The following is a 61,920-nucleotide window of genomic DNA, read 5'->3' on the forward strand; positions in this document are numbered from 1 at the left end:
TTAAAATAACATATTTTTGAACTTGCTAGCTTTTATCAAAATCAGAAAGGGTATAGAATTACAGTATTATTTCCTTAAAATTTCAGGCACAGTGTACAGAAACTGAAAACTTAAGGAAGTCTAAAATCAACTGAGATAAACAAGGTGCTTAAAGTTTGTTTACTAAAATTGCCCTTATTTTTTAAGTGAAAGCAATATTTTTGTTAGACACAACAGAAAAGTAAATTGGTGTTCAAAAAGTACATTGGCAGCAGAACTTTAATGAAAGAACATAGTGACATTTAATTTTCACAATGCTTATAAAAAACAATAGATGATTCTGTTGATATCCTCCAACAATTCCAATGCCTTCAAGAAAGTTAATGTGTAAATTATTTCATCACTTTAAAAATTAAGAAAGTTAAAATTTCTTTTAGCTGAATAGCCCCAAATTTCAAAGTTTAAAAAGTCACAAGCTATAAAAACTTATGAGGAAACTAACACATCTTTTGGTACTGATGTGTAATCTGTGATTTAACACATAAGATGTCAAACAGTGACTAAATAATCCTCAAATGTTATATACATCTTTAAAGTTTTTGAAAAAAATATATTTTAAAATGTAATGCATTTAAAATATTTTTTGTATGAAGTACATGATGTCAGCCAATTCACTGACAGATCTGAAAAGTTGAATGTTTGCAAAACATCTTCAGCAAGCTTGGCCTCTTTCTATACAAACCAAACGATGTCTTCATTTTCTGTTCCTCTGTACTCCTGTATTACTCACCTGAGTTTGAAAACCAGCTCTAACACTTACTGGCTGGGTGACTTTAGACAAATTACTTTACTTTGCTTTTTCTCAGCTTTTCCATCTGTAAAATGGAGATAATAATAATATCTGTTTCTTAACAATGAGGTACCATCTCACACCGGTCAAATGGCCATCATTATAATAATAATTGTCTACAAATAATAAATGCTAGAGAGGGTGTGGAGAAAGGGAACCTTCTTACACTGTTGGTGGTAATGTATATTGGTGCAGCCACTATGGAAAACAGTATGGAGATTCCTCAAAAACTAAAAATAGAGTTGCCATATGATCCAGCAGTCCCACTCCTGAGCATATATCCAGATAAAACTCTAATTTGAAAAGATACATGCACCCTATGTTTATAGCAGCACTATTTACAAGAGCCAGGACATGGAAACAACCTAACTGTCCATCAACAGATGAATGGATAAAGAAGATGTGGTATATATATACAATGGAATATTACTCAGCTATTAGAAAGAATGAAATAAAGCCATTTGCAGCAACATGGATGGACCTAGAGATTATCATACTAAGCAAAGTAAGTCAGAAAGAGAAAGACAAATACCATATGATATTACTTATATGTGGAATCTAAAATACGACACAAATGAACATATCTACGAAACAAAAACAGACTCACAGATACAGAGAACAGACTTGTGGCTGCCAAGGGGATGGAGAAGTGTGGGAGAAAAGGATTGGGAGTTTGGGATTAGCAGAGGCAAACATATATAGGATGGATAAACAACAAGGTCCTACTGTATAGCACAGAGAACTATATTTAATATCCTGTGATAAACCATGATGGAAAAGAACATGAAAAAGAATATTTATATATAAATATAACTGAGTCACTTTGCTGAACAGCAGAAATTAAACACAACATTGTAAATCAACTATACTTCAATAAAAATTTTAAACATAATATCTGTTTCTTAAGGTTTTTATGATTTAAATGAGTTGATATTTTCCAAACATTTAAAATCTCACCCGATAGTTCTGGAAACAACACAGTGAATGTAACTGACACTGAATTTTCCACTAAAAATGGTTAAAATGGTAAATTTTATGTTATGTATATTTTACCACAATAGAAAACAAACAAAATAGCTCCTGACACACAGCAAGAATTTTTTAAATTTTAAAATAGCACTTATGACTCTGTATTATAGTTATTTGATGATTTGTATCACCTTTAACTAAAAGCTTCATGTGGATAGACTATGAATCTAATTTGCTGAGAATCTAACACCTAGCATGGGTCTGACACATAGAGGTCCTAAAGAAATACTTATTAAATTAATGAGTAAGATGTCCAGCAATGGAATGGGCTGCCTGAGAGATGGTGACTTCCCTGTTAACATAATTAGTTAAGCAGAGGATATGGTGATCACCTGTCAGTGATGTGTCAGATATGTCTAATACACTGGGACGAGTGAAAGGCTAAAATTTCTTCCTAATCTAAGTCTGCATTACTGTATTTATCTTGTGCTTTAATATAGCAGTTTTCATAGTCTAACAACAGTACCAACATAACAAAGGAATTCCATCTTTCAGCACTTGCCACCTTGACCCCCCACAATACTCTCTGGTCATAATAAAACACTTTTAGCCTTTTTTGATCTCCTAGCATACTACATGCTTTTTCCTTTGTTTAGAATGCACTCTTTAACTTGTGTGCTTCACTTTCTTGATGTCACACTCCCCAAACAGGCTTACCTGGTCCTCAAAAAGGGTGTTAGTTTCCCCACACATTATGCCATAGCACTTTGGCTTTATATTTATCCATGGTATAAAGTCACCAATTTGCTAGTTCTCTAGACTGTAAGCTACTTGGAAGCAGGGTTTGTGTCTTGTCCACTGGCCTTTCTCATCCACCTAACACACTACCTGGTAATACATATTTATTAAAAGAATTAAGGCATGAATGAAACCATCTTGTGAGGTCTACTGCTTTCAATTGTGTACACCATAGATAATCTTTAAAAGCACATTTATTTTTAGATATTTTTTGGTCAAGCAGTTGCAATGCTTTTTTTGTGGCAAAATTCTGTTCCTGTGTCAATGATTCTGAATATCTCCTTAATGCTATCCAGCACAATATGTGATATGAAAATATGCACCCCAAAACGAATATGTGTTTTTATTTTGTGCCTACAACTTACATTCTTCAAAGCAAGTTTTCTTGAGCCAAATACTTGAAGCTAAAGAAACCAGGCCAAAATCTGCTAGGACACTAGTCATTTTTGTCTGAAAGAAATGAAAACCAAAAAAAATGAGTTCTTACCTACTGTTACCATGACAATTTGTCAGAGAAGATGAATATTGATATTCCAGACATGCTGGTGAAAGAAAAAAATGAAAATATTTTAACTTTATGAGAATTTGATGATCCCTAGTCTACCCCCTACCTGCTGAGTTTTCCACTTTTCCCATTTATCCTGCGGTTTCCCACAAAAGATCATTAAAACATTGAGAAAATCTCAGTGAGGAAGTTGGCCTAAAAGAGGATATTATTCTGTCCAGGAGGAAAATAAAATGAAGGTCTTGCATTAAATTCCCAACTTAACAAGTAAGGATTTTTTTTTGGTTGAATTTTCATCAGTGTCACAGAAGAATTAGAAGGTTCCTCAGCGTCACAGAAGAATTAGAAGGTTCCTCAGCCATGTTACTTATTCAGCAATTGGCATTTACTGGGCAGTTGACACATTAATAAACGATGACACATCATCTGGTGTGAGAAATCGACTCTGGATATTTAACTACATTAGTTTAGTGAAAAGCTTGCACTGATTTAACTCAAGCCTCTGTTGTGGTTAGTTCTGCAGACAGCTTTCACGAGCCTTCCCTCAGGTCTGGTTTCCCTTCTTCCTTTTACCTCCGCTCGCGGGGAGGCGGGGCCAGACGTGCCTGCACCGCCCCTCCCCGTTGATTGGCAGTTCGCTGGGGCGGGCCGGCGCGCGCGCACTGGCCTGGCCACGGCCAGTGAACCATGGAGACCCCGAGGCGCTTCGCCCGGGAGTGGTGCGCCCAAAGGCTTCCTCGGGCGCAGACGGTTGTTTGGAAGGTGTGGCTTTGTGAGCTCTGGCTACTACTGCTGGGTTCCGGTTTGAACGCGCATTTTTTGCCACACGAAGAGGACGTAACGTTTATCAATGAGTACGTGAACCTCCACAATGAGCTCCGGGGCAGCGTCATCCCCCGAGGGGCTAACTTGCGCTTCATGGTGAGGCCCTAAGGCGGTTGCCCAAACCTCCAACAGCCCCTGTCAGTACCTCCCCCTCGGCCGCGGAGAGTCTGGGTCACTGCTCTGTGAGCCTTAAGAATCGCGGACAACCGCGCTTAGAGTTTGGGTTTAAAAATACACGTAAAGTTTATATGTTCAAGAAATAAAAACCACTGTCACTCTAACGCATAGTTATTACCAAGGGTTTGCACAGGGCTTGGATTAGGGTGAGTAGAGGTACTCACCAGAGGTGCAAAATTTAAGGGAGGTTTAATTCGAGAAAATTATAGTTTAATGCAATTTTTTAAATTGAAAAATCAATGCAAAAGTATTATTGATGAAACAGAATCACTTTAAACAAAGACAGGATCTTTGAGCTTGAATTTGGGAGAGGCAAGTGAGGCACTCTCAGGATAATGCAAATGAAAGGTCAGATTCTGTTCTTATTTAAAATTTTGAATTTTTATCATGGATGTTTTCACACTAATTTTGCCTTTTTAAAATATTTTTTGTCTTGATTATTGAGTTTTTTGGTATCCAGCCTAAATTTTGCTCCCTAGAGGGTGTTTCATTCACCTCGTCCTAGACCCGGCCCTGATTTTGCATTCCCTTACAATATAGTTCTTGCTTCTTTCCCATTTTTTTCCCCGTATTTCTTTGTAATGTCTCATTAGCTGTTCCCCTGGTGCTATAGAGTCTTCATGATTGTCATTAAAAATGAATGCAAAATGTATTGAGTAAATATCGGGAAATTAGGAGCTTCCAGTTTATGTTGTAAATATTGCAAGGACTGTCTCCCTAGATATGTCTTTTCTTCCTTCTGGATTAGTTCCTTAGGAAAAATTCCAGAAATGTGATAAATAAAGTATGTGATTTTTTAATTTATACGATACGTAGCAATTGCTATACTGAAGGACTGTGCCAAATTAAGCAAATATCAGCAGTGTAGAAGTACAGTAAGTCCCCTACATACGAACAAGCTCAGTTCCCAGAGTGCGTTCTTAAGTCCAATTTGTTCCGAAGTCCAACAAAGTTAGCCTAGGTACCCGACTAACACAATCGGCTATATAGTACTGTACTGTAATAGGTTTATAATACTTTTCACACAAATAATACATAAAAAACAAACACAAAAAATAAAACATTTTTAATCTTACTGTATAGTACCTTGAAAAGCACAGTAGTACAGTACAACAGCTGGCATACAAGTGCTGGCATTTAGTGAACAGGCAAGAAGAGTTAACTGACTGGAGGAGGGAGAGAAGGTGGGAGATGGTAGAGCTGAAGGATTGTCTGCAATAGGAGACGGAGGGCAAGCTGCAATTTCACTAACACCTGTAGTTGATGGCACAGGTTCTGGTTCCTTGCTGGATTCAATTCTATCTACCCTCTTGAAAAAGCAATCCAGTAATGTCTGGGTAGTAGCTCTTTTTTTCTTGTCATAGATGACATGGTAGCACTGGATTGCATTCTGAACGGCTGCTGAAACCTTTGTGTACCATACTACGTTCAGGTCCTGTGCCTTAGAAACTAACAGTGCCTCATCAAATAAAGAAAATCCCCTTGCCATTTCCTGCGTCGTGAATCTCTTCTGTTCTTTAGTTACTTCTTCTTCTTCTAGTCTCTTTTCGTCCATTCTCTGGGCCTCCAATTCCATCAGGTCTTCATTAGTAAGCTACACAAAGTAAGTACACAAAGCACAACCACTTGCAGAGGATGCACGCACATGACAGTGTACGCCAGACATGTGAACTAATTTACTGGACTGGACATGTGACATACCATACATACATGTGACTGGACATACCACATCTGACTGGCTTGGGCATTTTCAATCACTTGCTAAACTAATAAATTATAAAAGGGAACTTTGCTTTAATGTTAATTTTAAAATGTTATTTTGATTGGACGTATTTTGTTCTTTCTTGTTCATTTTCTTTACCTTTTGAATTGTCAGTAAGTTTCCTCTTCTGTTTATATATTTTCTTATAGAAATATATCAATACTAGCATTGTATATACTGAAGATAGTTTTATCCAAGCCAATTTTAATCTTTTGAATTTAATTAGAATTTGAGGATATTTGAGAGTTATATCTATGTATTTCCCACCCTTTGTGATTAATTCTATTTCTTCCAAGTTTGAAGATTAGCGTTCCTCCTGATAATGAATAAACACAAAATATTTTTAATTCAACTTTTTATAGGTTTTGTATTCCTAATGTCTAAAATTTTTTTTAAAGGAATTCCTTTATTTTTATTTTTTATTTATTTATTTTTGGCTGTGTTGGGTCTTCGTTTCTGAGCAAGGGCTTTCTCTAGTTGCGGCAAGCGGGGGCCACTCTTCATCGTGGTGCGCGGGCCTCTCACTATCGCGGCCTCTCTTGTTGCGGAGCACAAGCTCCAGACGCGCAGGCTCAGTAGTTGCGGCTCACGGGCCTAGTTGCTCCACGGCACGTGGGATCTTCCCAGACCAGGACTCGAACCCGTGTCCCCTGAATTGGCAGGCAGATTCTCAACCACTGCGCCAGCAGGGAAGCCCTAAAATTTTTATTTCAAACATAAAGCATAGAGAATAATATAAAGCATAATATTGTGTCCCCTCAATATATATCTTAATATGTGAACATTTTTGAAGGAATAATGTTTTGGGTACAGTTTAAAGCTCCACTCTAAATTTCATCCTTCTCTTCTTTCTAAAACTTTGTGTATATTTTTCCCATGGATTTTACTAGGATGTAAATAATAACTGTAAATAGTATAGTCTATCGTAATAGTATGGTCTACTTAGAACTTTTCCTTGACAGGTTTGGAAATCATACATTTTATCTTTATTATTTATTGGTTATGCTTAACATTTTAATGTATATACTTTACAAAGTCCAAAGTTAATCAACATCTATAATCTCCTTCTAAATATTAAAAAGATATTACAACACATAAATTGTTTGTCTTCTGCCCATGTCCATGCTGTTGTTGTCGTCACCTAGTATTTTTGTTCGACCTTGTTTTTAAACTCAAAACATTTATTGGGGTTTTTTTTTATTGTAAAATATACATAACATAAAATTTACCATTTTAACCATCTTTAAGTGTACAGTTCTATGACATTAAATACATTCACATTGTTGTGCAATCATCACCACCATTCATCTCCAGAACATTTTCTTCCTACCCAATAGAAACTCTGCACCCATTAAACACTAACTCCCCATTCCCTTCTTTCTGCTGGCTACTACCATTCTACTTCCTGTCTCATAAATTTGACTACTCCAGGTACATCATATAAGAATCATAAGTGTTTCTCTTTGTGACTGGATTGTTTCACTTAGCATGATGTCTTCAAGGTTCATCCATGTTGTAGCATGTGTCAGAATTTCCATTCTGGGACTTCCTTGGTGGCGCAGTGGTTAAGAATCCACCTGCCAACGCAGGGAATATGCGTTCGAGCCCTGGTCCGGGAAGATCCCACATGCCGCGGAGCAACTAAGCCCGTGCGCCACAACTACTGAGCCTGTATGCCTAGAGCCTGTGCTCCTCAACAAGAGAAGCCACTGCGCTGAGAAGCCCGTGCACTGCACGAAGAGTAGCCCCTGCTCTCCACAACTAGAGAAAGCCTGCACAGCAACAAAGACCCAATGCAGCCAAAAAATAAATTAATTTTTTAAAATTTTTAAAAAAACAATTTCCATCCTTTTAAAGGCTGAATAATATTTCCACTTTATGTATATACCACATTTTGTTTATCCATTTATCTCTCCATGGACAGTTGAGTTTCTTCCACATTTTGGCTATTGTGAATAATGCTGCTGTGGACATAGGTATGTGAATAAATATCTGTTCGATTCCCTGCTTTCACCTTTACTCGGTATATACCCAGAAATGGAATTGCAAAAACGTGTACAAATTCTATGTTTAATTTTTTGAAGAACTGACATTCTGTTTCCCATAGTGGCTGCACATTTCGCATTCCTACCAGCAATGCACAGGGTTTCAATTTCTCCACATCCTTGCCAACACTTGTTTTAATGGGTGTGAAGTGGTATGTCATTATGGTTTTGATTTTCATTTCCCTAATGATTAGTTATGTTGAGCATATTTTCAGGTGTTTATTGGCCATTTGTATGTCTTCTTTGTAGAAATGTTTGCACAAGTTCTTCGGTCATTTTTTGGTCAGGTTGTTAGGGTCTTTTGGTTAGCTGAGTTGGAGGAATTCTTTATATATTCTGGATAAAATCCCTTGTCAAATATATGATCTTCAGATGTTTTCTCCCCTCCATAGGTTGCCTTTTCATTCTGTTAATAGTGTCCTTTGATACACAAACGTTTTTAATTGTAATTAAGTCTAATTATCTATTTTTTTTTATCTTGTTGCCTGTGCTTTTGGTGACATATCTAAGAAATCATTGCCAAATCCAATGTCATGAAGCTTTTCACCTTTGTTTCTCGTAAGAATTTTATAGCTTTAGCCAACAGGTACATAAAAAGGTGCTCAACATGACTAATCATCTGGGAAATGCAAATTAAAACCACAATAAGATATCACTTCACACCCATTAGAATGTCTATCATCAAAAAAGACAGGAGATAACAAACATTGGTGAGGATGTAGAGAAAAGGGAAGATTTGTGCATTGTTGGTGGGAATGTATATTCGTACAACCACTATGGAAATCAGTGTGGAGGATTCCTTAAAAAATTAAAAAAAGAACTACCATATGATCCAGCAATTCCACTCTTAGGTATAAAAACAAAGGAAATGACAACAGTATCACAGAGATGTCTGCACTCCTGTGTTCACTGCAGCATTATTCACAATAGCCAAGATATGGAAGCAACCTAAGTGCCCATCGATGGATGAATGGACAAAGAAGAAGTGGTGTGTATATATACAGTGGAATATTGTTCAGCCATGAGAAAAGAAGGAAATCTTGCTACTTGCAACAACTTGGATGGAACTTGAAGGTATTATGCTAAGTGAAATAAGCCAGACAAAGATAAATATTGCATGGTATCACTTATATGTGGAATCTGAAAAAAAAAAGTCAAACTCATAGAAACAAGGGAGTAGACATTCCAGTGACAGCAATTCCACTTCTGGGTATTTTTCCGAAAGAAAAAAAACACTAATTCAAAAAGGTATCTGCACTCCTGTGTTCATTGTGGCATTATTCACAATAGCCAAGATATGGAAGCAACCTAAGTGCCCATCGATAAATGAATGGATAGAGAAGATGTGGTATATATATACAATGGGATATTACTCAGCCATAAAAAAGAATGAAATCTTGCTATTTGCAACAACACGGATGGACCTAGAAGGTATTATGTTAAGTGAAATAAGTCAGACAGAGAAAGACAAATACCATATGATTTCACTTATATATGGAGTCCAGAAAACAACAAACATAATCAAATGGAAACAGAGTCATAGATAAGAGAACAAACAGGTGATTGCCAGAGGGGAGTGGGCGGGGGGGGGGGGATGAGTGAAATAGGTGAGGGAAATTAAGAGGTACAAACTTCCAGTTACAAAATAAGTGAGTCAGAGGAATGAAATTTGGGAAATACAGTCAATAATAATGTAATATCTTTGTATGGAGACAAATGGTAACTAGACTTGTGCTGATCATTTTGTAATATATGGAAATATTGAATCACTATGTTGTTCATCAGGAACTAACTTAGTAGTGTTGTAGGTCAATTATACTTCAAAAAACAACAAAAACAAAAAGACTCATAGAAAAAGAGATCAGATTTGTGGTTTTGGGGGCGGGGGCAGGGGGGATTGGATGAAGGTGGTTAAAAAGGTACAAACTTCCAGTTATAAGATAAATAAATACTAAGGATGATGTCCAAATGATTAATATAACACTACTGCTGTATGTTATATCTGAAATTGTTAAGAGAGTAAATCTTGAGTTCTCATCACAAAGGAAAAAAATTTGTTTTTATATCTATATGAGATAATGGATGTTCACTAAACTAATTGTGTTAATCATTTCATGATGTATTATGCTGTACACCTGAAACTTATACAGTGCTGGGGGTCAATTATATCTCAATAAAAATGGAAGGAAAAAACCCCACTTAGAATAGTGACGTGGTGCATTGTAAGCATGTGGTGTGTAAACAGTATGCAAAATTAGGCAGTATAAAGATGGTCCATGGAGCATTGTTTGCAAATGGCAAAGAATCTGAAGGGCCATTAATAGTGGAACGGTAACCTTTATTACATGCTGCTAGCCATACTATGGAATACTATGAAAAGTTTGCAAAAAATTAGGTAGATCTAGTTGTGCTAATATGGAACAATCTCTCTAAGTGAAAACTGCAAGTTGCGGGCCAATAATATTGTGTATGGTATGATTAAAACAGTGCAAAGACAAAAATCATAAAATACTCATCTAAAACACCCGAACGTATCTTATATATGAATGTGTGTGTATATGGAGCTAGAGAAATTTATAGATAAATAATTTTTTTAAAATTATTATGATTACCTCTGGGGAGGGAAATAGTGTGGGGAGGGAGGGGATATGCTAAAGTTTTCTATAATATATTTTCTGTATTGTACTTCTGTATAATCTATGAAATTAACCAAGAAAATCTAAGGAAATCTTAGTATTGTTTTTCAGAAATGTTTATTTTCAGATTTACTGTAATGTATATATATTTAGCATGTTGGTTTTACAAATATTTTGTTGATTTTTCTATTTGTGTTGTTTTTGTTTTTGTCCTTAACTAAACAATGAATTTAATGAGGCTCTAAATAAGTCAGAAATACACATTTCTGGATATTTCCATAAATGGAGGGGAGCAGCATCTTGTGATATTTTCTTACATTTCTGGGAACATCCATAAAACTTTACATGTGCCTCTTTTATAACATTTACCAACTACCACTATGTGTTAAAATTATATATATATAAAAATATATATATATGTATTTGTATATATATGTATATGTATGTATATATTATCCCAGGTTTTTCTCCTAACAGTAAGCAACTAGAGGACAAAATTTATGTTGACTTCATATTTTATTCCTCACAATACAATAATTTGCATATAATCAGTGCTCAATAAATAGTTCTTAAATATTTTAAGTTATTGTATTATTACGTATAAAAGGCATGAATTAAAAATACACATTTTCTGAATAGACTACATGTAAGAGTATTATAACCATTTGCATCATCTAACAATCTGATTTTTTAATTACAAATATATGCATAAGCCTTTGTCTCAGGAAATAGTTGTTTCATTTATAATTGTCTCAAAACACTTTTTCTCCTACATAAGTTCCACAAACCAGACTCATAAGCACAAAATAAGAATTGTTTTCCTTACATCTAATTATGAGAACTCAAGGAAAATAATTTAGAGCACAAAAAAAAAAAAACTCATTGTTGTTATTTTTTCTTCTTTACTTTTTGCATTTTTTTTTCAGACTTGGGATGTAGCTTTGTCACGGACTGCTAGAGCATGGGGCAAAAAATGTGTGTTTGAACGTAATATTCATTTAGAAGAACTAAAAATGGCCCATCCTAGATTTAATGGTATTGGTGAAAATATGTGGGTCGGCCCTGAAAATGAATTTACTGCAAGTATTGCTATCAGAAGTTGGTTTGCACAGAGGAAAAACTACAATTTTGAAAAGAACAGTTGCTCTGATAACTGTTCTAATTATCTACAGGTATCAAATTTTATATTATTAATTCAATAGGCTCCTTAATTGCTTTACTACTAAGTTTTTATTGTGCTTCAATTTTATAAATAAACTCAAATGGTAAAATTATTACCTCTAATAGAATCAAAATTCTAATCAGTCCTAGATCTTCTGAATGTTCATAATTTCTTCTATTATTTGAACCATGCAATTAAAACATTCTTTTAAATATAGTAAGTCTAATCTCCATACCCAAATATGAAAGGTACCTTTCTAAAATAATGCACACTGGAAAAGAAAGAAACTAGCAAATAAAAATTAGTTTTAGTTTGTTGACTATAAACATAAGTAAAAGATTATTTTTTTTGCACAGATCAGTACACATACTACTATATAACTGATTAAAATATTTTAAATGCAAATACATATAATTATTTTCCTACCTCATGTCTAACAATTCACTCTTACACTTTGTACTCCAAGAATACTGAACCACTTTTTATTTCCTGTACAAACATTTATTATTTCACATATTACATTGTTTTATAATCCTCTACATATCTAATACTACACTAAGGGCAGGGACCTTGTCTTCTTATCCATGTATTCTCAACACAACAACATGACATTATTTAGGTCTTCAATAAATATTTGTATCAGGAATCAAGAAACTATTGAATTAACTTCCAAGATCATTTAAAAGATGATTATTTTTCAGTCAATAGACTCTAATGTAGAACTTAAAATCTTGGAATTTTTTCATGTTGAACTCATGTCTTCCTGTTCCATCAAATGATTTATGTTTCAAAAATTTTTTGATCAATTTTTTCTTCTAAAAAGTTAGAGTGGTTCTCTACTGTCTTACTCATGTCAAAGCTAGACTCCTTAATATGACTTCAATATTCTGAGTAAAATAATCAAGTCTACTCCCGGACCTACTCCTCTGTATTTTTTCCACCTTAAGTCTAGTTTCCTAGACATTTTCATTTCCTGCATTTGACCTGTTTAACTTCAACTGTTACAGACATTCTATTCTCTATTCTTTTAAGGCATCACTCTATTTCTTTTGGAATCACTAAGACTTGAGCTATAGAGAAAAGGAAAACAAATGGTTTCTCCCTCTCCCACAGAGGTTAACAAAACAATTTTTTGTTGTTGTTCACTTGTAAGTATTAGGAATATTAAAGCCATTCAGGAATTTCTGGAATATCTTTAATTATTCTCATATTTTCACTCCAAGACCTATTTTGCAAGAAATTATTTTACAGGAACCAGCTCTTTTACTCATTTTTTTAATGAAAGGCCCAGACTTCATTTTATTTTGTAATGGAATTTCCTCAATAAAAGAAAAGAAAAATGCTGATAACATTCAATTACTTTCTACTCTTGTATTTCTTTTCCTTCCCTTCTATAATCTTACCGCCCCCTCTTTTTTTCCTTTTTATTCACAACTTCCATTCTTCCAAAACTTTTTGTCTTCTCATTTCCCTCTTCCTCTTTGCCAATAACCTAGAACTCTCAGATTCAACAAAAGGTCAAAAATTGATTCAGCAGGTATCTTCCTTTGGCTCTAAAACATTACTCTGGATCAGTTTTTCTTAGACTCTTATCCTAAGAATACAGTATTGGTAGAACCTATTAAAGTGTTTCTCTAAATACAGTTTTGGAAATGCTTCCCTAAATCCATGATAATTCTCTACCTGCATCCAAATGAAGAATTGTTCATATTCCTTGAATTTCTTCGTTAAAGGTCCTATGTGTATTGAATATACTATTGTTTGTACTATGGCAGAGTAAATGTTTAGAATTAAATTTTATGTTTTCTTTGAAAATTTTATTTTAGCTTGTTTGGGACAAGTCTTACAAAGTTGGTTGTGCTGTTACTCCATGTTCAAGAATTGGACGTATTAAACATGCAGCACTTTTCATATGCAACTATGCACCAGGGTAAGTTCCTTTAAATTTTTTAAATAATATAAAAATAAATTGGGGATTTTTCAAGGTTAAGTTTTCCTAACTTTCAACATATTCTTCTAAATGTCTTTGCAAACTATAAAAGAATTAAGTATGAGATAACAATTAAAGACTTTATATTGAAATATTTTAAATTGCATAATAAAATAAGTCATATTTAGGCATATTGATTTTATGTATAGACTAGCCAAATATTACTTCCTGAGAGAATTTTAACTTTAGTATTATTTCACAGTACCTAGCCTAATTAACATAGGATTTAAATTATTTTCCAAAATTGTTTATCTCCATATTTATTTTAAAAAAGTCAAAAGAAAATAAGGTTAAGAAGTGTGTTGAAATGTATGTTGTAAGAATTGTTTCAAGAGTACATCAGTTTTATAACATGAAGGACACTTTTAGTTGACTATCCTCTGGAGAGTGTATTATTAATTGGGGCTAGTCTCATACATATAAGGAATAGTAATAACTCAGAGGTGGAAAAGTACTTCACAAGTCTTCTAGTTAAGCTATGCATATGAACCTTGAATTCTTAACACTTACTTACCATGTGGTTACTTATCTGTACCTGAAAACTTTCCAATGATGGGAAAAAACTACCTTCCAAAATAGCCTCCATCTCTGGAGAACTTTGTTGGAAAGTCTCAAGTTTTCTTACAGGTCGATATGATACTATAAGTAATATTGTTAAAACGTCTAATTGAAGTGAGAAAATATCCTAATCAACATGCCAAGAAAAATTGACTACATGCTAGGATTGAGAAGGAATTTCTTAAAAAATAAAATGCTTCTGGGACTAAACCAAAAAGAGAAAGAAAAAAAAAAAAGCATTGATTACTAATTAATGATTGTATTCCCCTAGATAGGGAAAACAACAAAACTATGATTAAGTCGAATTAGGTTCAGAAACCCCTTCTTAAATGGAAGCTTTGCTGACTTTGAATATAGGCATGCAAAACAAGTTTGGAATGTAGAGTAATTGCAAAACTTTTTTGGCCTCTTTCAGTCCTACAGACTGGAAGTACTGGGATGATATCTATTACATGGAGAAACTTTTGAAAGTTAACTACTGATTGGTATTGAAAATTCAAACAGACCACTGGGCATGGGTGGTGGGGAGGGAAGAGGTTCCTCTGGGGTACTAGTCTTCATTTACGTGCTCAGCAATTACATACAAGGCTCTGATCTGTCTACTGACAAAGCAATAAAGACTGACCATACTTAGTTTGTAGTCTTGGAAGAGAGACAAACAATAAATAAGTGAACATAGAAATAAATGATATTTAATTAAATAATAAAATATGCCATAGAAACAAAGCACAGTAAGCAAATAGGGAATAACTAGTATAGAATATGGATAGGATAGCTGCAAAAGGAGGTGGCATTTAAACTGAAAGCCAAAAGATGAGGAGATGGCTAAAGAATATTTCAGGTAGAAGTGAGAGCACATATAAAAATCTCTGAGCTTGGAATAAGTTTAGCATGTCTGAAAAATGAATAACTGTGGTTAGAGGTAGGAGACGAGGTAGAGAGTTAGGTGACAACTAAATCAAATAGAATACCATAGGCCAGGTTAAGGATTTGGGGGTTTATTCTACATAATGGCAAAGTCATTGGAAAGTTTTAAGCAAGTAAGTGGCATGATCTCATCTATGTTTTTTTTTTCCTCCCTATTCTTTTTTTTTAAAGTTTTTTAAAATAAATTTATTTATTTATTTATTTTTGGCTGCATTGGGTCTTTGTTGCTGCACGCAGGCTTTCTCTAGTTGCGGTGAGCAGGGGCTACTCTTCATTGTGGTACACAAGCTTCTCATTGCATTGGCTTCTCTTGTTGTGGAACACGGGCTCTAGGCACGTGGGCTTCAGTAGTTGTGGTGTGCGGGCTCAGTAGTTGTGGCTCGCAGGCTTAGTTGTTCCACGGCATGTGGGATCTTCCCAGACAAGGGATTGAACCCACGTCCCCTGCACTGGTAGGAGGATTATTAACCACTGCGCCACCAGGGAAGTCCCTCATCTATGTTTTGAAAAGAAAACTTAGCAATAAAAGATTGCTCTTGCTGTTGTGTCGATAATGGAGTATAGGAAAACAAAGGTACAAAGAGAAACAAGCACAATTAAGAGATTGTTTCTGTAGTGCAGGCTATAGACTGGTATCTTGGATTAGAATTTTAGCATGTGGATTGGTTTTCTATTGCTGCATAATAAACCACAAACTTAGTGACTTAAAACAGCAGCCACTTATTATTAAACAGTTCTGTAGGTTTTAAGTCCAGGCACAGTATAGCTGGATTCTCTGCTCAGGGTCTCAAAGGCCAAAATCAAGATGTTGACTGAGTTCTTATCTGGAGACTCTGGGGAAGAATCTGCTTTCAAGCTCCTTCAGGTTGTTAGCAGAATTCAATGCCTTGTGGTTATAGGACTTGGGTCCCCATTTTCTTGCTGGTTCTAAGCCAGTGGTTGCTCTCGGCTTCTAGAGGCTGCCCACATTCCTTGATGCGTGGCTCCCACCATCTTCACGTCCGCAAAGGCGCATCAGGTCCTTCCCACGATCCAAATCTCTGACTTCTCTTCTGTGACCAGCCAGAGAAAACTCTCTGCTTTTAGAGTGCCCAAGTGATTGGGTCAGGATATTTTCCTGGATAATTTCCCTATTTGAAGGTCAGCTGTGCCAAATAACATAATTTAATCATGGAAGTAAAGTCCATTACATTCACTTTCCTCAGAATTATGCAAGGCATGTATAGCAGGGGTAGGGGAGCTTGTGCTCCATTTTAGAATTCTGCTTACTATACCATGGAAATTATGAAAAAAGGTCAGTTTCTGGATATATTATGAAGGTAGAGCTAAAAATACCAGTTGATGGATTTGACTTTGGGGATAAGAGGTATAGAATAAACTATGGCGATACCCATGCTTTTAGCCTGAACAATTGGATAAATGATGATACCATTAACTAAGATAAGGAAGAACATCAGAAGATGTGTTTTATGTTTGGACACATTAGGTAGAAATATAAATGTGGAAAATGTAAATGAATCATGAGAAGGAACTAGCTGTATGAGGGTCTGGGATAGGTTTTGAAGTAGAGGAAACTGCTACTATAAAGGCCCTGACGTAGAAATGAGTCACAGTCCTGCACAAGATCCCCTTATGAAAGAGTGAGTATGGAGACTTAATTTAAGGACTAAGTCCTAGAGCACTACAGTATTTCAACTTCAGGCAAAAGAGATAACAAAGGAGAGTGAAGAGGCTAACAAGATAAGAAGGAAACCCAAACAATGCTGGTAAGGGTACTTGGAAATCAAGTGAAGAACGTGAGTCATGATGCCCAAAGTGGTTAACTGTACGAGATGCTCCTGAAAGAATGAAAAAAAAAAAAAAAAATGAGGAAGGAAAGATGACATTTCCGTTTGATAAGATGAAGGTATGTGGTGACCTTAATAGCAGTAGTGACTGCAGGGGTCTCCCATGACTATAGTGATAAGATGAACCTACTAGTTGTTAGGATTACTCTTCTTTCCACTCACCTGTCCCATAGGCTTCTTTGTCTTGAAATTTCTATCAACCATTTTTTCCTTGATACAAACTTTGGAAAGTCCACTTGTGAAGGATCTAGGTTGGTGCATATATTAGTCAACTCAGTCCAAGTTTTATTTGATATGTACTCAAAATAGGCAGTCATAGGTATCTTTCTTAAGAATCATTGGTAGAAAAATCAATTCATCACAGTCTTATAAAATACTTGGTAGAAATGAAAATAAGAAAGCCAAATTGTGGACTTCCTGGTGGTGCAGTGATTAAGAATCCACCTGCCAATGCAGGGGACATGGACTCGAGCCCTGGTCTGGGAAGATCCCACATGCCACAGAGCAACTAAGCCCGTGCGCCACAACTACTGAAGCCTGCGTGCTCTAGGGCCCACGTGCTGCAACTACTGAAGCCTGCTTGCCTAGAGCCCATGCTCTGCAACAAGAGAAACCACTGCAATGAGAAGCTCGTGCACGGCAACAAAGAGTAGCCCCCGCTCGCCGCAGCAACTAGAGAAAGCCCGCGCACAGCAACAAAGACCCAACACAGCCAAAAAAAAAAGAAAACCAAATTGAAAATTAGAATGTGTAATGGACTGAATGGTGGCCCCCCCACCAAAGGATGTATCTAGTTCCTAATTCACAGAACCTGTGAATATTAAGTTACATGTCAAGAGTAAATATTGCCTTATATGGCAAAAGACATGTTTAAGATAAGGATCTTCAGAGGAAGCGCTTATCTTAGATTATTCAGGTGGGACCTAAATGTAATTACTTGTGTCCTCATAAGAGAGAGGGAGGAGATTTCAGCACTGGACACACAGAAGAGAAGGAGGCAATGTGACTGTGGAGGGAGAGGTTGGAGTGATATATTCACAAACCAAGGAACTTCTGGAGCCACCAGAAGCTGGAAGAGTCAAGGAATTCCCTCTCTGAGCCTTTGGAGGGAGCATAGCCCTGCCATCACCTTGATTTTGGACTTCAGGCCTCCAGAACTGAGAAAATAAATTTCTATTTTTTTAAACCACCAAGTTTGTGGCATTGTTAAAGTAGCCACAGCAAGCTAGTACAGAATGGAAGAATAAAGCAGATTTGGCAATAGGGAAAATATGAGTCAACCACAATCTTAAAAAATTTCAGAACACGAAGATGCAGAATAGAAGTAAAAATATATATGGAAAAAGAAAGGAACCATGTAGGGTGATAAATCTATAAATTAGTGTTCCTAAAAAACAGAGTAAATGGAACAGAAATAATAATCAAAGAAAAGAAAATAATAAGCAAAAGAAAAGAATCTGTATAGATACCTATATAAAGATTAAGATAGCTTATAATGTATCAGAAAAAGTGAACTGAAACAATATTTACATATGCCATTTTCTAGTGATTATTTTTCAATTTCAAAGATAAAAACTTATACATTTCTGGGAATTCCCTCGCAGTCCAGTGGTTGGACTCCGTGCCTTCACTGCCGAGGGCATGGGTTCAATCTGGTCGAGGAACTAAGATCCCACAAGCCACGTGGTACAGTCAAAAAATAATAATAATAAAATAAAATAAAAAACATACATTTCTAAGAAAAATAAAACAAAGTAAAATAAACAGTATTAATTAGATTAGCCTTGAATTTTGATATTGAAGGGGGTACAATCAAAGATGAGCATTAGAACTTAAGTTTAAGTGATAAATAATTTTATTAACTGAGTTAGGAAAAGATGTAAGGTGGAAGAAAAAAGGATTTGTTTATTTTTAGACATGTTGCATCTGCAGGTTCCTGCAGGATCTTTTATTTATTTAAATATGTTTATAGTAGGTACATTTAAACAATAACTAAGCAATAGAATTCCACATTTTTTACATGGTATTCATCCTGAAAACACTTATAGACTGTTGGGAAAGAAATTTTAAAAAAACACACACAACGTTAACCAAATACATACAACATCTGTATTTTAAATAGAAAAGAGCTGTCGTAAAAGCAGGTATGAAATCATAGAAGCAGTTAGCCAGGATACAGATTCAGAAGCAGTTAAGTTTGATGCATAGAGGTGTATTAGAAGGGAAAAGAGGCCAGTGGGGGAGGTAAGAGATCTGGGATTGAAGAAAATGACTTGAATCTAAAGCTGGACCTTTAAAAGAAGTAAATAGTGAATATTTTTCTTCCTTTCTTGCTTATGAGGGTTTAATCTATTTTATTGATCTTTCGACAGAAAAGATTTAGGGGGGTATTTATCCTTTCTCATTCCTTTGTTTTCTATATCATTATTTTGAGATATTTAATCTTCCAAGTACTTTTTAGGGAGAGGGGCTGTTATATGTTGCTGCTTTTATCAAATATACTACATTCATTTATCTTTAATCCTACTTAATAGTGAAGATATTTACAGTTATATATTTTCCTTTGATTACAATTTTTACTAGACCTTAGGATCTCGTATGACATAGTCTCTTTCTCATTGCTTTCTATGTATTGTAATTTTAGGTTATTTAATAAATCATGTTTAGTACTTGATACATATTCATGATGGAAAAATCTATCCAAGGAGAAAATAATGTTCCCATCCTTGTCTTTCAGTTACTCTCTCCAAAATTTTATCCTAAAAGATAAATTCTGTGCATATAGAAAAGTATATCTATCTTTGTGTATGTGTGTCTGGGTGCACAGATGTGTGCATTTCCATAATTCAAACAGGAGCGCACTACGTTTCTTGTGGTGTTCTTTAATTTTCTCACTTGATATGAACTGGAAGTCTTTCCATTTGAGTACGTGAAGAGTTTCCAGATTCTTTTTAAGAATTTCACAGTTTTTTTTTTTTTAGTGGATGTACAAAAATTAATTTGAATAATGCTCTCCTTCTGATGGACGTTTAGGCTATTTTATTAATTTTATTTCAAGCAGTAATTATCCAGTTAGACATGTAATTGTCACATGAGTTAGTAGCTATAATGTAAACGTATAGTCATGGAAACCCTAGGCCAAAGAAAATGTGTACTTTTAATTTGCATAGATATTACTAAATATCTATTCATCATAGTCACGCCATTTTTTCTATTACAACTTTTTTTTACATCATCATATAAGAGGGGCCTATATTTAAACTCCCTTGCTAAGATAATATATTTTCAAATATTTTGCTATTTACTACTATGAGTTATGTATATATTTAATTTTCATCTTCTATTTTTCATGAGTTTAAGTATTTTTTTTATATTTTAGAATATTTGGATTTCATTTACTGGGACCTGATGGTTCCTATACATTTACTGTTTTTCTCATAAGTTGTTGGATTTTTTTCTTTTTAACCTGTAGGAGTGTTTTATGTACAAGAAAATTAGCTCTTTTATGTAATATAATTTACAAATATTTTCTAGTTTTATGTTTAACTTTTGACTTTATTTATAATGCAATTTATTTTTGCCAAATAGAATTATTTTGTTTCATTGTAAAAAAAAAATGTATCAATACTTTTTTCATGAGTTTTGAGGTTTGTTTCATACTTAGACAAGCTTCCCCAAATATTATTATCTCACATTTTCTTCTAACGATTCTTTTTTTTTTTTTAACTTTTAAATATTTGATCCACTTTGCTTCTGGACATTATGTAAGCTGGTATAAGAATTAGCCTCCTGCTTAAAGTAACTATAAAGACTGGACAAAACATATAAAATAACTGTTTTTAGGCATGAGAAAACAACCAATACAGGGCTATGATCCTTGCAAATAGAAAAAAACTCAGTGGGAACCCTATATTTGCCTTGGTTTTCTCTCTGTGAGCATCCTATTGTACAAACCATAGCCAAAGCAAGCAAAGATTGTGTATTTTCTGGGCAAAGGAGATATCAGTGTTGATTGATGTTAAGTAGCCTAGGATTTAGGACAGGATCCCAGAGAGGAGGGAGCTGCAGAGAAGGACCCCCAAAAGTCTTGTGTACAAGTTCTCTGCAAGTCCTTGGGCAGCTCCTAAGCTGCACTCCTCAAAGCGAGATTCTGGAAGGGATTAGATAGCAACAGTTACTTGCAGGCTGAAGACCTGCACAGAGATTTCAGAAGCTGCACAGTGCTGAGAAGACAGAGCTGCAGTTTGGGCCTAGCCAAAATGGAGAGGTGCTGACGAAAAGCCAGACCAAGCAGAACATTAAAATCCGAAAAATATGTATCTGATTTTATAAAAATTTCAAACTAATTAATGACTAAAGAAATACTATAGATAATAGCCAAAGAAAAATTGATATACTGGAAAATGTATGTGTGGAATATATGGCAGAGACAGTCCCCTTAATTTACAAAGAATTCATACAAATCAAAAAGAAAAAGAGAAACAACCCAAGAGAATAACATGCAGAAGATATGAAGAGGTCATTTACTAAAAAGAAAAGAAAATGACCATGAATCATATGAAAATATATTCAGTCTCACTCATAATTGAAGTAATTCAGGTAAAAACAAAAATAAATGATCACTTTCCACTCATCCATTTGAGAATATAGAAAAGCTTAATTGATACTCTGCATTTGCGATAGGGCAATAAATTGGTACAGTCTTTCTGGGTTTGGCAGTGTAACAAAATTTAAAATATACTTACCATTTCATCTTGTAATCTCCTTATCAGGATTTTATCTTAGTAATATCTTCATGAAAGTTGGCCAAGATATACATACAAGGATACACATTGGAGCATGTTTTAATAGCATGAAACTGAAATTTAAAAAACCAACGACTCTATTAATAGGGGACTAAGCAATTAATTTACTGTACATTATTGTGTAACCATTGAAAAAACTGGTGTACTTTTCTATGTACCAGTATGGAAAGGTCTCACTCGTTAGGTGAAAAAGTAAGATAAAAAACAATCATAAGTAAGAACAGGTCTTTTTGTTATAACAGTTACTATTACCAAAAAATGTAGTGATTCAAGATAAAAGTGGGAAATTTCAGTTTGGTGGGTAGCTGTGCTCCATTAGTCATTCAAAGACCCAGGTTGCTCCTATTTTGTTTCTTCACCATCCCCTGGGGGTAGTGTCTTTGTCCGCATGATCAAATCCAGGCCGCAGACATAAGCTAGCTCAAGCTCATAGTAAGGGAAAAGAAACATGTTGGCGGCATGAGTACCAGGTGGGGAGTGGTGCACATCACTGCTACTGCCATTCCATTGGATATAAAATTAATCTCATGGCCACATCTAAGCTGCAGGAGAGGTTGGGAAATGTACTGAGACTAGCCATTAATGTGCCAAGCTAAAATACTGTTATTTCAGTATTTCAAGAGATATTTGACAGCTAGCAGTCTCTATCACAAGTATGTAAGTACTGAGAATTTTTATGAAAAACTTTCTTCTGGAAGGAATCATAAGAAGCTGTTAACAGATGTTATCTCTGGAGAGACAGATGGAAAGTGGAGGATGGAGACATTTTTTCCCCTTTAAAGGTGCCCTTTTCTGCTTCCTCCTTTCTATCATATACTTATAAATAATATATATGTATTACTTTTGTTTATCTTTTACATCAACAAGGGATGTCTGGATTGAGATTGGAGACATATTTAAGACATTTCCAGAAGGTATAACTAACAAGATTTGCAGGTCATTGTATTAAGTAATCAGAGAGAGGAAGTAGTCAAGGAAGATTCTCAAATTTATGATCAGGCATGAATGGTATTGGCATTAACTGCAAAGGGGAACACTGAACATTTTGGGAGGGAAGATAATGAGTTCCATTTTGTACATAATGAATTTGAGTTGGCTGTGAAATACTCACTTTGAGATGTTTAGTAAGCAGGTGGTTATTTAGGTCAGAAGCTCATGAGTGAGGAATGGCATAAAAGAAATATTTGGAGTGCCAGGAAACATAGGGTAATTTAAATCATGGGAATAGATGAGATTGCTTAGCAAGAGAGTATGGAATGAGAAGAGAATAGGACCTATGGAATGTCATGCCAACATTTAAGGGCAGTTAGTGGAAGATAAGTGGGAGACCTAAGAAGAGTGGCCAGACAGGTAGAAGAAAAAGCAGAATAGTATGGTATCAGGGAAGGTGTGGGGAAAGAATATTTTTAAAAGGAAAAACTTGCCCAAAATTTCAAGTTCCAAGATGTCAAGCAAAGTCAGGACTTTAAAATATCAGATCTAAAGAGAAGTTCATTAATAAACATAGGAAAACTCTTTCTATGAAGTAGAGGAAACTGATGCCAGGTTGGAATGAATTGAGAACTGTTTTGTTGTTGTTTTTATTTTGTTTTGTTTTTAAAATGGGTAAGATGTGAGCATATTTAAATATTGACATGAACGATCTAATACAGAATAAAAGTAATTCTTTATAAAGAATAAAGGCATATATGTAAAGATACAAGTCCCTGAGAAAACGGAAGGCTTTAAAAGAGAAAAAGGTGGCACATATATACAATGGAATATTACTCAGCCATAAAAAGAAATGAAATGGAGGTATTTGTAATGAGGTGGATGGAGTTAGAGTCTGTCATACAGAGTGAAGTAAGTCAGAAAGAGAAAAACAAATACAGTATGCTAACACATATATACGGAATCTAAGGAAAAAAAAAAAAAAAAGCCATGAAGAACCTAGTGGCAAGACAGGAATAAAGACACAGACCTACTAGAGAATGGACTTGAGGATATGGGGAGGGGGTGGGGTGAGATGTGACAGGGTAAGAGAGTGTCATGGACATATATACACTACCAAATGTAAAATAGATAGCTAGTGGGAAGCAGCCACATAGCACAGGGAGATCAGCTCGGTGCTTTGTGACCACCTAGAGGGGTGGGATGGGGAGGGTGGGAGGGAGGGAGATGCAAGAGGGAAGAGATATGGGAACATATTGTATGTGTATAACTGATTCACTTTGTTATAAAGCAGAAGCTAACACACCATTGTAAGGCAATTATACTTCAATAAAGATGTTTTAAAAAAAAAAAAAAAAAAAAAAGATTCCACAGGCCGCAAGGCCGCAACTGAGACCCGGCACAGCCAAATAAATAAATGTTTAAAAAAAAAAAAAAAAAAGACAAAAAGGAAGGGTTTAAAAGAGATTAGCGCTAAAAAAACTACTTAAAAAAAAAAAGCAGACAGAACCGTAGGACGAATGGTAAAAGCAAAACTATACAGACAAAATCACACAAAGAAGCATACACATACACACTCACAAAAAGAGAAAAAGGAAATATATATATATATATATATATATATATATATATATATATATATATATATATATATATATATATATATCATTGCTCCCAAAGTGCACCACCTCAATTTTGGGATGATTCGTTGTCTATTCAGGTATTCCACAGATGCAGGTACATCAAGTTGATTGTGGGGATTTAATCCGCTGCTCCTGAGGCTGCTGGGAGAGATTTCCCTTTCTCTTCTTTGTTCGCACAGCTCCTGGGGTTCAGCTTTGGATTTGGACCCGCCTCTGCGTGTAGGTCGCCTGAGGGCGTCTGTTTTTTGCTTAGACAGGACGGGGTTAAAGGAGCAGCTGATTAGGGGGCTCTGGCTCACTCAGACCGCGGGGAGGGAGGGGTACGGATGCGGGGCGAGCCTGCGGCGGCAGAGGCCGGCATGACGTTGCAGCAGCCTGAGGCGCGCCGTGCGTTCTCCCGGGGAAGTTGTCCCTGGATCACGGGACCCTGGCAGTGGCGGGCTGCACAGGCTCCCGGGAGGGGCGGTGTGGAGAGTGACCTGCGCTCGCACACAGGCTTCTTGGTGGCGGCGTCAGCAGCCTTAGCGTCTCATGCCCGTCTCTGGGGTCCGCGCTGATAGCCACGGCTCGCGCCCGTCTCTGGAGCTCCTTTAAGCGGCGCTCTGAATCCCCTCTCCTCACGCACCAGGAAACAAAGTGGCAAGAAAAAGTCTCTTGCCTCTTCGGCAGCTCCAGACCTTTTCCCGGACTCCCTCCCGGCTAGCTGTGGCGCACTAACCCCTTCAGGCTGTGTTCACGCAGCCAACCCCAGTCCTCTCCCTGGGATCCGACCGAAGCCCGAGCCTCAGCTCCCAGCCCCCGCCCGCCCCGGCGGGTGAGCAGACAAGCCTCTCGGGCTGGTGAGTGCTGGTCGGCACCGATCCTCTGTGCGGGAATCTCTCCGCTTTGCCCTCCGCACCCCTGTGGCTGCGCTCTTCTCCGTGGCTCCGAAGCTCCCCCCCTGCCTACACCCCCACCCCACCCCGTCTCCTCCAGTGTGTGGAAACTTCCTCCTTCACAGCTCCCTCCCAGTGGTGCAGGTCCCGTCCCTATTCTTTGTCTCTGTTTTTTCTTTTCTCTTTTGCCCTACCCAGGTACGTGGGGAGTTTCTTGCCTTTTGGGAAGTCTGAGGTCTTCTGCCAGCGTTCAGCAGGTGTTCTGTTGGAGTTGTTCCACATGTAGATGTATTTCTGATGTATTTGTGGGGAGGAAGGTGATCTCCACTTCTTACTCCTCCCCCCAATGGAACAGTATAGAAAGCCCAGAGATAAACCCATGCACATATGGTCACCTTATCTTTGATAAAGGAGGCAAAAATATACAATGGAGAAAAGACAGCCTCTTCTATAAGTGGTGCTGGGAAAACTGGACAGCTACATGTAAATGAATGAAACTAGAACATTCCCTAACACCATACACAAAAATAAACTCAAAATAGATTAAAGACCTAAATGTAAGGCCAGACACTATCAAACTCTTAGAGGAAAACATAGGCACAACACTCTATGACATAAATCACAGCAAGATCCTTTTTGACTTACCTCCTAGAGAAATGGAAATAAAAACAAAAATAAACAAATGGGACCTAATGAAACTTAAAAGCTTTTGCACAGCAAAGGAAACCATAACAAGACGAAAAGACAACCCTCAGAATAGGAGAAAATATTTGCAAACGAAGCAACTGACAAAGGATTAATCTCCAAAATATACAAGCAGTTCAGGCAGCTCAATATCAAAAAAGCAAACAACCCAATATAAAAATGGGCAGAAGACCTAACTAGACATTTCTCCAAAGAAGACATACAGATGGCCAAAAAACACATGAAAGAATGCTCAACATCACTAATCATTAGAGAAATGCAAATCAAAACTACAATGAGGTATCACCTCACACCAGTCAGAATGCCCATCATCAAAAAATCTACAAACAGTAAATGCTGGAGAGGGTGTGGAGAAAAGGGAACCCTCTTGCACTGTTGGTGGGAATGTAAATTGATACAGCCACTATGGAGAACAGTATGGAGGTTCCTTAAAAAACTAAAAATAGAACTACCATATAACCCAGCAATCCCACTACTGGGCATATACCCTGAGAAAATCATAACTCAAAAAGACTCATGTACCACAATATTCATTGCAGCTCTATTTACAATAGCCAGGACATGGAAGCAACCTAAGTGTTCATCGACAGATGAATGGATAAAGAAGATGTGGCACATATATACAATGGAATATTACTCAGCCATAAAAGGAAATGAAATTGAGTTATTTGTAGTGAGGTGGATGGACCTCGAGTCTGTCATACAGAGTGAAGTAAGTCAGAAAGAGAAAAACAAATACCATATGCTAACACATATATATGGAATCAAAAAAAGAAAAGAAAAATGGTTCTGAAGAACCTAGGGGCAGGACAGGAATAAAGACGCAGACCTACTAGAGAATGGACTTGAGGACACGGGGAGGGGGAAGGGTAAACTGGAACGAAGTGAGAGAGTGCATGGACATATATACACTACCAAATGTAAAATAGATAGCTAGTGGGAAGCAGCCGCATAGCACAGGGAGATCAGCTCGGTGCTTTGTGACCACCTAGAGGGGTGGGATACGGAGGGTGGGAGGGAGACATAAGAGGGAGGAGATATGGGGATATATGTATACGTATAGCTGATTCACTTTGTTATACAGCAGAAACTAACACACCATTGTAAAACAATTATACTCCAATAAAGATGTTTTAAAAAAAAAATGTAGGACCAACAACAACAACAAAAAAAGTGCAAACAATTAATTATATGACTTTTGAACTAAAAAAAAAAAAGAGGGAGAGAGAGAGAGAGATTAGCCTTAGAAAGAATGAGGACCAGTTCTTCAGTTGTATTAGAAAGGAAAGAAAGAAGGGGTAGGTATATTTGTCATATTTAGTGACAGAAAATTTCTCGAGTTCCAGTCTAGGAGCTATTATGATTCTCTGTGAAGTAGAATAGATCATGTCCTGAGAATAAAGGGAGAGACAGTGAAGCTGGAATTTTGAGGACTGGGAAGATATGAAATAGTTATTATGGAACATGAGAGCAGAAGCTGAATAGAGAATGATAGAGATATTCTCTACCTAGTCTAATGATTTTCCTCCAGCAGCACCCAGCAGCCCTGAAGAACATGCAGACAGTAAGATTCCTTCACTTTTTCCAACACTGGGGTTTTGTCAGGTGGATGTAAAGGAAAATAGTGCAAGCGAGTTTCAGGATTTTAGGTAGAGAACATGCAAAGTGATGGACCTAAGCTGGATTGAGAAAAGACAACACGATGGATAGGGAGAAAAATAGGAGAGAAAGTACACTGTGGAACCAGTGAAATTAATGGACAAGTGTGACGGGAGTAAATGAGTTAGCAACCTGGATGGACAGGAGGTTGCAGTCAGTGAGTGGAATGTGTGATTTTGTGAGTTCAGAAGTAGAGCAGATTTAGGAGATAACAAGACGCAGAATGTGGCTACAAAAGTGACAATTATGGAGCATTAGGAAGTTTTATGATGCTGAAGACATCCAATAACATAGAGACCAAGTTATTGGATGAATTATCCATTAGCATATTGTAATCCTCTAGGTCCCAAATTTGTAGACAATGGCACAATTTTGACTAAAAAGCAAAATGGTGAGCCAGATACCAAAGTGAATAAGGAGGCATGATCAGAAGGTAGATGGTATCTTGGGGAGGATTAGAGGATGGTACAACTAAATAATATTAGCCTCAAGGAGCTTTATAGGTGTTTAACTGTGTTCCCTGGTCCTTTAGGTGCAAGATGTGGAAGTGAAGGGAGGAGATGTGACCAACTGATTTTCACAGAAAGTGATATAAAGTGAGGTAGCTTTGCATATACAGGGATAATTTGAGGCAGGAAACAACAGGATCCATACCTTCCTTGACCTAGAATAGGTCCAAGAAGTAGTCATGGAGTTTTGGGCAAAGACAAATATATTAGATGAATCAGAAGAAGAGCCAGATAGAATCTCTAAAAGATAATCTTTGATGCTTATTGCATTGTATTTTTCTCTAGCTTATTGGGATAGATTCTTTAAGTCTACTTCGGAAATCTATAGATGTTTGAATATGAACCAGAAGCCAGCACTGTGATATTTCTCAGTGCCATATGGATGTAGTAAAAGTGAAAAGAGTTACTGTAGGTGGCCTAGTTATTCTGGTTATATAATACGGAAAAATCAATATCTATTTGATGTACTCTGGCCATTGTTCCATGGACAATATACAGACTATATGAGTCTGCACATGGAGAACTTTGAAGAGAAGAATCTATCTACAAATTGTAATTCCTAGATTGTCAATCCATGGAGCTGGATTATCTCCTTCATGAACCAAGTGGCAGGCAATAAAATTTTCCATCACCACCAAAATTGTGTTCTCATTCTGGAACAATGTAGACCTATTATAAAATTTGAATAATGGTTTTCTAATGGACTTTGGGTTGGGCATGGGAATAGTTTACCCATTGGGCTACCCAGGTGACATGTCCTTATCTAGGGCCTGGACACATATCCTATAGGTGGCAATATACTGAAGATATGGCCAGATGCGAGTCTAAGAAAAGTTCCAGAGAACAATGTTCAGAGTCAGGACTTGGTCTCAGCGAACCCCTGGGCTGCTTCTCGGAAAAGGCAAATGCCTAAAGACAGAGAATATCATCTATTTCTTCAGGCACCACCAGGGCAGCTATGAAATTTCAATGGACTTTGCTAGTTGTAGATACTTATCTGTTGTTTCCTCCTAACCCAGCCCAATAATTCCAATTGCAGTTGTGGACTTGTACTGTAGATTCAGACTCAAGTTGCTTTAGGTTAAACTTTTTAGAAACTCAGAACAACAGGAAGATTAACATGAGAGAGTATTAGCTTGCCATTTCTGGCTACCTAATATAAACAGTTTTATAATATTCATATCTTTGAAAAGGAGGGCCCATTGTATTCTAGCACAATGTGAATTTATTTATTTTGATTAATTAATTGATGTATTTATTTATATATTTATTTGCCTTTCCAGAGTTATTCCAGGCCATGGTTATCAGACATTATGGTCATGGGATGATTGGCCTATGCTCCGGGTTTTGGGTTTTTTTTTTTCACATATTTATTAGAGTATAAATGCTTTACATTGTTGTGTTAGTTTCTGCTGTACAACAAAGTGAATCGGCTATATGTATACATATATCCTCATATCCCCTCCCTCTTGAGCCTCCCTGCCACCCTCCCTATCCCACCCCTCTAGGTGGTCACAAAGTACCAAGCTGATCTCCCCATGCTATGCAGCAGCTTCCCAGTATCCATCCATTTTACATTTGGTAGTGTATATACATCAGTGCTACTCTCTCACTTCATCCCAGCTTCCCCTTCACCCCTGTGCCCTCAACTCTGTTCTCTACGTCTGCGTCTTTATTCCTGCCCTGCCACTAGGTTCATCAGTACTGCATTTTAAAATTCCATATATATGCATTAGCATACGGTATTTGTTTTTCTCTTTCTGACTTACTTCATTCTGTATGACAGATTCTAGGTCCATCCCCCTCACTACAAATAACTCAATTTCGTTCCTTTTTATGGCTGAGTAATATTCCATTGTATATATGCGCCACATCTTCTTTATACAATCATCTGTTAATGGACATGTAGGTTGCTTGCTCCAGGTTTTAAAGGCAGTCTGTATAGTGAGTAACTTTTTGCATAGGTACAAGAACAGAGGTCCCCCACCCCAGGGATTTTAGAACAGTATAAGCTCTACTTTTGTGTTGGAGACATCTATTTCAGTGATAAAGAATTAAGGCAGTAAAAGTAAACTACGGTATTAGGTAAAGGTGACTGGATCAATTCTTGGATTTCTTGACGGCTAGTATTCTGGCTGGGATCCAAACAAAATTCATTTCCTTCTTGAAATGGTTTGATTGTGGAACAGTGAAATTAGAGAACGATATATGATCTGCAAATAACAACAGATATCTGTATATCCTTGATGTACTTGAAAGCTTGCCATTTGAGGGTATCAGATACCTTATTGGGTATCGTCAAAAACTTCTGATAAGATATGACTCAGAAATTTGATATTCAGGTTTTTGAATATGTATTTCTAAGGTTTGGCCATTCTTCTAGATGGCCCAGAGTGGCCTAACCAGAGACTTAAATGCCTAATGTTTGTGTTTATAGCTTGCAATTATACACTGAGTAAATAAGCAATCATGTTTAAATAACCACAATTAATGACCCTCTTCTCACTCAAAAATATCTTTTCCCTATCTATCTTCTCTATCTTTCTTATTCAGATGTTTTAAAATATGCTTCCCAATTCATATCTATTTTTGGGCCTCTTTTCCTAACTTACCTCTGGGCAATTGATGTAATAATTTTTTACTTCTCCCCTGTGCTCTGTACAATGGATTAAACCAACTTTGTAAAATCCCATTTACATTTATTTGCTTGTTTATATACTTATGTATTTTTCATGTAGACCTCAAAATAATCCATGCAGCTGGGTATTTGTGACAATAGGCATTTCAGGATTTTGCAAATGTTTCAGAAAACTAATATATCATTTATATATAGCTTTTTATACGTATGTGCCAATCAGGAAGCAATTAGTTATAAAACATTCTATAACATCCATTTTTAAAGGAAAATTTTGATACAAAATAAAAAGAAAGAAGCTCTAAAACTCCCTCATATTTAAATTACAATACTTTAAAATTAATGGGAATTAGTTTCAGAAGAGAGTATTTCTGGGGGAAAAAAAGAAGGGGAAGATTACATCTCCAATTTAAGTACTCCCTTAAGTCCATTTTTAAAATTAAATAGCCTTTATAAATTAACTAAAAATTGGTTAACCATACTATTTAAATAACATAAAATTTGAGACTTTTTCTAACAAAATGTTTTCTGCTTTTTTGTAGAGGAGCTCTGTCAAGAAGTCCTTATCAACGAGGATTAATGTGTTCTCGATGTAGCAGCTATGACAGATGCACAGATTTTCTATGCAGTAAGTTAAAGAAAATAACTGAAACATGAAAAAAATCCATAATGCATTTGATGACAAGAAAAAGAAGTGGTGAACACTAGTCTTTCATTGCCATGTTAATATTGTTCCTTTGTTCAGAATGGTATTGTTATATTATCAAATGTGGTATCAAACGGTATCATCTTTAGATTTTTTTAAACTACACAACCTCTTCTGCCCTCTCTTACTATTATTCCTGCCCCTAAGTTCATACTAGAATCTGAAAGAAGGAATGAGAACTAACAGTTATGCCCTGAAAAAGCTTCTCAGTTAATTCCTGAAATAGCAGCCTGTTTGAGAGTGACTGCTCTAAAGGATGGGGTATTCCAAAACATTCAGAAAGAGGAAAGAAGTAAAGTAGCAAATATTTAATAGCCTTTTATTTTCATTTTTCCCCTAAACATTCAAAAGATAAAAGTAGAAAATATGTTTTATTAAATTTTTCTTTTAGTTTTTCTAAACATGAGAATGTATAATCCAAAAGTATAACTATATCTGGAATATATGATGCTTAGAGGAATGTGGTAGGGGTTAAATTCAGACAGTAAATAAGGGGCATATTAGGCTTTTGTGTTAAAGAAACTAGTGAACAATTTCATTATATGCCACTGCTGGAGTGACTCCACCGTAACATTTCTTCCCTTGCTTCATTTGAATCAAGATGCAAAACCTTGCTCTTCCTCTTCGCCTTTTCTTTCTCTTCCTGAAAATATCCAGACCTAAAGCCATTGGGTAGGTCAGAAAGAGGTAGGCATCCACACAGAGGGCATCCAGATGTGACATGTTAGAACCTAAGCAAGAAGACAAGGGATTCATACATGATGTAGTAGGCATGGGGAAAGAGCCTAAGTAGGGGGAGAACAGTGTCCACATGGTATGGCCTTGTATGGGAAGTTAGAGCCCTCATGGAGTGAGGTGAGTGTACCTGCATGAGGTCAGGCTTGGGGTATAAGATCAGGGTAAAGGGATGTCCATGCAGGAGTGGCTCACTATGTGGTGTCAGAGTCCAAGCAAAGTGAGGATAGAATCCACATGGGGTGGGAAGGAGAAGCCTGACCTAGCGTATCAGAGTCTGAGCAAGTAAGGAAGGCATCCATGGAGGTATGGTCTGGAACTGTGTTGGAGCCCAGGCAGAATGAGGAGAGGATTCACATATAGGGTTGATCTGGAGAGAGGTATTAAAAACTAAACAGGTAAGGGGACATCCATATTTTAGGGCAACCTCACATGAAGTGTCAAAGTCCAAACTAGGTGAGGAAGCCTTTATTGTGGGGGAGGTGGCTTGGCATGGTAGGGGTCAGAGCCCTAGTGGGGTAAGAAAGGAATCCATACATTGGAGAGGTCCAAAGCTAAGTTTCAGAGTCTGAGCAGGGTAGGAGAAGGGTACAAGTGGAGGATCCACCTGTAGGTTGCCAGATTACATGGTGGGCACCAAGTTAAATTTGAATTTCAAAAAAACAAAAAATATTTTTAGTATAAGTATATCCCAAATATTGCATGGGCTATACTTATGCTTAAAAAAATTTTTGTTGTTTTCTGAAAGTTGAATATAACTAGGCAACCTATATTTTTATTTGCTAAATCTGGTAACTCTACCACCCTAAAGTGGAGTATCAGAGCCCAAGCAGTAAGAACAGGGTACCCATGTCGAGGAGGGAGTAGAAGCAGTGACGGGAGATTAGAAGCATACTGGAGGACGGATCAAATAAGTAAATAGATTAAGGATAATGGAGCCAGTTTTCTCACTGTATTTGTACTCTGTATTTCCATTGTATTTGTACTCAGTGGAGTACAAATATGAACAGGAAGTAAACAAGCATGAATTTTGTGGTGATGATTTGGAATTAGAGGTATTAGAACTTAAGGGTTTCAATAAATATAAATAAACATAGATGTAAATATTTGTATGTGTATGTATCAACATACATATATTCCCTAGCTCTGAGAGAGCCTTGGAACAGTGTCCCCCCGACCCCTAAAGCAATGAGCACAATAGTACTCAGATCTTGGTTTCTAAATTCCAGTCTGCACTAAAGGGAACCAGGGCTCACTGGAGAAAGGTCAGATTCAACGGCTGGGGCAGGAGAAACATAAGATAAGCCAAAGCATCTTTTTATATCTGAAAGCAAGGAAGTGCTCAAAGAGTGATGGAGACATGTAACCAAAAGGACACAGAAGCCATCTTAAAGGGCTCTTACTGGTCAAATCTGGGACAATTTGAGCGCCAAAATAATGATAATAGTAGTCAGTTATAACTCACTGGCTTAAAACAAGAAACTATGATTCATACTGATATAAATTAATAAATGAATAAATTAAAAGTTTGATGAGTAACAGTTTATTTGCATAGTTCGGAAGTAACTCCCCATAGAAATACTTAATTACTAAGGGAAAAGAATAACTTCACAGTGGAGCAGCCTGGCGGACATGACCTTAATAAAATGATCAAAGTGAACATCACCAGCAACAGGAAGTATCAAAACCAAAACCCTGCACCACCTGAGAGAATACAATGAAGAGAGCACATCATCACTTCTGTGGTATTCCTACGAAAGATACAAAACCTAATCCAACCACAAGGAAGCATAAGTCAAAATTGCAGATTTGTTTAAAAAACTGAGGATTTCTCCACAAAATAAGTGGCTTGTTATCTTCACTAGTGTCAAGATCTGAATGTCAAATTGAATGAAGAACTGTCCCAGACTGATGAAAATAAAGAAATAGAAAACTAAAGTTATTGAGGTATGAATAATATGAAGAAAGGAAGCTACGGGAAATATGCAATTGGCTCAGTTTCTATCATTAGTAGCTTTAAATACGTATTTAACATCTGAGCAGATAAGACTAGTAAACTTCAGTTGCAGATTGGGGCTGTATTTCAGAATCATTAACATATGGATAAGACTGAAAATGTGAAGAAGGAAGAACATACTCAGGTACAACTCACCCAAATAAAAATAGACAGAAGAATGGTATACCAAGAATAGAATCCTAGGAAAAAAAGAGGGACAAGGAGAAGAGGGAGTCCTAGTGTACCCTTTCTTCTTTTTTAAAAAAATAAATTTATTTGTTTGTTTATTTGTTTATTTATTTTTGGTTGTGTTGGGTCTTCGTTGCTGCCCGCGTTCTTTCTCTACTTGCGGCGAGCGGGGGCTACTCTTTGTTGCAGTTTGCGGGCTTTTCATTGCGGTGGCTTCTCTTGTTGCGGAGCACGGGATCTAGAGTGTGCGCGGGCTCAGTAGTTGTGGCGTGTGGGCTCAGTAGTTGAGGCACGCGGGCTCTAGGGCGCACAGGCTTCATTAGTTGTGGCTCGTGGGCTCTAGAGTGCAGGCTCAGTAGTTGTGGCACAGGGGCTTAGTTGCTCCGTGGCATGTGGGATCTTCCCGGACCAGGGCTCGAACCCGTGTCCCCTGCATTGGCAGGTGGATTCTTAACCACTGCGCCACCAGGGAAGCCCCCTAGTGTACCCTTTCATTAAAGTGTGCTCATTGAATTGGCAATATGAAGATCATTAGGGACCTGAAAGTAGTTTCAGAGGAATAGTAGGGTAGCAACCAGATTTCTATGGATTGAAAGTGAATGGAAAGTGAGAAAATAGAAATATCTAGGACAATATCACTCTGTCAAAAGTCTTGGCTGAGGAATTCCCAGTTTAAAATAGCATCTTACTAGTAGGTTCCACCAAAGCTTCTCCTAATTCTCCATTAAAATGCCAGTAAAAACTCTTTCATTTAGCTAATCAACAAATATTTAGTCAGTGATAACTATGTGCCAGACATTGCACCATGCAGGGGGTGTAAAACGATAAGGAGAGAGACATACTTTCTGCCCTCTTTGAACTTACAGTCTAGCTAGGAAGATAGGCATTTAAAATAAGACATAATATTACAAAATATAAAACTATCATTTAAATTTATTCATTTATTTATTTAAACTTCTATGAATTTTAATATATGTATAGATTCAAATTATCACCACTCCAATCAGATAGAGAACAGTTTCATTATGCCAAAAAAGTACTCCTTTGTGTTGTCCCTTTATAGTCACACCTTCCTTCCACTCCTAATTCTGGCAGCCTCCAAGCTGTTCTTCACCATTTTAGTTTTGTCTTTTTGAAAATGTCATATAAATGGAATCATATAGTTTGTAACTTTGAAGACTGGCTTCTTTTGTTCTCATGATCCTTGGAGATTCATCCACGTTATTGTATACATTAATACTTCATTCTTTCTTTGCTGAGTAGTAAGTATTCCATTACATGGATGTACCACAGTTTGTTGTTCTTCATTCACTGAAGGACATCTGGGTTGTTTACAGTTCTTGGCAATTGTGAACAGAGCTCCTATAAACATTTGTGTATAGATTTTTGTGTGGATATATTTTTATTTCCCTAGGGTAAATACCCAGAAGTGAGATTACTGGGTCATAATGGTAAATATGTGTTGAACATTATAGGTAAATACCAAATTTGTTTCCTGAGTTGAATACCATTTCTCATCCCCACCAGCAATGTATGGGAATTCCAGTTGCTTTGTTTTTTCATGAGCACTTGGTATTGTCAGTATGTTTTATTTTAGTCATTCTAATTGGTGTGTAGTGGTATCTCATCTTGGTTTTAATTTGTATGCCGCTAATGGCTACTAATGTGGAACATCTTTTCAAGTGGTATTTTCCCTCATTATGTCATCTTTGGTGAAGTGTCTATTCAAATCCTTTGCCCATTTTTTAGTTGGATTGTTTATCTTGAGTTTTGAGAGTTCTTTATATATTATAGGTGTAAATCCTTTGATTGATATATAATTTGAAAACATTTTCTCCCATTCCATATCTTGTCTTTTCATTCTCTTGACAGTGTCTTTCATGAAGCAAATGTTTTAATTATAAAGTCCAACTTATCAATTTTTTTTCTTTTACAAATTGTTCTTTTGTTTTCATGCCTAAGAACACTTCACCTAACCTCAAATATTTTCTCTTATGTTTTCTTCTAATAGTTTTACAGTTTTACATTTAGATCTATGATCTATTTTAAGTTAATTTTTGAACAAGATGTGAGGTTTATGCTGAAGTTCTTTGATTGATTGATTGATTGCACTTGGAAGACCAAGTATTCCATCACCAGTTGTGGAAAACACTATCCTTTCACCATTGAATCACTTTTGCACTTTTGTCAAAAATCAGTTGAGCTTATTTGTGTGTTGTCTATTCTGTTCCATTGATTTATGAGTCTATCCCTCTACCAATCCACACTGTTTTGATTAATGTAGCTATATAATAGGCCCTTAATATCAGGTAAAGTGATTCCTCCTACTTTAATTTTAAAATATGGTTTTAAAATGCCTGGCCTTTCCATATAAGTTTTAGAATAAGCTTGTCTTTGTCTATAAAAAGTCTTTCTGGGATTTTGATAGAAAATGCATTAAATCTATAGATCAATCTGGAGAGAATGGACATTGACTATACCGAGTCTGCCAATGCATAAACACAATTTGTTTCTGCATTTTGGGGGAGAAACATTTTGAGTTCTTTTATCAATGTTTTGTGATTTTCAGAATATATATTCTGTACATATTTTGTTAGAGTTATCTCTAAGTGTTTCATTTTTTTTGAGCTGTTGTAAATAGTATTTTTAAACGTTTTGGTTATCTTTCTGTTACTGATTTCTAGTTTGATTCCATTTTAGTCAGAGAACATACTGTATATGGATATCAGTTCTTTTAAATTTTTGAGGTTTGTTTTTTTCACCTAAGATACATTCTACCTTGGTATATATTCTATGGGTGCTTTAAAAAGAATGTATTTCTGCTATTTATGTGTTCCAAAAAATGTTAATTTGATTCTGTAGGTTGATGGTGTTGAACGTCTATATCCCTAATGATTTTCTACCTAGTTATCCTATCAATTTTTAAGAGAAGGATGTTGAAGTTTCTGGCTATAATTGTAGATTTTGCTATTTTTCCTTTTAGTTCTGTCAGGTTTTTTTGTTTGTTTGTTTTTGTTTTTTCATGTGTGTTGAAACTCTGTTGTTAGGTGCACGTACAATTAGAATTATTATACTTTCTTGGTGAATTGACCATTTTGTCAATAAGTGATGTCCCTCTTGGGGCATTGGATGAAGGTAGTCAAAACGTACAAACTTTCAGTTATAAGATAAATAAGTACTGGGATGTAATATACAAGATGATAAATATAATTAACACTGCTGTATGTTATATCTGAAAGTTATTAAGAGAGTAAATCCTAAGAGTTCTCATCACAAGGAAAAAAATTTTTCTTTTTTTTTACTTTGTATCTATATGAGATTATGGATATTCACTAAACTTACTGTGGTAATCATTTCAAGCTGTATATGAGTCAAATCATTATGCTGTATACCTTAAACTTATACAGCATTAATAAAACTGGACAGAAAAAAAGTAATGTCCCTCTTTAATCCCAGCAATTTCCTTTACACTGAAGTCTATTTTATCTATGTAAATATAGGCACTTCAGCTTTCTGTTCATTTATGCTTATTTTTAAACTGCCTATATTTCATATAGACAGCATGTAGTTGGGTCATGTTTTTTAATCCATTCTGACAATCTCTGTTTTAATTGGTGTGTTTAGACCACTTACATTTAATAAAATTATTACAATGATTGGATTTAGGTCTGCCATTTTATTTGTTCTCTGTTTTTTCCCTCTATTTTTTATTGCTGTTTCCCTTTTATGCCTTCTTTTGTGTTATTTAAACATTTTTCAGTGTTTCATCTAATTTGTCTATTTTGGTTTCAACCTATCTCTTTGTATAATTTTTTCAGTTGTTGTCCTAGGGATAACAACATGCATACTTAACTTTTCACAGTCTATTTAGAATCAATATTTTACCACTTCATTTAGAATGTGGAAACCTTACCACCATATAAATCCCTTTACCTTACCCCATAGTTATTTACATATTAAATCTACATACATTGAAAATGCCATCAATGTTATACTTTTTGTTTTCAACTCTCAAATATATTTTAAATAATTCAAGAGGAACAGAATAGTCTATTATATTTACCCAGATAGTCTATTATTTTTATCATTTTGTGGCTCTCCCTTCAATTCCTGATAGTGCAGGTTTTCTTCTGGTATCATTTACCCTCAATATGAAGAATGTACTTTAGTAATTCTTTTAGAGAAAGTTTCCTGGCCACAAATTCCCTTAGGGTTCCCTCATTTAAAAATGTCTATATTTCTTCATTTCTGAAGGTTATTTTTGCTGGATATAGAATTGTTTTCTTGACAGTTCTTTCCTTCCAGCACTTCAAAAATATTGTAGCAGCCACTCCCTTCTGGCCTCTCTGGTTTCTGATGAGAAATCCAGTCATTTAACTCTTTCTTGCTTTATAGGTAATGTTATTTTCCTCTGACTCCTTTCAAGATTTTATTTTATTTTTTTGTCTTTAACTTTCAGCAGTTTTATTTTAATGTGTCTGAGCATGGATTTCATTGGGCTTATTCTGTTTGATGTGTGCTCAACTTCTTGAATCTGTAGGTTTATATCTTTTTCCAAACTTCAGAAGTTTTCAGCCATTATTTTCTTATTTTTTTTTTTTTCACCATCACACTCTTTCTCTTCTCCTTCTGGAACTCTGATGACATGAATATTAGACTTTTTGTTGTCCCACAGTTTCCCTGGGACTCTCTTCATTTTTTAATCTTCATTCTCTCAGATTGGATCATTTCTGTTGATCTATTGTCTTTAAGTTCACAGACTCTTTCCTTTGTCATCTCTATTTTGCTATTGAGTGCTTCCAGTGAGTTGTTTTGGTTTTGCTTTTTTGGTGAGACCCGAAAGCAGAAAACCCAGCCAAGTCATGCTGGGACTCCTGACCACACAAACTGTGAGGTAATAAATGTGTGTCATCCTAAGTTTGTGGTATTTTGTTACACAGCATAGAAAATAAATGATACTGAAAGAAAAAAAAACTGATACATGATCTATACAAAAAAGACTCAAAGAAAAATAGAAAAATGAACAAACAAATGGCAAAATAATACTGCCATCAATCTCCAGAACATCCTGCCATGGAACAGACAGGAAATGAGAACAGATATACCATCTTCAAAATAATCTTAATAAAGAACCTTAAAACAAGAGATCAAAGCAAAGACACAAAGATCAAGAAAGATATGGCAAGATAACAGAAGATAAAACCACTGGCATACCACAGGAAAAACACGGGGAAAGAAAGGTAAAATAATTACAGAAGTAAATATCACATTGAAAACAGCACAAGGAACCAAAAATGCTGGAAAACACAGTAAATGCAAGCAAGGAATTTAAAAGATTAAAGAGAAAACTATAAATATGCACTGATAATCAGATTTAACACATGAATAATTAGAGGCCCTGAAGAACAGAACCAAATTAATAGAACAGAAAATAAAGCTATAGCTAAATATATAGATATTTAAAGAAATAAAACCTTCAGAAATAGAAATTCTCGAATGTGCATACTATGGAATGTAAACGGGGGTGGCCACTATGGAAAATAGTATGGAGGTTCCTCCAAAATTAAAAATACAACTACCATATGATCCAGCAATTCCACTTCTGGGTATTTATCCAAAGAAAATGAAAACACTAACTAAAAAAGATTAATATACTCGCATGTTTATTGTAGCATTATTTAGAATAGCCAAGATATGGAAACAACCTAAGTGTCCATTAGTGGATAAATGGATAAAGAAAATATGACATATATATATATATATATACAATGCAATATTATTTGTCCATGAAAAAGAAGGAAATCTTGTCATTTGTGACAACATGGATGGACTTTGAGGGCATTATTCTAAGTGAAACAAGTCAAACAGAGAAAGACACGTACCATATGGACTCACTTGTATATGGAATTAAAAACAAACAAACAAACAAACAAGCCAAGCTCATAGATACAGAGAATGGATTTGTGGTTGCCACAGGTGGGTGGATGAAATGGGTGAAGGAGGTCGAAAGTACAAACTTCCACTTCCAGTTATAAAATAAATAAGTCATAGGGATGTAATGCACAGGATGGTGACTAGTTAATAATACTGTATTACATATTTGAAAGTTGCTAAGAAAGTAGCTCCTAAAAGTTCTCATCACAAGAAAAAAAGATTTTGTAACTATGTATAATGACAGATATAAAATGGACTTATTGTGGTGATCATGTCACAAAATATACAAATATTGAATCATTATGTTGTGCACCTGAAACTAATATAATGTTTTATGTCAATTATACTTCAATTTTAAATAAAATAAAATAAAAAACCTTGTAAAGAAAAAAAAGTGTATACTATGTGCCAGGAAAATGTGACACAAAGTAGTCACCATCTAGACATCCCCGAGTAAGTTAGAAGAAAAAAAAAAGAATCCTTTAAGCATCTAAGCAAAAATGTAAAATCATTTATTAGAGAGTTTAACAGTCAGTTGAATCAGAAAAACAGCCACTGTAAGTATTCTGACAATACAGTGTTTAGAGTAGGAAATATAACTTATATGAATGTTCTAGGGTAGTGAAGATCAGAGAAGTTGCCATGAAAAAAGCAGAGGAAGCATCGTCAAAAGGTCAGGGAAGCAGACACTGAAGACCTCTTAGCCTGGAGCACCAAATAGGTGGTTCTCAAAAGCTTACCAGGAAATTGCTGCAATTCTCAGGAATCTTTGAGAAAGCTCCCACAAACTGCCTCAGTGTTCAGCAGCAAAGAAAATAGTCTTCCATTCTACCAAAGAGGTAACTGTGAATCTCACATCCATTGAATTCTCTGGCCAACAACCACCTCTGAAGAATAATGGTCTTCTTTTAAATAATCCAAATTTCACTAGCAGTCCTGTGTTTGGCAAACTCTAACCTGAAGCTATACAGAGAAAGGAATTCACAGAAAGATAGTTAGGTCCATTTTCAGCTCTACAATACAAAATCGACTTTACACTGGTATGATAGTAATGCCACATTGGCAATTGACAGTCCTGCATAGAAGAGAAAAATTCAGGCTGGCCTCAAACTTCTCTACAATAACAATCAATGCTAAGAGTCAGCAGAGTGATGCCTATATTGTCCTTAATACAAGAAATGTCAACCAAGAATTTATAAACAGCCCAAACTTATTATTCACATATAAGCAATTAGACCAATATTGTGGATACATTCAGTAACTTGTGGTATATAGTTCTCATGAGCACTTCTTCAATAAACTACTAGAAGATGACTTTCACCAAAAAGATAAATGGAAAAGCAAAAAGCTGCACTGAAAGAACTGTCCTTAAGCATTGAATCTTAACTGATAGACAAAGACTAAAACAAACCTGAAGGTTATAATTATAAAACAAACTGTACAGGTAATAAATTCTGGTTATATATATATATATATATGTATATATATATATAGAGAGAGAGAGAGTATACACATAATATATAATATACATAAAATTCATAAAACTTGGGAGGAGAAGAGAGAGGAAGAAAAAATGTGCTTAATTTCATCACCTTTTATAGCCAGGAGCCAAAAGATATTATTTAAATCTGATAAATCAAACAATAGAGATGTAAGTAAATTTAAATGTATTTAAATATGTAATCAAGTACAAAAGTAAAGGAAGAATGTAATGAATGAAATTTAGTGATGAGAACTGAAGATGAAAAGAAGAAATGTACTAATTACATCATTGCTCGTACTAAGCAATAAATGGGTATAGATACACAGAATGAAGTAGAGAAAATACAGACTATATGGTAAAAGATTTTTTTTAAGGAGCTCTGAAATAGAAATTATTTTGTAAAATATGAAGTAATAAATAGCCAAGCACAAAATGCTAAAATAACTTCAAAGATCCACCAGAAGTTCATTTCATCTCCAAGGTGCCTGAGGAGTGATTTCTAAATTTTCCTCTAAGGGTACCATCATTGCAAGACAAAGCCCTGGTTGACATTGGGCTCTCTATGGGTGAGACTGCATTTATTCTCCCACTCTCCTTTCTAGTGGAATCTGGGAATGATTGTTTGACCTTCTCTGCCCAGGTAAGCAGAGGAAGGGAAATTTATTTCCTGAAAAGTATGATAGCATTGGGCTAGATAGCAAAAACAAGGAATACCAGGCTCTATAGTTAACCTTGCCATCTAGGAAATGAAGAGCAACTGAAAGCTTCTGAAAATAAGAATTAAATGAGTAAAGTGAGTAGATTCAGAAAATTAATTTTGAATGATCTTGGGGGGAAGTGGCGAGAAGAGAGATAAAAATAAGAGATGTTCTAACAAGACATTGTAAATTAACTATACTTCATTTTTTGAAAAAGAGAGATGTAGAATTCTAGAATGTCGAAGATGGAACAATCTTTTAAAGGCAGGAGTGGAGTGGCTTATATAAGTTGACAGGATTTAGAGACAGAATTAGTACTAGAATCCACACCTCTTCCTCCTATACTTCCGTGCTCTTTCTGGCAGACCAGGAGGACTTTTACTAAAAGAAAATATGTTGTACTTTACAATTGGCTACTGGTTGAAAGGAAGACATCAAAGATGAGAGCATGGTGCCTGAAAACTAGAAGAATGATATTATTATTGTTGGGAAACATATCTAATATTCTAGGAAAAGAAGAAATTTTATGTAACTTTATGAACCTTCTTTTTCTCTCTAGGTAACGCAGATCGTGACCAAGCCATATGTATGTATTGTTGTCCTTTATTTCTTGAACGATTTCACTACTTTATATGAAATCCAGCTTTCAATTACTTCTTTATTTACAGATTACCGATTTTGGTATCCAAGATGGGAAGTACCCCGGCCAATTGTGTGTGATCCACTGTGCATACTTATTTTATTTCTGAGAATGCTGTGTTTTTCACTAAGTGCCACAATTGTTTTGATAGTACAGTCTCATTTTCCAAATATATTATTGGAAGAAGAGATGGTTTTTATCCCTGAGGTAACTGGGCCAGCAAAGGAGGAGGAAGAGGTAGAGAAAGAGGAAGAGGAGGAGGAAGAGGAGGGGGAGGGGGAGGAGGAGGGGGAGGGGGAGGAGGAGGGGGAGGAGGAGGGGGAGGGAGAGGAGGAGGGGGAGGGGGAGGAGGAGGGGGAGGGGGAGGAGGAGCAGGAGGAGGAGGGGGAGGAGGAGGGGGAGGAGGAGGAGGAGGACAGGAAAAAAGAGGAAGAGGAAAAGGTGGAGGAGGAGGTGAAGGGGTAAGATTTACCACTATCATAGGACAAAAATGTAATACAAAAAAGGCAAAACAAATAAAATAAAAAACACTGAAAAAAAAACCCCACTGAGCTTTAACAAAAAACAATATGCACAAACCACAATTGCAACACTTTTTATTCCCTTCTCTTTCCCATATTTATTCAACACATTTAAATTTGAAAAACAAAGAAACAAACAAAAAAAAAACATGTATTTTATAGTAAGTACTGTAAGACAAGTTCTTGGACACTAAGAACAAATAAAGATGCAATGACAGAAATACTAAAAACAGATTTGACCAGTCTAATTAATCTAAGATTTCACTATGTTATTCTGATAAAGAATGAAATTTCCACTTTCTAAATATGTTTCTATCTCTGTGTTTTAAGTATTTTTAAATGGGTTAAAAAAATTCTTGAGTATTAAATAAGATTATACATGTAAGGTGCTTAGGACCATTCCAAGTTCAGGACAACCATTTGATAACTTTTCATTTTGTTGTTTTTATCATTCCTATATCACAGTTGTTATTGGTGGTGATGATGGTGGTGATATTTTCCATGTGTTATCAAGGCTTCTAATACCATTATTTATCTTTGTAGTATATGTGTTTTGGAACGGCTTAAGTGGTATTTGTACATGCTGTTAGGAGACAAATTTATTATTGCTACTTTATGTTCAATATTTCATTAAAGCCTTGCTGTAATTCTTTACTAGGCTATACAATTTTTTGACACCAAGGGCTAATAAATGTCAAAAGTTTAATTATTTGTGATTGAGCAATCTGGCTGCTTCCAAATTTATGTTATAAAATAAAATAAAATATTTTAAATAGTTATTTACTTATAGTTATTCAATATCTATAGTAAAAGTTCATAAATTAGTAATATAAATTAACTACATACCACTTGTAGTACTAATAAGTGAACTGAGTAAAAATGCGTAACATAAGCAAAATACATCAAATGGTATAAACTTGATGTTTATTAACTGTATTATATCAAAAGCCTGCTCTTAAATGGGACAGCATGAGAATTATATAAAAAAACAATGAACTATCCTCTTGTATTTGATAGTTTCTGGTTCTTTGTTTGTTTGTTTTCACTTGCTTTGTTTTGTTTTTCAAGAGCTCTGAGATAGATATAGATATAGATATAGATATAGATATAGATATATAAAATTTCCATAAAGTCAGCCTCTTTTCTACCCAGCCTCCTGAGATAAAGCCTGAGGTAGAGAAAAGGGCTGGTTCTCTACAGTGATTTTATTTATTATTATTATCTTATATTTGTGTGTCATTTCATAGCTTCCAAAGTGCTTTCACATAATTATTTAATACTCAAAGCCACTCTGTGGAGTTGGTATTGCTTCCACTTTTAAACTGAGAAAACTGATTTTGCATTTGCAAAGTGGTTCAGTCTAGGACTGAGAACAAATTACTTTCTGAACATTCTGATGCATTTATAAGCATAAATTCCTCACCATACCATGTTCTATTCCCACTGCGACAAACCTTGCTTGGTATCTATAATCTGACTCCTACTCCTCTACATCTACTCTTCTCCATGTTCTCTGGTGATTTCATGGAATATGATTGCTACAGGCCAGTGGTTCTTAACTGGGGGCAATTTTGCCACCTCTCCACCAGTGACATTTGGCAGTGTTTGGGAACATTTTTGATTGCCACAACCAGGAAGGTGCTGCTGTTGTCTAGTGGGTAGAGGTCAGAAATGCTGCTAAACATCCTGAAGTGCACAGGACAGCCCTCACAACAAAGAATGATCTGGTCCAAAATGCCAATAGTGTCATTTTGTTTTTGTGATTCTGTCTCCCTAGTTTGGGTGATGGTCCACTGACCACAGCTGGGCCCAGTCATGGTGTTTGGCTTGGGGATCCAGACAGACATTCGAGGCAGGTCCTCCTTGGTGGCTAAAATTTTAATATGTGAAGCTCTGAGGCTATGTAGCATACCGCATGGAAAGAAAGAATGAAGTCCAAACACAGAGAAAAGCAGTGAAAGACTGTTTGTTGTCTCTGATACCTAGTTTCATCCCAACATTTCACATGAACTGTTTTGTTTTGATTTTTCAGAATATATCCTAATTCCATCCAGTAAGTTTTCCTCTTTTCTTAGGTTATTTTGAATTTAATTCCTCTGATTCAACTGAAGGACATTCGTACTACAAATTTATTTTAACTAAAATTTTCATTATTCTGAAACAGCATGAACAAAAACTCAATTTATAGATGTTCTTCATATCATCATGTGGTCAAAGGAACAGTTTCTTCTTAAGTTTTATTTCCCAAATCTTTGTTTTTGGTATCATCTCTAGCTCTCGTAGAACCACACACCCTATGTGCTTAGAATACTTGTTTTTATCTTTATTACACAAGTCACAGGTGGACTCCTTCAGCTAGATCAAGGGATTATTTGTATGAATCCCAGAGGTGTCTGGGAAAATTTTTCCATGGCACTGAGTTCAGGAATGTACTTTAACCAGGATATTCTAGCATAGATAGGCTGGGGTAATAGATGAGCATTTGCTTAATTCCTTAAAGTACTGTGTATTCTATTCTGCATTGTATAACTGAGAATATAGAAATGCTCCTGGCCCTGGTAAGGTGATCTCCAGAAAGTGTCTATACTACATTATGTGCAGGTTCGCCCTGGTATATGACTAGGCCAGAAGAAGACAGATATGCTTCTAGCCCTTCAGTCATTTACATTTTAACCTCTGCAACCATACATCTGCTGATGAGGTGTAGTACTAGGAAGTTTGCACTCTTTGGTGCTGGAGAATGTTGCTACTCTCTGCCATATATCCTGACATCCTTTTGTGTCCTTTACATGAGTAAAAACTGTTTGATGTTCTCAAGTGTTTATGCCTTGTTTATCCATCAATCCATTTACATTGTTATTGTAGCAGTTGTGCAGAATGGAAATGACACAAAGACTCCATATCCAATGTGGATAAATCTCTGTAGGGAAAACTTTCGGATAATAAAGGGGACAGAGATGATACCATGTGATACCATGTTGGTTTTCTATTTGCCTTTGATTTAGCTAAGGGCTGGAAAAAAAGTGTGAAAGAATCAGTATTCTTTGTCAATAAATATTGACAAAATGTTAGTGATCCAATGCTATCTTGAGTCCTCCATTTAAATGGTCAAAGATCAGTTTGTTATTCCTTAAAACCAGATAAAAGTGAAGATAGTTGGGTTTGCTATAGGTTCCTCAGTCTCCCTTAGCAATGGACTACAGTGCTGTGTGGTAATAGACACTACACAAAGGGAGTCTGGGGAAGAGCAGGACGTTTACAAGGAACAACACACAGCAATGGGGGGAGGAACTACAGTCACAGGGCTTGATGACTCTAGACGTGGTAGGACCTGCAATTATTTATTATAACCATGAACCCTCTTCTAGATCATTCAACATAATGTTGCTGGGAAACCAGGTTAGTCAGCTGCAGGGGGCTGGGATGGAGTGAGGGGGCACTGGACAATACCTTTCTTTGCCTTCCTTAGCAGAAATTCAACATTTTTGTCCTGAAAGAGGAAATTGCCAAAAGCACATGCCCACTTAAATTCAAAGTACCACCTGAGTGAAGGAAATATGATTATAGGCACCTAAAAATATGTAAAATCTAGGACTTCCCTGGCGGTCCAGTGGTTAAGATGCTACACTCCCAATGCAGGGGGCATGGGTTCAATCCCTGGTCAGGGAACTAAGTTCCCGCATGCTGCACAACACAGCCAAAATAATAATAATAATAATAAAATAAAAATATTTAAAATCTGAGGAGTACTAATGATATTCCCCTCATTAAACAGACTTTATAGACCTTATCATTAGAGAAAACTATAATCACTAACCTTCTGACTCACTCAAGTTGGGACAGTGCAGTGTGGTGACAAACCTGTGCAATAATTCATGTGAGTTCATGTGAGTAGGTAACTCTGCTGCTGCATTAGGAGAGAGTAAGGAAGGGTTCATTGAATGGAAACCTTGGAGTAGTCAAAGCTGAAAGACACAGGAAAGTTTTAACAATACAGACTTCCTTGGGGCACAATAGGAAATTGTACTTCTGGCTGAAAGCAGAGAGAGTGCTACAGGAAAGAACAATGGGCTTTGAGACCAAACCATCCTTGATCCAGCTACTCACCGTTTTCCCTTTGAAGTACAATCATAGACATTCTACAGAGCACACACAAGACTACAGTTGACCCGTGTATAACACAGGTTTGAACTGCCCTGGTCCACGTATCTGTGGATATTTTTCAGTAATAAATAATACAGTACTACATGGTCCATGTTTGGTTGAATCTGCTGATGCAGAGCCATGGACACACATGGCTGACTATAAATTATACATGGATTAACCCCCACGTTGTCATGTAAGCTACTAATGAGGGACTCCAATAATTTTAAGATCAAAGATTCCAAGAAGAACCTGGGCATTGTCAGAAAAGCATTTAAACAAACAAAAAAAAAGAAACAAGCAGTTCATCAAAGATAATTGATTAAATGGAAATGATATATTCAGAAACCTGTCTACAAATAAGAGGAAGTCACTTTCCAGGGGCCAAGACTGTCCTTGTGAGAGGATTTACTTCTGACATTGAAGGCTTGTACTACACCGTGTGAGTTTCTGTATTCAGAAAAAAAAAAAAAGTGAGGGAACTTAGTTTATGGATGGCAATGCTTGGTTAATGGAGAGGATTTGTGTCTGAAAGAATACCAGCTAACTGAAAATTTCTAGTAAAAGGAAAAAAGATGGGGTACATCAGCAAGATGGACAGAGATATATACAGTGTGGCTAGCATAAACCCCCTCTGAGATAACCAGATGAGATAGATAGATGATGATAGATGATAGATAGATAGATAGATAGATAGATAGATAGATAGATAGATAGATAGATAGATAGATAGATAGATAGATAGATAGACAGATATATTTACGTATACATATAATGATTCAGTCAATGACCAGTGGTCTAACCACTTGTTTTGGCAAGTGGGATACAGGGAACCAGACTTTAAAATAACCTCATTTGGATGCTGGACTTAACAAGAAAAAGTCATGAGCTTTATCTAAAAATACAAATTAGTCATGTTGATGCCCATCAGTCACATTTAGAGGAGAAATCTGCTTGTGATTGAGATAAGATATATATGTTCGTGTAAGCTTTGGCAGTGTTAGTTTCCTGAGATGGGTGTGCTCAGGGCTGTAAGCTATGTTTCAATGGACACATCTCCAGAAATTGCTCTTCTTCCTTGGGATTGTCCAACTTCTAAACAGTCAAAGACATGTTTATATTTCAGTCAGTAAACAGGTCCCAAGGTTACATGGTTTATCACCCATGGGAGCAACAAGTTATACATAGGTTTTCTCTGGTATTGACAATTTTTTTGGTTTTGACTTTGTGACTGAGGCCTTGACAAAGACAAAAAAGGCTAAAAGACAAGACTATCCACAAATACAGACCCAAACTTAGATATCATCAGATCAGGAGGTAGCATTTTATAGCACAAACAGTATAAGAAAGGAAGGACAGGGAGTTTCCTGGTGGCCTAGGGGCTAGGATTTGGCACTTTCACTGCAGAGGCCCAGGTTTGATCCCTGGTCAAGAAACTATCACACATGCTTCATGGCACGGCCAAAAATATAAAAAGAAAAAAAAAAAAAGAGGAAGGAAGGACAAGGAAATACAATGGTGAAGTAATCCTCTCAACAATTCATATCAAACACAAAGTGGAGGAATAAGTAAAAATTTAAATGGGCACTTCAAGCAATTACTAGCCAAAATAGGAGGAGTGATAGAGCATTAAGTAATGTTCCAGATTAAAAGAATGTGTTTCAATTCACGTTGAAGGATGATAAAGGTAGATCACCAGTTGAATTGTTTCTAAGAGATGGAGTTGACAATGAGGGGATAGAGATGAAAGATGTAACTCATATCATAATTACCCAGGTAAGTTTTTAGACAATTGTTATTCCAGTCATTATATTAAGAGCAGAGATTCAGTTATATGTCTCCAAGATAGAAACATTAGAATTCCAGTAATCTGTGACTTGTTATGCAAATGTGACTACTAGGATTTCATTAATAAGAGTGATAGGCTGGATCAGCCCTGTCTCTCATAACTAAGGCAGATATTCTCACAGAGTCTCCCTACCCAGGGGAAGGGAAACTCCATGGAGTTTGGAATGTAGGTTGGAATGAAGAGAGGAGAGAGTTTGGTCATACCATTTTTGCTGTTCACCATTTGGAGTATTTCTCAAGTATATCTCCTCCAATAGGGCAAAGGAAAGATGCAGATGGAGAATCAGGCAACACTAAATTGGCATTTTAAAGAAGTAGAGAACAAGAGAATGTGCCCTAAGCATTCTTACTCTGTATGTCCGCACCCCTTAAGGAAGGATCTTGAGCAAAGACTCCAGCGCTGATTCAATAACTCTGAGTCTATTGCTATGGACTTGGACAAAAGGCAATCCCTGTATGGGCAATAATGAGTGAACACTGTGAATGTGTCAATTCCTAGTGCAATAGTGTAATTTGGAAATAGAAGTGGGAATAATAGTTTATTTAATCAGTGTTGAGATTTTTCCCCTAAGAACCCAGGGGGAAAATTCCCTGACAAAATAGCCAGCCAGACCATGAACAGAAATGCAAAGCAGATACCATGTTTTAGAATACATCAAGGTATTGAAATGTATGCCAAGTTCCTAAATACAATGGAGAGGATTAGAAAGTTGCTTACATTATATAAATGACTACATTTTGTGCATAAAGCAAAATAACATTGCTTTTGTAGATGGTTTCTAAATCCTATATAAAAAGTATAGTCTTGGCATAACATGGTGCAATGATAATTGGTTTAGAGGCCATGAATCTGAATAAAAAAGAAAACTGATTTTTTATGAATCAGAGATATAATAAAGAAAAAAAAACAGTAAACTGGGAACCCATGAAGAGTTTCTGTTTCTGGATCTTGGTCAAGAGTTAGAGCTGCAGAAGCTTTGTGAACATGGACAATCTAAACTTAGAAAGTTTTCAGACAGTAAGGTTATGGACAGCTAATCCTTTTAGATAGTTGGAAGAACTATTGATAATGCCAGGAGATCAAATGTCCATAGTTGGGGACAATGGCTGGGGATTCTGGGATCACAATTTAAGGGAGAACAAATCCTGACTCACTTTGGGTCAACAGTGACATAGCAGGCCATTAGTGGACCTTGTTAAGTGAGATATACCCCAAGAGAATGGCTCTCAGGCCCATCCTATTTTCCCACTGGTGAGACTAGGCTTACTGCCTGATAATGCCCCTATTGGGAGACAAGTCTCAATGTACCATGTGTTCTTGTCTCATATTAATAAGATATATCTAAATACTATTTAATGGCTGCAAAAATGTCTACTATGTGAATGCTCTCTACATCACCTGCCTCCTTTTATTGGGTGTTTGTGTTCTTTCTAACACATTACACGAACAACAGAGGCTATTGATTTTCCTGCTCCAAAGGAGATTCCCTACTACTTGAGTTCAGTTCTAACTTGATGGGGACATGGGAGAAATTTCTTCCTTTATGCCCCATCTCCACATAAGTCCTGTAAAGAGGGGATAACAAAGTCCAGGACTATTCAATTGTAAGTTTTCTACAAGTGACCAGTTGATAGGAAAAGAGAGCAGGGACAACGTGTCCTAAGTCCCTTCTGCTTTGCTCACTGGTCTCCTCCAGACCTTCCCCCAACTCTGTTTTGTTTTGATTTGGCACCCTGGTTGTTCCCCTCTCTAACCCAGGGCTTATATCTAGGGCTGACTTAGCCAGTAGGCACAGTAGGCAAGGGCCTAGGGCCAATTACACTTTCAGGGACCCATGAAAATGTTTTAATTTTAATTTATTTTAAAATCAGAAGAAAATTGATATGATAATAATAATAAACATATAATGACACATCCAACCTAGATTATATTCACCTTTACACCAACACAGTTATAAAATGTAATTTTCAATATTTTTTATGACGGAGGGCCTACGAAGGTAAAAGAGCCTAGGGACCAGCCCTGCTTAGATCTAGCACCGAGGTTGGTAATTTCTTTGAGTCTTTGGTGTGAGTTTGGGACATAAAATTATCCCTTGAGATACATGTGAGAGAAAATAGGGAGAAACAATTAGATAAATATTTTGAGATCAAGCCCTGCCACAAACACTCATATCTGAGCACTTGTCCAATTATTTCCTTGGGATAAATTAACTGGGATATCGAGAAATACAAATGCTGAAGATATTTGATTTGTTTTACCACAGTAACTGTTCACAAAATGTTAACAATTTATACTCCTATAATTAGTGGCTGAGATTACCTGTTTTTCACCTCTCGTCCAATGTAGAATGCTATCATTGTTTTTACTGTCTGTAAATCTGATTGATTACAAATGCTATCTTCATATTTTAATTTATTTTTTAAATACTACTGAGGTAGTACTTTTTTTCCCCTTAGGCTTATTGACCATTTCAGTTTTTCTATTGTTTGTCTGGATTTCTTACCCATTCCTCAGCTGGAGTTTTTATCGTTTTCTTATTGATAAATAAGACTATATTTAAGAATGATAACCATGCTATATCACGTGGGTAGCAATATCTGTCCACAGTTTGTTACTTGCCTTTATATCTGTCTGTGGTGCTGTTTTAAATCTCACTGTCAATAACCCCAGGCCTATATTCTTATATCTCACAAAGAAAGAGGGGCAATCTGCCTTACCAGCTCCAGCCCCAAACTCAAGAAGTACTGATTGGCTTAGCTTGGATCATGTTCTCATTCCTGAACTAATCACCATACCCAGAGAATGCAGAGAGAGACCAAGCAAGACTCTGATTGCCCCAATCTAGGCTCTGTGCATATTCCAGTACATGGAGATGGAGGAGCAGGGCATCACGATAGACAGTCAAACCCTGGCTACACAGAGGTAGTAGATGGGAGGGTTCTGTATACAGAAACCACAAACACCATAGTTACTACAATTAATTGCAGCAATGTGCCACTGCAGTTTTTCCCAAATTGATTGTTGCCTTGAAATCACTTCTTGAATAATCAGTTAATCCCCAGATATGTTAGGCACATACCAAGACCAAAACAAATTTGCACTGCAATTCTGGCCAAATACAATTTTGAATTCGAAATTTCTGCAGTTGAAAATGCTGAATTTAAAAATTTAAACAGACTTCTTTACTAGATACTACAAGAATTCTCAGAGACTTAGGCAAAATGTGAATTAGGAATCTCTAAAGTGTGTGTAGGAGTAGAAAATAACACAACATTGTAAAGCAACTATACTCCAATAAAGTTTTTTTAAAAATAACACATCATAAAAAAATAAAAATAAAAAATAAATGAAGTGTGTTTAGAATATGAAGAGCTTTTCACCCTTCTTACCATTAAGTACTTTCTCACATATCTGCTCTGTTTTCAAGAGAATATAGTTTGATAAAATGCTACCATATATTAAATTCTTATAAACACTTGCATTTATTTTTGAACTTTTAATTTTATTCCACTGATCTGTCTAGTTAGGTTAATGGTAAGAAATGGATTATACTGAGATGATGGTTAATTGTATGTGTCAGCTTTACTGGGCTAAGGGATGCCCAGATAGCAGGTGAAACATTATTTCTGGGTATGTCTTTGAGGGTATGTCCAGAAGATATGAGCATTTGAATCAGTAGACTGAGTAAAAAAGATCCCGTCACCAATGTGGGTGAGCATTATCCAATTTGCTGAGGGCTCCAATAGAACAAAAAGTTAGAGGAAAGGTAAATTAGCTTTCTGCTTGAGCGGGGTCTTCCATCCTCTCCCGCCCTCAGACATCAGCACTCCAGGTGCTTAGGCCTTCAGACTCAGATTCGGACTTAAAACCGTTGGCTCCCCTAGTTCTCAGGCCTTCAGGTTTGAACTAAGACTGTACTGCCAGCTTTCCTGAGTCTCCAGCTTGCAGATGGCAAATCATGAGACTTCTCAACCTCTGTAATCATGTGAGCCTATCCCTCATAATGGATCCCTTTCTACATATCTATATATGTCCTGTTGGTTGTGTTTCTCTGGAGAAGCATAATACAACTGAGATGCTGTTAACCAAGAGACCTAGTAGTATCATGGCTATCTCACTTCCCTCCATTCCTCAACACACACTCCCTAGCTGAGTGAGAATTATGGAAGGCAATGTAACTCTTTACTGTTAGCAAAGACTTTGTCCCCAAGCTCCCACTAAAGAACCATAGTGAGCTTGATTAAGCTATGTCCAACTATGGCCTGTGCACTCTGTCTCCCCAATACCTATCCCTGGATATCAGGATTTAGCATTGAGTAGAACTGAAAGCCACACCAGAGGAAACAGAGCAAATGAATTTAGCACATGTATATCCCAGGCATATCTTAAGTGAGTAAAGACGGAAGTACTACAGACTCCAGAAGGAGATGTCCCCAAGCATGGAAGAAAAATAGTGAAGAGATCACACCCATGTTTATTATGACTTTTTTCCTTTGAATGCTCCATTCCAAATAACATGGCCCAGCCAGTGCAATGACGTATGACTAATGAAGTTTATTTTTTTCTAATTTTTATTGGAGTATAGTTGCTTTACAATGTATTAATTTCTACTGTACAGCAAAGTGAATCAGCTATACATATACATATATCCCCTCTTTTTTGGATTTCCTTCCCATTTAGATCACCACAGAGCATTGAGTAGAGTTCCCTGTGCTATATAGTAGGTTCTCATTGGTTATCTATTTTATACATGGTATCAATAGTGTATATATGTGAATCCCAATCTCCCAATTTATACCAACCCCCTTTCCCCCTTGGTATTCATATGTTTGTTCTCTATGTCTGTGTCTCTATTTCTGCTTTGTAAATAAGATCATCTATACCAATTTTTTCAGATTCCACATATATGCGTTAATATACAATATTTGTTTTTCTCTTTCCTACTTACTTCAGTATGACAATATTACTCAGTATGACAATCTCTAGGTCCATCCATGTCTCTACAAATGACCCACTTCCGTTCTTTTTTATGGCCGAGTAATATTCCATTGTATATATGTACCACATCTTCTTTATCCATTCTTCTGTTGATGGACATTTAGGTTGTTTCCATGTCCTGGCTATTGTAAATAATGCTGCAATGAACATTGGGGTGCATGTGTCTTTTTGAATTATGGTTTTCTCTGCATATATGCCCAGTAGTGGGATTGCTGGGTCACATGCTAGTTCTATTTTTAGTTTTTTAAGTAACCTCCATACTGTTCTCCATAGTGCTGTATCAATTTACATTCCCACCAACAGTGTAAGAGGGTTCCCTTTTCTCCACATCCTCTCCAACACTTATTGTTTGTAGATTTTTTTTTCATTTTTTCTTTTTTTTAATTATTTATTTATTTTTCATTTTTGGCTGTGTTGGGTCTTCATTTCTGTGCGAGGGCTTTCTCTAGTTGCGGCGAGCGGGGGCCACTCTTCATCGCTGTGCACAGGCCTCTCACTATTGTGGCCTCTCTTGTTGCCGAGCACAGGCTCCAGATGCGCAGGCTCAGTAGCTGTGGCTCACGGGCCTAGTTGCTCCGCGGCACGTGGGATCCTCCCGGACCAGGGCTTGAACCCGTGTCCCCTGCATTGGCAGGCAGACTTTCAACCACTGCGCCACCAGGGAAGCCCCATTTGTAGATTTTTTGATGATGGGCATTCTGACCGGTGTGAGGTGATACTTCATTGTAGTTTTGATTTACATTTCTCTGATAATTAGTGATGTTGAGCATCTTTTTCATGTTGTTTGTTGGCCATCTGTATGTCTTCTTTGGAGAAATGTCTGTTTAGGTCTTCTGCCCATTTTTTGATGGGGTTGTTTGTTTTTTAAATTTTTTTTAACACCTTTATTGGAGTATAATTGCTTTACAATGATGTGTTAGTTTCTGCTTTATAACAAAGTGAATCAGCTATACATATACATATATCCCCATATCTCCTCCTTCTTCTCTCTCCCTCCCACCCTCCCAATCCCACCCCTCTAGGTGGTCACAAGGCACTGAGCTGATCTCCCTGTGCCATGTGGCTGCTTCCCACTAGCTATCTATTTTACATTTGGTAGTGTATATATGTCCATGCACTCTCTCACTTCGTCCCAGCTTACCCCTCCCCCTCCCCATGTCCTCAAGTCCATTCTCTATGTCTGTGTCTTTATTCCTGTCCTGGCCCTAGGTTCTTCATAAACTTTTTTTTTTTTTAGATTCCATATATGTGTGTTAGCGTATGGTATTTGTTTTTCTCTTTCTGACTTACTTCACTCTGTAGGACAGACTCTAGGTCCATCCACCTCACTACAAATAACTCAATTTTGTTTCTTCTTATGGCTGAGTAATATTCCATTGTATATATGTGCCACATCTTCTTTATCCATTCATCTGTCGATGGACACTTAGGTTGCTTCCATGTCCTGGCTATTGTAGATAGAGCTGCAATGAACATTGTGGTACATGAGTGTTTTTGAATTATGGTTTTCTCAGGGTATATGCCCAGTAGTGGGATTGCTGGGTCGCATGGTATTTCTATTTTTAGTTTTTTAAGGAACCTCCATATTGTTCTCCATAGTGGCTGTATCAGTTTACATTCCCACCAACAGTACAAGGGGGTTCCCTTTTCTCCTCACCCTCTCCAGCATTTGTTTGTAGATTTTTTGATGATGGCCATTTTGACCGGTGTGAGGTGATACCGCATTGTAGTTTTGATTTGCATTTCTCTAATGATTAGTGATGTTGAGCATTCTTTCATGTGTTCGTTGGCCATCTGTATGTCTTCTTTGGAGAAATGTCTATTTAGGTCTTCTGCCCATTTTTGGATTGGGTTGTTTGTTTTTTTGATATTGAGCTGCATGTGCTGTTTGTATATTTTGGAAATTAGTCCTTTGTCAGTTGCTTCATTTGCAAACAGATAGAGAGATATACCATGTTCTTGGATTGGAAGAATCAATATTGTGAAAATGACTCTACTACCCAAAGCAATCTACAGATTCAGTGCAATCCCTATCAAATTACCAATGGTATTTCTCACAGAACTAGAAAAAAAATTTTTACAATTTGTATGGAAACACAAAAGACCTCGAATAGCAAAAGCAATCTTGAGAAAGAAAAAAAAAAAAACGGAGCTGGAGGAATCAGGCTCCCTGACTTCAGACTATACTACAAAGCTACAGTAGTCAAGACAGTATGGTACTGGCACAAAAACAGAAATATAACCAATGGTACAGGATAGAAAGCCTAGAGATAAACCCACACACCTATGGTCACCTAATCTATGACAAAGGAGGCCAGAATATATGATAGAGCAAAGACAGCCTCTTCAATAAGTGGTGCTGGGAAAACTGGACAGCTACATGTAAAAGAATGAAATTAGAACACTCCCTAAAACCATACACAAAAATAAACTCAAAATGGATTAAAGACCTAAATGTAAGGCCAGACACTATAAAACTCTTAGAGGAAAACTTAGGCAGAACACTCTTTGACATAAATAGCAGCAAGATCTTTTTTGACCCACCTCCTAGAGTAATGAGAATAAGAACAAAAATAAACAAATGAGAGCTAATTAAACTTAAAAGCTTTTGCACAGTAAAGGAAACCATAAACAAGATGAAAAGACAACCCTCAGAATGGGAGAAAATATTTGCAAATGATTAATGAAGTTTAATATTCCTGCTTGGGGTGGAGTAAAAGGACTAGAATGAATATGAGAAGTTTGAGGCCAATTTGTTCATTCTTACACTGGTAAGATTCTTATTCTTATTCTTATAGTAATCTAGTACATTTTCTCATCTTTCTCAGAGGAATGTCTCCTTATCCCTTCCTTTTTCAAAATTTTTTTGCTATTCCCAGTCTTCTGAATTGGGATTATTTTGTCAAGTTACAAAGAAATCATTAGTATCTTTAACTGGGATTATTATAATTGTGATTGTATTCAATTTATATTATACATTAGTGAAATTGACACTTCTCAATGTAGTTTTCCAATTCAAGATATTAGTTCCATATTTATTCAATGTATTTTTGTACTGTCATTCATTTCTTAGTTGCTTTTCTCTAGGGGACACTATTTTTGCTCTGTCTCTTGGCTCCTTTTCTTCCACTCTTTTTTCTATTTCTTCCCTGAGGCCTTCTTCTCCACATTCCTTGCTTTTTCCACAACTCCTGCTGTCATGATACATTACTGTATTATAACCAGGTAATAGAAGTGTATGTATATATTTGAGTCCAGCTTAATAGTTTTATAATTTATGCAAAATTATTAGGACTTAAATAAAAGTTAATGGTCTCAATTAATAGTTCATTTAATGTCAAAGGGACTTTTGCATAAACATTATTCTGTACCTATTTTAATGCTAAATTTATTATTTATATTCTAATAAAAAATTATGACCATTAATTTTATTAAACTTGTATTAAATATTTACCTCTCCTTATAAAATAGATTATAATTGCAGCTTTAGAATGAGGTGTTCTATTGAACTATTTATATAACTTAAAAGCAAGACAAAAATAGTATTTTTGTAAATATAATAACTTAAAAACTTTGTCCTATTCTAAAATCTCAGTACTCTGTGTTTATTTATTTCTTTACTATTTCTACTTCTGATTCCCTTAGAGGGGTATAATAACGTTTATGTTGCTACCCTTCCAGGATGACACCCAAGAAAACTTTCCTCTAAGCAGGTTCTATCTTATTATTGGCCTCTCAAGTTCTGGAGCTCAAGAATTAACATCCGGTCTTCCCTGGTGGCGCAGTGGTTAAGAATCCGCCTGCCAATGCAGGGGACACAGGTTTGAGTCCTGGTCCGGGAAGATCCCACATGCCACGGATCAACTAAGCCTGTGCACCACAACTACTGAGCCTGCGCTCTAGAGCCTGTGAGCCACAACTACTGAGCCTTTGTGCCACAACTACTGAAGCCTGCACCCCTAGAGCCCATGCTCTGCAACAAGAGAAGCCACCGCAATGAGAAGCCCACGCACCACAATGAAGAGTAACCCCCGCTCGCCGCAACTAGAGAAAAGCCTGAGCACGGCAACGAAGACCCAATGCAGCCAAAAATAAATAAATAAATTTTTTAAAAATAAAAAAAAATAAAAAGAATTAACATCCCTCAAATCTGGGTTGAATGCCATGTTAGCTTCCTAGGGCTACGGTAACAAACTACCACAAACCGGGTGGCTTAAAACAAGAGAAATTTATTCTCTCACATTTTTGGAGGTTAGAAGTTCAAAATTAAGGTGTAGGCTGGGCTGTCCTCCCATTGAAGCCTCAAAGAGATTAAGCTTCCTTCCCTCTTCCAACTGCTAGTAGCCCAAGGTATTCCTTACCTTGTGGCAGCATGATTCCAGTCTCTGCCTCTGTCTTCACATGGTCTTATCTCTCTTTGCCTCTGTGTCTTCACATGGAATTCTCTTCTCTGTATCTCCTCTCCACTTCTTATAAGGACATTAGTCATACTGGATTACAGTCCATCCTAACAACCTCATTTTAACTTGATTACATCTGTAAGGACCCCATTTCTAAATGTCATTCTGAGGTTCATGGGGTTAGGGCTTCCACATATCTTTTGAAGGGGCTCAATCCAATCCATAATAGGTGCCTTGACTGGGGATGCTGATATTTCTCTGAATAACTTCTGTTAAAGTAGCTTTTATCTTTCAGCCTCCTACACAAAGCAGAAACTAGCTATCTCCATCGTATCCCCAGTCTGATATAGGCACCAGCCCTTCCTTTCTTTTTCTTCTTCATACTTAGAATGTGGATGTGAAACTGTAGATGGAGCACCTGTCTTGTGACCATGAGATAAGAAGCATGAGTGGAAAAGCCACATGCTAAAGATGATTAAGCAGAAAAATAGGAAGAGCTAGAAACATTGACATCATGTTGCCACTGCACCAGCCCTGGACTCCCCACCTTTGGACTATTATTTTAGAAAAAGTATAGCCCATTGTAGTTAAGCCACAGTAGATGAGTTTTTGTGCAACCCTGCCCCCCCTTCAAAAACAACCTCAAAACAAAACCGCTGTGTTAATGGCCTGCTTCCCCTGGCCTAATTGCTCATGCAAGCTTAATGAAGTGAATAATGTTTATCAGTGATTTAGTATTGGCACATCTTAGCAGCTCAACACAAGCAGCTGGCATCTTACTTTAAATAACAAATAGTATATGTTTTAGTTCTGTTTTTTGTTTTCTTTCTGTTTTAAATCAAAGTGTGACCTTCTCCATTTCCACACCTGTCCACCTCACAAAAGGACTATCAGTACCAGCTCACTTGTTCACGTGTCTGACTTCATCTTTGCCAACTTTGATTCTAGATGTCAGACAACCTCAGACACTGCCCACTGACAAATTTCCTGTTTTGGTTTCTGAGTTGACTGGCTAAATTTCTCAATCCTTTCTTTCTGCCTGGTTCAGCTTTCCTAACACTGACTTTGGCAGAAGCTTTTAACTCTCCTTACAACAGTCAGCCTCATGGCATCCTGGCTGAGCCTACCTATAATGAGAAAGGCTGACTGAGAAAAAAAAAAGAGACAGAAAACAAAAATCACCAATATCAGGAATAAACAAGGGACACTACTAGAGTTCTAGAGAAATTAAAAGAATGATAAGTGAACATAATGAATAACTTTTTGTCAATAGATTCAACAATTTAGATGGAATGAGCAAATTCTTGAATGAGTCCACTTCCAAAACCAACATAAGAATAAAGAAAAATATTTGAAATGGCCGCCTGTCAAAAATTGTGAAAGGTCTGAGACTGTATCCTGCCAGCAAGTTAACAAGTTAGTCAAGGATACTTAGAGAAAATGCAAGACTTCTGGGTCAGAGACAAAGGACAGTATTTTACTCACAATAATGATAATAAAGCTTTTAAAAACATTTTTGTTTCTTAAATTTTATTTATATTAAAGATATACATATGCATACTTTAAGAAATCAAATAATCCTATAAGGCCTGTAATAAAAACAGAGCGTAGTTGCCCAGAACCACACCTGACAAAACATGCTTTAGAAGATGCTTTAATAATGAAACTGAAAAAAAAAAAACATTCAAAGGAAACAGCTAAATTGCTGTTGAAACCACCATTTCCTTAGAGTAGAGCAAGTTCAAAATAATTTCCTTCTCAGAAGTGAGAAGTTAACTAGACTAAAATGTGTAGCTAGTTGAATAGTGTTAACATTGGATAAGTCTCAATGCTACAAGATTATATTGGCTACATTATCTCTTTGACCATTTGTATCTTGTATTCCTACCTGTAAACACTCAGTTTATATTTAGAATGCCTAACAAGTTTAACTCAGGAATGACTAAATCTAGCAGTGTTATTCAGTATAATGTAAGCACTTCATAAACACAAGCATTAATCTATTAATATTTATTCATTTCTGGATGTTTATTAATTTGGAAAGTGCATTTATATCATGTTTGAATTTATAACGATTTTGAAAACGTGGCCATCATAATTATCTTATGATAACTGGCACTGTATCAGAAAAGGACTGTTTAAAGAAAACATACATTAAATGAGGATCAAAAATTCAAAATAAAATGTGGGAGAAAATTATTTAAATGGGGTTTTCTTTTAAAAAATGAAAATGCAAGGATTAGGTGTTAGTGATAAGGGAATAGGAATGTTTGAATTGGAAGTAATTGTATATAAGTTTATTAATAAATTTGTGTGTGTCTTATGACTGCTTTAGACCTGTCCCACCTTGTAACTGTGGTGACTTGAATATGAATACTTGGCTAATGAGGATGCTATATTTTAATTGTTATGCAAGAATATGTTAGGACAGAATCTATAGAACCTTCTGATAATGAGGTGGACTAGGCTTGTCACTAAGTTCTTTCTAATTTTAATTTCATATTGAGAAGAAACTAGAATTTACTATATAGAATTTACTATATATTTTTATAATTTGGAGAATTATAAAAAATGAAATATTCTTATAAGTACAGTTTTATACACAAAGTTTCTAGGTGATAATTAATATTCCTTAACTCTATCAGTCCATACTTTTGTGTTAGTCAGTATATTCATACTGATCATCCTGGGTTATTTACTTAAAACATCACTGTCTAAAGAAATATAATGCAAGCCACACGTGTTATTTTAAATTTTCTTGTAGCTACTTAAAAAAGTAAAAAGAAGCAGGTGAAATTAATTTTAATACTAGATCTTATTTAGTCCAACAAATT

The 61,920-nt window shown here is 36.3% G+C and overlaps 1 protein-coding gene across 2 annotated transcripts; it reads left to right on the forward strand.

The window, feature by feature from the left end:
• The first annotated feature begins 3,466 nt into the window (after nucleotides 1-3,466).
• Nucleotides 3,467-43,234, forward strand: GLIPR1L2 (GLIPR1 like 2). 2 transcript variants are annotated; one of them, XM_082351741.1, is made up of 5 exons: nucleotides 3,467-4,022; nucleotides 11,473-11,718; nucleotides 13,535-13,638; nucleotides 31,334-31,419; nucleotides 43,092-43,234. In XM_082351741.1, the coding sequence occupies exons 1-5, from the start codon at nucleotides 3,789-3,791 to the stop codon at nucleotides 43,166-43,168; spliced, it is 747 nt and encodes a 248-aa protein (XP_082207867.1). In that variant the 5' UTR covers nucleotides 3,467-3,788; the 3' UTR covers nucleotides 43,169-43,234. The 2 variants fall into 2 exon arrangements, with proteins under 2 accessions (XP_082207867.1, XP_082207868.1); XM_082351742.1 differs by lacking the exon at nucleotides 43,092-43,234 and having other exon boundaries at nucleotides 31,334-37,822.
• Nucleotides 43,235-61,920: the final 18,686 nt, after the last annotated feature.

This window comes from Balaenoptera borealis (genome assembly GCF_965194805.1).
Source record: "Balaenoptera borealis genome assembly, chromosome: 13".
Taxonomy (NCBI): domain Eukaryota; kingdom Metazoa; phylum Chordata; class Mammalia; order Artiodactyla; family Balaenopteridae; genus Balaenoptera; species Balaenoptera borealis.

Coding starts and splice junctions, on each gene's coding strand:
- GLIPR1L2 (XM_082351741.1), top strand. CDS start 3,789: ATGGAGACCCCGAGGCGCTTCGCCCGGGAGTGGTGCGCCCAAAGGCTT. Junction 13,639..31,333: donor ATATGCAACTATGCACCAGG/GTAAGTTCCTTT, acceptor GCTTTTTTGTAG/AGGAGCTCTGTCAAGAAGTC. Junction 31,420..43,091: donor ATGCACAGATTTTCTATGCA/GTAAGTTAAAGA, acceptor TTTTCTCTCTAG/GTAACGCAGATCGTGACCAA.